The 71,932-nt window shown below is 48.3% G+C and overlaps 1 protein-coding gene across 1 annotated transcript; it reads right to left on the bottom strand.

The window, feature by feature from the left end:
* Positions 1-38,185: 38,185 nt before the first annotated feature.
* LOC311531733 (leukemia inhibitory factor-like) lies at positions 38,186-43,895 on the bottom strand (the record flags this gene model as incomplete). Its single annotated transcript, XM_084649400.1, has 3 exons — positions 38,186-38,623; positions 39,759-39,937; positions 43,877-43,895. The coding sequence occupies 3 exons, from the start codon at positions 43,893-43,895 to the stop codon at positions 38,186-38,188; spliced, it is 636 nt and encodes a 211-aa protein (XP_084505526.1).
* Positions 43,896-71,932: the final 28,037 nt, after the last annotated feature.

Genomic DNA, 71,932 nt, shown 5'->3' with positions numbered 1-71,932 from the left:
TTTTTGTGTGACTTAGCCAGGAAGTCAAGCTGAATATGTGTAAGGATGTGGTTTGAGACCCTGCTAATCATAACGCACAGTTAGCACTCAGTAACAAAATACACCTACTTGCAGCGTCACAGAGTAGAAATACAGCAGGTATAAATGTGTGGTTTTCAGTGGAAGAAAACTGAATAAATTTTAGGGATTTCCACAGCTCCATGGGAGTTAGTCTGGAGAGGAAGGAAAAAAAAGCTTCTCTAATCTGATCACTTCAGTCTTTCAAAATAGACTAGCAAGAAGAAATGAAATTTAACCTCCTGTAAGTAAGAGAAGCTGATGCTTTAGACTTAGATCCTGCTCTCATTGAAGTGAACAGGAGAATGAGAGCTTTGCCATTGATTTCAATGGGAACTTGACAGAGCTCTTTATTACCAAGCACAGTACTATCATAGGTGGCAGTACAAACCAGATCACCATAGTGCCTGAGTAATTAATCAAGGACTAAACTCTGCTCTCCTTTCCTCTGGTGAACATCTAGAGGATATCTAGCGATTCCTCTAGATTTGCACGAATGTAAATGAGATCAGAATTCCCCCTATGTCTTTCATCAGTACAGTTCAACTGATAAAATTGTGTCTCAAGAACTATGTTCCTTGTCCATCTCTGTATTTTGAATGGTACTTTAATTTCCAGTGCCCTTCATCTTTCCTTTCCAATCAGAAGTTAATATAGACAATTGTGGCCTGCTGCTGTATACTGCATCCCTGAGTTGTGCCCGACTGGGTTGGCATTCTTGAAGTTTTAGGGTCAAGGTCTCCTACAGTGAAGCATAGTTACCCTATCAAAAGACCACACACATCCTTGACTAAAGTGAATTCATGTTTTTTGGAGGCTAAGCAAAGTAACGTTAGATTTCTCACTGTCATGGTACAGGTCAGGAGTGGGTTTTGTATCTTAGATGGTACTTTTTCCATGACCTGTTTACAAGGCTGATTCATGTCAAGTGGCCAAGTATACCCTTCCTTTAAATGGGCTAAAATTTTTAAAGCCATGTAATGGATTTGGATGCCTGTTTAAAATCTCACCTTGAATGTATACGACAGTGTGTATGTATGTGTATATATAAATAAATTATAATGTCCCTGGGCATCAGTAACTTCCTATTGGGCTCATTTAGAGTCCAGCAAACATAACATGATGTCTTCTAAATATCCTTTAATGAAGCACATTGCTTTCATGCTAAATAAAGACTTTTAGGGCAATCTTTTCGTATACAAAATTTTCCATTGACTTAGTACAATTGCAGTAGTGTACTCTAAGTGATACTGTAATACAAATCATAATATATAATAAGGATGCACTCATGGTACAGTTAACCCTGGCTTCTCTTGGAAAGGGAGAATGCTTTCTCTGGTCTCCAAGGCCTGTGTTCTAAACACACTTCCGTCTGCCCAGCTAATGCAGTTAAAACACCTCTTGTATTTAATGGATTCTTTCCTGGATGAGGTGCCTCTGAGAGCATGCACCCGTAAATATATAGTCACTAGAGTTAACATTTATTACCACTCTTTCCAACACAGGATCTGCCCTAAGGGCCAGACTCACATAAGGTCAGACTACTGTGGTTTATAAGCGCAACGTGGTTGTTTCCTTCACAAACATTTCATGACCTGTTCTCTTCTTGATACTCAGGTGTTTTATGGGAGGCGCCGGGGGGGTTATTTGTGCTGATGAAAGTTTAGGCTTGTCAACAGGAAATCAAAGTCCTTGATATAATGAAGCGGCCTCAGATCTCTCACACTCTTTCACTGATATACCCAGGCTAAGACAGCTGAAAATGCTCAGAGGAAAATAGTATCAATAGGAAATTTGGTATTTTAAATTCAGCTATTATCTGCTTAGACCTGTGACTGGTATCCAATCCATGAATGTCCAGTTTGCTCAAGCATCCAGAGCCAGTGGTACTAAATTTAAGCTCTAATACCTTAGCCATGAGAACCCTCAGGGGAGCCAGGGAGCTGCTGCTGAAAAGACGTTTTCCTTGTGTATTTTTGTTTAACAGGGCAGGTCTTCCCTCAAGAATTGACTTTGTAAATTGAGCACAGTGAGATCCAGTGACTATGGAGGGTTATATGCACCATTTGGGCTACCTACAAAAATGGGGACCCCAGGCTGTGATCACTTCATATTGACCTGGTGGACTTCCTAATGTCAGACAAACACGACCACCTCCCTTGGCTGAGGTACATGGCCAAACGGTAACTTTGATTGAGCTCAATTTGAGATAGGTTGGCCCTGAATAGAAGGAGCTCTCAGGGAGCCTGAACAATGAAAACCTCTTCAGACAAATAGGTCTGAGAGGAACCCTGACTAACTGCAGCAAGGGGACTGTTAAAAGCTCTCCAGGTAGAGAGACCTGGGAGAGAAGTACCCTGAGGAAGCAAGGCAAGAAGACCTGTCCCAGAGCTACTTAAGGAAGGAGCCTGAACTTGAAAATCTCTTCAGGTAAGAGAGGCCTGGGTGGGAACCCTGATCAGAAAGGGGCAATGATTATAAAAGATCTCCAGGTAGAAAGGCCTGAGGGAGAAGACCGATCCACTGGGGTGAGAGTGCCAAGTCTCTCCAGGCAGAGAGGCCTAGCAGGGAAACGAGGGCAAGGACTACTAAAGCTCCCTGAGTAAGAGAGGCCAGGGAGGGAGAGCCCTGACAAATGGGGCCATGTGCAAAGGAACTCTCCCGACAGGAAAGTTTGGAGAGAGTAAATACCCTGCTAAACTAGGGCAAAAGACTGGGTAAGCAGAGACCGTATCTGCAAGAGCATCCCCTCAATCTTGTCTGAAAGAGGAGGGGTGTGATAGTGGACTAGGCCCTGAGGCCCCCTGTTGGAGGCCTTGTGGCCCTGCCACACCCTCCCCAGGAACCGGCAGTAGAGGAGTCCCCAGGCTGCCTAAAGCAGCTGTGTGGGAAGCAGCCAATCAGGGCCCAGCAGGTCAGTATAAGAAGAGCTGCAGGGCCAGAGTGAGCTCAGTTCCTCGCTAGAGCTGGAGAAGAGTGGATGGTGCTCCAGGCTGGTTGCTGGAACGCCACCAGGACATGGCCCTCAGGTAAAGGTGAAGAATGTGTTGGAGCTACAGGGAAGTGGCCCAGGGAATTGTAGCAGTAGTGGAGTGTATTTAAAGCAGAGGTGGACAAACTATGGCCCGCTGGCCACATCCAGCCTGTGGGACCACCCTGCCTGGCCCTTGGCCTCCTGGCCGGGGAGGCTAGCCCCCGGCTCCTACCCTGCTGTCCCTCCTCCCACAAGCTTGCTGTGCTGCAGTGCCCTGGGCAGCGGGGTTGCAAGCTCCTGCCGGGCAGCACAGCGGCATGGTTGGCTCCAGCCAGGCGGCACGGCTGCCAGACATGCTGCTCTGAGCAGCATGGTAAGGGGGCAGGGAGTGCAGGGGTTGGATAAGGGGCAGGGGAGAAGTCAGGGGACGGGGCGGTTGGATGGGGTGGAGGTTGTGGGGGGGGGCGGTCAGGGGATGGGAAATCAGGGGTTAGATAGGTGTGGTAGTCCCAGAGGACCTGGCAGGGGTGTGGATGGGGGTGGGAAGACTGAGCAGGGGATGGTGGATGGGGGGGTGGGGTCCTGGGAGGGTGGTTTGGGCAGGGGGTCCTTGGAGGGGGCAGTCAGGACAAGGAGCAGAGGGGTTTGGATGGGTGATGAGTTCTGAGGGGGGGCAGATGGGGGGTAGGCTCTTTGAGGAGGCACAGCCTTCCCTACCCAGCCCTCCATACAGTTTTGGAACCCCAATGTGGCCCTCAGGTCAAAGTTTGCCCACCCCTGATTTAAAGGGACACAGTGGACAGCTGCTAACTATAGGGTCCCTGGGTTGGGACCCCCCCACCGGCCACTGGGAAAGTGGCCTGAATATGGAGACACCCCAAAAGGGAAACTTAACTGTAGCGGTCCAGTTGGAGAGCTGCAGCCAGAAAGGCCACGAGAGGGCAAAGACATTGCCTCCAGGGAGGGAAACCTGGGGCACCACTCTATACCTGAGCAGGGACAGCTTGAGGGAGACACATGGCAGTGAGAGAGGTCCCAGTTGGACTTGTACCCTGGAAGGGGTTTGCTTTGCTTTTATCTCAGACAGACTGTGTGAGAGTCAGCTGGAGGGCTGAGTTGCCAAAGACCCACCACAAACCGAGCAAGAGAGTGCAGGCACTGAAATGGGGGTGCTCACGAGGTGAGTGCACCCCATTGCAGTGACCTCGAGTGAATCACTTCCACTCTCATGCTTTGGCTGTTGCGCCTATTTACACTGCAGGCTCTTTGGGGCAGGGACCATCTGCCACCATGTGTTTGTGTGGTGCTGTTTCTGGACAACAGCTCACCGGTGCAGCGCCTCCTGTCTGTCATCCTGGGAATTGGCTCTTCTGGCCAGGAGCACCCTCTGCAGGCTGGTGTCTCCCTGCTGCTAGCCCCCATGTCCCTCCTGGACCCCGGTGCCCTCCTCATCAGGGTTCCACCCCAGCAGTAACCCACAATCGGAGTCTCCCCACCAGGGCAACCCCCAACCCTCACCTGCCACTGCCAGTCACAATCTAGCCCCCACTCCCCGGGGCAGACTGCAGTCTATGAACCACTCCTCATCGGCAAGGGGGATTGGACCAGCTGCCTCTGCCTAGCTCTGGGCTGCCCCTCTGCAGCCCCAGTACCTTTTATAGGCCTTTCACTAGGCCTGCAGCCTGGGCCTTTGCTAGGCTAGAGCTCCCTCTGCCCTTCCCCAGCACTGCTCCACCCTAGGAACCCTTCTTAGAAGGGCCTGGCTGCCTGGGAAGCTTTCTCTCTCTCTCAGAAGCTAGAGAGAGTGTCTGTCTTCACTTCTGGCCCACAGCCCTCTTAAAGGGCCAGGTGGACCCTGATTAAGCTGGCCACAGCTGTGGCTGCTTTCCCAATCAGCCTGCTTTTCCCACTCTCAGCCCTCTCCTGGGCTGCTTTAATCCCTTCAGGGCAGGGGCAGGGTACTCACCCTGCTACAGGTACCTAGCACAGTGAGACTCTGACCTTCATTGAGGCCTCTAGGAGCTACCTCAATATTGATGATGATAAAATGGCATCATAGGTTTCCATGTTTAGCAATGATTCCAGAGCAAATGAGCTCCATTTATATCTATCTGTCTCACACACAATGGAGGGAGCAACTGACTCTTCCCCCTTACCTAGTCTCTGTGGGCTTTGAGAATTGAGCTGGGCTCTTAACTTCTCAAATCATCAACTCTAGTACATAAGAACTTAAGAACGGCCATGCTGGCTCAGACCAAAGGTCCATCTAGCCCAGTATCCTGTCTTCCAGCAGTGGCCAATGCCAGGTGCCCCAGAGGGAATGAACAGAACAGGTAATCATCAAGTGATACACCACCTGTCGCCCATTCCCAGCTTCTGGCAAACAGAGGCTAGTGACACCATCCCTGCCCATCCTGGCTATTAGCCATTGATGGACCGATCCTCCATGAATTTATCTAGTTCTTATTTGAACCCTGTTATGGTCTTGGCCTTCACAACATCCTCTAGCAAGGAGTTCCACAGGTTGACTGTGCGTTGTGTGAAGAAATACTTCCTTTTTTTTTAAACCTGCTGCCTATTAATTTCATTGGGTGACATCTAGTTCTTGTTATGAGTAAATAACACTTCCTTATTTACTTTCTCCACACCAGTCATGATTTTATATTCACCCTTAGTCATCTCTTTTCCAAGCTAAAAAGTCCCAGTCTTATTAAGCTCTCCTCCTATGGAAGCCATTCCATACCCCTAATTATTTTTGTTCCCTTTTCCGAATCTTTTTCCAATTCCAATATATCTCTTTTGAGATGGGAACAACCACATCTGCATGTACCATTCAAACTGTGGACATACCATGGATTTATATAGAGGCAATATGATATTTTCTATCTTATTATCTATTCCTTTCTTAATGATTCCCAACATTCTGTTGGCTTTTTTTACTGCTGCTGCACATTGAGTGGATGTTTTCAGAGAACTATCCACAATGACTCCAAGATCTTTCTTGAGTGGTAACAGCTAATTTAGACCCCATCATTTTATATGTACAGTTGGGATTGTTTTCCAATGTGCATTACTTTGCATTTATCAACACTGAATGTCCTCTGCCATTTTGTTGCCCAGTCACCAAGTTTTGAGAGATTCTTTTATAGTTAAATCCCAGGCAGACTGCGAAGAACTATCTTGAGAAGTTTAGTATCATCTGCAAATTTTGTCACCTCACTGTTTACCCCTTTTTCCAGATCATTTATGAATATGTTGAATAGGACTGGGCCCAGTACAGATCCCTGGGGGACACCACTATTTACCTCTCCAGTCTGAAAACTGACCATTTATTCCTATCCTTTGTTTCCTATCTTTTAACCAGTTACTAATCCATGCAAGGACCTTCCCTCTTATCCCATGGCAGCTTACTTCGCTTAAGAGCCTTTGGTGAGGAAACTTGTCAAAGACTTTCTGAAATGCTAAGTCGCTATATCCCCTGGATCCCCCTTGCCCACATGCTTATGGACCCCCTCAAAGAATTCTAGCAGATTGGTGAGGCAGGATTTCCCTTAACAAAAAATATGTTGACTCTTCCCCAACAAATCATGTCCATCTCTGTGTCTGATCATTTTGTTCTTTACTATAGTTTCAAATAGTTTGCCCGGTACCGTATTCAGGCCTATAATTGCCGGGCTCACCTCTGGAGCCCCTTTTTAAAAAAAAAAATTGGCGTCACATTAGCTATCCTCCAGTCATTTGGTACAGAAGCTGATTTAAATGATAGGTTACAAACTGCACTTAATAGTCTTGTAATTTCACATTTGAGTTCCTTCAGAACTCTTGGGTGAACACCGTCTGGTCCTGGTGACTTATAACTGTTTAGTTAATCAGTTTGTTCCAAAACCTCCCCTAATGACACCTCAATCTGGGACGGTTCCTCAGATTTGTCACCGGAAAAGAATGGCTCAGGTTTAGGAATCTCCCTCACATCCTCAACCATGAAGACCGATGCAAAGAATTCATTTAGTTTCTACGCAATGGCCTTATGCTAAAGGAGCACTCAAAGGCTATCTCGATGGTAAAAGAGTAAAAGTTATGCAGATCACACCCTTCCCTTGGTGACTCCTTTTCAGTCCCATTATCTTCACTGGGTTTGTAAAAGTGTGACTTGCAAATTAATAAATGAAGGCTGCTCAAACATGTGCCAGTGGCTAATGGTCATCTCCATGGGGCTATTGCACTAAGGGATCCCCAGGGCATAGGAAAGCCCTGACCATGCTCCCTGCACAGAGCTGGGAGGTGGGTGGCATACAACATCTGTATGCTACCTGAAGATTCCCCTATGCAAGGGAGGCTAGATCAACTGAAACTGGAGACACTTTTTGCCCACAGAGCAGTACATGGAGATTGCAGTGTGGCCCAGGAGCAGGGTCAACAATCCAAATTCTGCTCCTATTTACCCTGGTGTAAATCTGGGGTGTCTCCATGGATGCCAATGGTGGTGTTCCAGTGTAAAACTGGAGAGAATCAGGCCCAAGATCTGCCCCAGAAAAGATCCTGAAAGAACTATGTATAGTCAAAGTGTAGTGGTCTGTGAGCACAACATCACTGTTGCCTTCACAAATATTCCATGTTGTGTTCTCTTCCCGTTACCCAGGTTTCTTTACTGGAGGTGCAATGGGATTGCACTGGGGTAACTGAGAACAAAATTTGGCCTGATATCCCGGACCACGCACTTCTCCATTTTCAAAGTACTCCATGAAGGTTTTGCCAGTGACTCTGGGGCAGAAGTGTCTGAAATGGGTTCTGAGTACCAAATATGGTCAGTTCTCCAGCCATTCTGCAACTGCTGGGTGAGCCTAAGAGAGATCATCCACCAGTGCTTGCTGCTGATGAACTCTGGGTGGGAGGCTCTGAAGTCCCTCAGGCATTCTTGAACATCTGACCCGCAATCAGCAGGCAATATCTCTGGGAAGGAAGGCAGAAACATTCTACTTCTGTGCATCTATTTTTGGTTTTAAAGAACAATGTCAACTCACAGGCAATTTTTGGCCCAGTGGCAAGTTGCAGTCTCAAAGTTTAGGTACCTGCTGCTTTAACAGGAATCACATGGCTCGCTGGCCTCATTCTCTTTCCTAGGCTGATCTTGGGAGCCAATATATTTGGCTCCCAGAAACGGGAAGTCCTCGTTTCTCTGTTCAATTGGCAGCTGCTCATCAGAGAGGAGGATGAGTGGATTAGCCACTGATTGCAACACAAAAGGGAAAACACACTTTCCAGTTCTCCTTTCACTTCATTTTGCTCTAAACAGGGAGACATTGTCTGTAATGGGGTGATATTTATTACTGAGGCATTGCAGAGGGTTTTGTTCTTCCCCTTTCACTTAAGAGCAGTAAAAAAAATACTCGGGTCTCACAAATGTCTCAAAACACAAATTTACTTTCCTCCAGCTTCCTGGGAGCAAGCCGGTGTCATGTTACTAATTCGATCATGCTTACACAGCAAGCTCTTCCACGTCATGGCTTCATGAGTCAGGATTTTCAGTCTGAAAAAGATCACGTCAAGGGTCCCAAACACACACTCCCCAGAGCCTAGCAACGGGAGCATACTGTAAGCCCTGATTATGGACTCGAGTGAGAATGTTTCAGTGGTGCCAATGTGTGCCGCAGTCGGCACTTGCAAAGATATTTCTGCCCCTGGCAATCTTCCCTATTGGACAAAGGGAGTAACGGTCAGTGAGACGTCTCATGACTCAAATGCTTTGCCTCTCAAGTAGAGTGTGAAACTCCATAAACCTGCAATACATCTAGACGGAAATGTAAAGGGTGGGTTTGCTGATGCAAGGATGCCTTTGAAGTCTCCGTCTGTGAACTGTTTGCTGTTCAGTTTCCTTCAGCACTAAGGAAACTCCAGTGGTCTGTTGCGTGTGGTTGTGGCTGTTGTTGTTGGCAGAAAACTTCAGGCCTTGCTAGGGCATGTAGTGATCTTAGAGCAACATGCAGACAGCCCATTGCTGAGTGATTCAGATTCATTACATCCAGGGTCTTTTCTCAGTCATACTTTGATGCTTCATGCTTTTTGATGGCAGGAAGTTTTGTTTCTGTGTAAATTTGGAATTTTCACAGGCTTTTAATTCTTTGATATTTCCTCTCCTGTCTGATCATTATAATCCTTAACACTTCCCTGTTCATCTATAGGTCTCAAAGTACTTTGTACAGGAGGGTAAGTGTCATCCCCATTTTACAAATGGAGAAACTGAGACACTGAACCAGGCAGTGACTTGCCTGAGATCATACATCCCATCAGTGATGGGCCCAAGAATAGAACCCCATCTTTAGTGTTCTGTTGGAAACTTGTCTGGAGTTTGTACTAACATAACCCTGTTTAGAATTTAATCTACCATTAAAATGCCAGGAGAGCCTTGTGAAATGGGCTCTGGGAAGATGTGATTCCTTTCTTTGAAGGCAGCATTTCTATTTATAGGGCACAATTCTGGTCTGCACTGTCTCTTATCTTTAGTCTGAATCTCTGTTGTATATTCTGGCTGCATTTCAAATCTGGACCGGTCACAAAGAGTGACAAAACAGTTGCAGAATAAGCAAAAGGAATTCCTGCTGTAGAGCTTTTGTAATAATAATACCTAGCCCCTATATCACCTGTAGTTTTCAAAGCACTTTGTCTCATTTTGCAGAACGGGAAACTACGGTGTGGGGAAGGGACTTGCCCAAAGTCACTCAACAAACTGGAGTTAGAACCAGGAATTGAACCATTGTTTCCTGAGTCCTAATCTTCCTCCCTAACCACTAGGCCATGCTATTTTAATATCCGCACCTTTCTCCATCAGTGGACTCTCTTATATATTTGCAAGAGCTGCAGGGACCTAAATGTGGTGCAGATTAGCCCACATTTTCCTGTGAGCTGCTCGTATCTTTTCTCTGAAGCTTCTGGTGCTGGCCACTGTTGGAGATAGGATACTGGAGTAGATAGACCAGATGGGTCAGACCGGAAGTCAAACAAATGTTTATGCATCACTAGCTAATCTCACTGGAGATGAAAATTTCGCTGACGCTCAGTACTTCTGCAGTCCTTTGAGAAACAGAGGGTATTTTCCTTGGGTTTCATAAGAGTGGAGCGTAAAGAGTTGATCCATATACATCCCTCAATACATACAGCATTCCACATGGAGTACGGATAGGCCACCATCTCTCTGCCTAGCCCCAGAAATAAAGCAACTTACCTGTTTCACAGTTGCCTTGAGAGCTCTGAGTGTGGGAAAGAACTGCTGGGGAGTTGAGAAAAGATCCCACTTGGCACATAATATAATGAGGAACAAGTGAACATGCGTGTTGAAAAAACTTTGTATGGTATGAAGAGCTTTGCAAGCAAAGTGTGGTGGAAAAGGATTAATCAGGCACATGGACAGTGCAGGGAGGCATCAGTGGCTAGAAACTAGGAGGGAGACAGGGCTTGTAACTGGCCTGGCATTCACTTACTGTGTGACCTTCATGGCTGCCTAAGCCTGAAGGCTCTGCAAAACACTGATTGATTGAAAAACACTGCGTTAGCGGCTGAATGCTCCACCCCTGCAGCAGTCCCCACCCAGCTGCAAGTCCCATAACTTCCAGCTTTGTGCCCCAGACTTTGGGGGGGGAAGGGGGGAATGATGCTTCCCATGACCCCCAGGCTGCCTTAGATACTGGGAAGAGGCAGGCTGTGAATTTTTTTTTTTTTTTTTTTTTTTTTTTTTGAAGAACTGAAGCCCAAAATATTTAGAATGTGATATGTCGTCATAGATCCTCATGGGCATTATAGTTGTCGCATGATCCCCATTCTCTGTTATGAGCAGGGCTTCCTGTTCACACAACATCTCCCATCATACAGCACTGCCATGATGCAATACCTCCTCCCACCAACCGAGGAGACCGTGATGCATCATGGGCAATGCAGTCCAACCAAGGAGTTGAGACCATAGAGGAGAATGGGACATGAGACATCTGAACTACAACTCCCATGAGGCACCATAGTGACGTATCAGAATCTTACATCTATTGGTTTGGGATTTTTCAACAAAAACTTGAAATTTTCTGGGGTAATTTTTTTTCCCCCCAACCTGGCTTAGCTCCTCTTTCTTTCATTAGCACTGGCCAACAGGAGTGGGGGCATCAAACTTATCTGACATCAGAGGCTGATGCAAAAGACAGTGCCTTTGCAGGAATCCCAGCACCTTCCCCCTTCTCAGCAACTGAGCGTGGGCATTTCATTAGCATTGCCCTGGACCTTGTTGGGTTCCCAGCTTCTTCTTTCCTATCAACTGCTGGCTAGCAGGGCTACTCCTTTAGCTAGGTCTGTGGGTATCTGGTAACTTTTTTTTTTTTCCCAAGACCTGCTCGCAGCAGCGTTGTAATACACTTCTGGTTTGATTGAAGCCAGATGAGAATGTTGTGATTGACTTCAGTGGGACCAGAATTTAGACTGCTAGGTATAAAATATGAAGGAGCTGGACTGGCCTACTTGGACAGGAGAAGGAGGGGCGGAGGCGAAAGGCTCCTTGACCTCCAAGGACCCGCCGGCTATTTCGCCTGTTCCCCCACCCAAGGAACGCACCTCTGCTGCAATCAAAGAAAGCACATGACTAGGCAACTCTTTGCAAAGAGCACTCCCCTCCTTGTGGGAGGGGAGTGAGGCCCAGCCAGCTCTGGGCTCTGCTGTGAGACAAAGCGCTATTTAGAAGACAAGGAAGTCCTTGATAACTGCTGAGTAAGAGTAAATTCTAAAGCAGGGGAAGGATGCTGGATTCGGCAAGGCAAGTCTGTTCTTGGAGGAAAATTTCCTCCGAGGCCAATTAGGAAATTAAAAAGGGAATATAGGAACTGCTGGGGTAGATCCAACTCAAGGTCCATTAGTCTGACCCTGACAGTGGCCAGTACCAAATCTGCCAGAGGAACCCCACAGTAGCAGATGTGGGGTAATCTGCCTCCACGCTTGGTTTCATCCTGAGCTCTAATAGTTAGAGATCAGCTTAAGCCCTCGAGCAGGCAGTTTAATATCCCGTCCCAAAAAATTGTTCTCAGGAGCCCAGGAAACATCCGGCACTGCCAAAACCAAACCGTTTGCTCGGGGGGGAAGAATCCAGCCAGTAGAGCTGTTCTATGGTATTGTTGTACGAATCACATTGCTGGAAGCAAAAAGACTTCCAGCTGAACTGCTCCAATAGAGGCATCACTCTATATCATAGAAACATCAGCCTGGAAGGAACTCTGCAAGGTCATAGAGTCCCACCCCCCTACATTGAGGCAGGACCTTGTAACCTGAGATGGGTTTGTCCAACCTGTATTTAAAAACCTCCAGTGTCAGGAAGGTGCTGGTAACTTGACCTGGATGCACTATGCTTCAGTGTAAGACTCACTGTCGGACCCCACTGGCTACTTCAGAGTCTGAAATAAACTTAAACTGGAATAAATGGACACAAATCAGACGTCAAGAATTCTAACATTCAAAAACCAGTTGGAGAACACTTCAATCTCTTTGGTCACTCGATTGCAGACCTAAAAGTAGCAATTTTTCAGCAAAAAAACTTCAAAAACAGACTCCAACGAGAGACTGCTGAATTGGAATTAATTTGCAAACTGGATACAATTAACTTAGGCTTGAATAGAGACTGGGAGTGGATGTGTCATTACACAAAGTAAAACTATTTCTCCATGTTTATTCTATACACACACACACACACACACCCTCACTGTTCCTCAGACGTTCTTGTCAACTTCTGGAAATGGCCCACCTTGATTATCACTACAAAAGGTTTTTTTCCTCTCCTGCTGGTAATAGCTCACCTTACCTGATCACTCTCCTTACAGTCTGTATGGTAACACCCATTGTTTCATGTTCTCTGTATATAAAATCTCCCCACTGTGTATTTTCCACTGTATGCAGCTGATGAAGTGAGCTGTAGCTCACAAAAGCTTATGCTCAAATAAATTTGTTAGTCTCTGAGGTGCCACAAGTCCTCCTTTTCTTTTTGCAGATACAGACTAACTCCGCTGCGACTCTGAAACAAACTTGACGCCACTGTGCATGTTTGAGCGAAGAAGATGCAAGGCCTTCCCGTGAATATCCAGAAGGAGCATTCAACCATTGGGGGTTTCTGAGGCTGTGGTCAAAAAACAACTCTCTGCTACACATAGGGGGCCAGACCATCCTGTCCCTTACACCCCTTCTGCTCTATGAAAGTCCCTCTAGACTAGGCTATTGGCACTTCCTCTCCGCGGGGGCAGAGCTACTCTCAGCCACGCACCCTGCTGAGAGCCCAGCAACTATATTTCTGTCCCCTTTTGCTCCGAGGCAAGGAAGCTGCAGCTCCACATCCACACCCAGGGGTGACCTTGTCGCACAGAGGGTGGGTGAGGGGAGGAAGCTTTAGGCAAATTGCTGATCGAATGGGAGTGAGTCAGGGGTAGGAACTAAAATGTGCCCTGCTCTCTTGTTTTCCCTGCTTTGCCTTCAGGAAAGGAGCTGTGCCAAGCACCATGCTGGTCCGCATGCGGGCTGCCACTGATAGAGCCAGACCCCTCTGGATGCTGCTAAGACATCCCTGACTAGTAGTGTGAGCCCTGCAAGCTCCAGTTAGTCAACCTGGCATCTGAGACTCTGCTGTGATTTTGTGGGGGGATTGTGTTTTGGGTGGTGGTTTGTTTTTTTGCAGTGCAGACATACACAATGAGGTCTACAGCCTTCCCCAATTTCATATTGCAAGGGTTGAAACCTACTTATTTGCCAAGCTTTTGCTTAATAATGTCCCCGTTCTCACTGATTTAAAGCCATAGGCCTGTACCTTGCTGGTAGGAAAGAGAGAGGGGACTGTTCAATTTTAACCGGAGGTGCTCACGTACTACAGTGATGAAGGATAGAGCCTCAACATACAAAGTATCTCCTATGATGCGAGCTCCTTGAGCACAAATGTTCTTCCAGTGGCCCAGAGGAGTACAAAGATCAGGGAATCTCATCTGCACGGATGTGGGAGGAAGCAGCATGAGGAATGACAAGATCATTGGGATGGGATGGGATCTGGTGGGGTGGGATCTGAATTACTACAGAAAATTCTTTCCTGGGTATCTGGCTGGTGAATCTTGCCCATATGCTCAGGGTTTAGCTGATTGCCATATTTGGGGTCGGGAAGGAATTTTCCTCCAGGGCAGATTGGAAGAGGCCCTGGAGGTTTTTCCCCTTCCTCTGTAGCATGGGGCATGGGTCACTTGCTGGAGGATTCTTGGCACTTTTAAACCACGATTTGAGGACTTCAGTAGCGCAGACATAGGTGAGAGGTTTTTCGCAGGGGTGGGTGGGTGAGATTCTGTGGCCTGCATTGTGAGGTCAGACTAGATGATCATAATGGTCCCTTCTGACCTTAGTATCTATGAATCTAGATGAGTGTGGGGGGAAATAGAGGGGTATGGATGATAGATTCATATTGTGGTTTGAAACAAAATTTTGTCATTTCCAATGACACACCCTCGGTATGTTTTGTCTCCCTGGCTGCCTTCCTCGTTTGTTGTCATGAGCAGACATTTTGAAGTCAATGGCCAAAAGAATGATTAGCGTCTCTATCCCTTGCTCATAGCACCTGCAACACTGGCTTTCTCACAGATTGAGGCAGGCCCTGCTGGTTATGGCCCTGTGTTGGAATACTGGAAGTTGATGGATTCCTTTCCTTTCGTCTCTGCTCACGTGGATCCTCTGCTGTAAGAAAGGTGTGATCTACTTGGCTATTGCTGGCCTGAGTCTCTGCCAGCGTCCGCCCAACCCTCTGCCAGATTTGTGCCAGCGACTGCCCCCTTCTGCCACTGCCCACCTAAATTGCTGTGAGTGCCTGGCCAAACCCTACCAGGGGATTTGGCCCATTTCTATTGTGCATTGTTCCTTTGTCTGCACCACCTTTCCCTTGTGTCGGCTTCCCCTGCATGTTTGCACATTGCTTATAACCACCCTCTCCTGAAAATGCCTCTGGAGGGGGAGTTTTCCCAGACACATGTAAAGCCAGTTGTTGCTCTTGTGACATTTATTACTGTTAATATATCATTTGTTTCTAAGAAACTAGCAACACCATTGGAAAGCCCTGAGGGAAGCGTCTGCTAGATCATCAGGGTTGTGGTTACTGTCTGGCTGGAGGCTGCACTGAGGGCAGGTGTCAAGAAACAGCTGCCAAACATCTCCTCTGCCTCTTAGAAATCAAAAGCAAGAGTCAAAGCTCTGAAGTGCGGGGACATCTGCACACACAAATACACACAGAAACATGCAACCACAGACATGTCCACGTAGACACATGCAGGCACTGACATGCACACACATGCACTGACATCCACACAGATCCACACACATGCACTGACATGTACTGACATGCACACACATGCACTGACATGCACACACCTATGCACGCACACAATCATAAGCAGATGCCCATGCCCACATGCGTGTAGGCACAAAGAAACATGCACAGACAGCATAAATGATTATTCCTTCATGGGTCTGAGAAATGCTGTCAGCATATTCAAACTCACATTTTTCCCTTTTGTGATTGAAATTAAACATGGCTCGTTGGTCCAAGGTTTTCTTTGCTTCAGTGTTTCTAGTACAATCTGGAGTACTGTGTCCAGTTTTGGGCCCCCCACTACAGAAGGGATGTGGACAAATTGGAGAGAGTCCAGCAGAGGGCAACAAAAATGACTAGGGGGCTGGGGCACATGACTTACGAGGAGAGGCTGAGGGAACTGGGCTTATTTAGTCTGCAGAAAAGAAGAGTGAGGGGGGATTTGATAGCAGCCTTCAATTTCCTGAAGGGTGTGGGGTGCAGCGGGGAGTCCAGAGGGGATGGAGCCCGGCTGTTCTCAGTGGTGGCCGATGACAGAACAAGGGGCAATTGTCTCAAGTTGCAGTGGGAGAGGTTTAGGTTGGATATTAGGAAACACTATTTCACTAGGAGGGTGGTGAAGCACTGGAATGCGTTACCTAGGGAGGTGGTGGAATCTCCTTCCTTAGAGTTTTTTAAGGTCCGGCTTGACAAAGCCCTGGCTGGGATGATTTAGTTGGGGATTGGTCCTGCTTTGAGCAGGGGGTTGGACTAGATGACCTCCTGAGGTCTCTTCCAACCCTGATATTCTATACTATAATTTGGATGTGGGTAGCCCTTTTGGGATCACTCAGTCTTTTCTCCCCTCTAGCACCTTCTAGGTGTGGAGGGACACCCCCACTTCTCTTCGGAGCCTCCCAGTCTTGATGGATGGTTCACTAGGAATGCAACTGATCAATTTTGTGTTTGAAACTTTTGTCAACAAAAAAACCAACCTTTTTACAAAAATGAAAAATTGTCCTGTTAAAATTTTCTGTTATTTTGACCCCCAAAAAATCAAACCTGAAAATTTTTTCTGGGGTTCTTTCCCCACCCATTTCTCTCTTTTTCCACTTTTCCACTGGAAAGAGGCAAAAAAGGAGGGGAAAAGTCAGAGAAGGGTGGGGGGAATGAGAAAAAAGGGGGATTCATTTTTTTGCATTGAAAAATGGGACTATTTTGGAATTTGTTGTGGAAAAATGGTCAAAAAATGCACATTTTTGAAAATTATTCATGAAAGAGCCTCATTGTATGGTGAGCAATTCTAGCTAGGAGTGAGAGGTGCCATAATATTGCCAGCTGTGAAATGAGGCATCTGCTTTGCCACTTGCAAGGGGAGCCTGTGTGGATCCTTGTTTGCCAGCCGCTCCAAGAGTCCCAGATGGAACCGCACAGTCCTGTAGTGTTGCACTTGCTGTAATGTTTCAGGGTTGGGTGCAACCCTGGCCACGCTGAAGTCCAGTAGAACCACTCCCATCGACTTCAATGAGGTCATGATTTCACTGCACAGCAGAGAGGTCATCGTTGTAAGGATGCTGTTACTAGCTGCTCTGGGCTGTGAATCAAGCTCTTCCCCCCCCCCCTGCTTATTATATAGACTCATATTTACCTTGTGAGCCCCAGATCTCTTTCCGCAGTACTCCTTCCTAGGCAGTCATTTCCCATTTTGTATGCATGCAACTGATTGTTCCTTCCTAGAATCATAGAATATCAGGGTTGGAAGGGACCCCAGAAGGTCATCTAGTCCAACCCCCTGCTCAAAGCAGGACCAATTCCCAATTCCTAAGTGGAGTACTTTGCATTTGTCCTTATTGAATTTCAGCCTATTTATTTCAGACCATTTCTTCAGTTTGTCCAGATCATTTTGAATTTTAATCCTATCATCCAAAGCTTTTTCAACCCCTCCCATCTTGGTATCATCCACAAACTTTATAAGTGTACTCTCTATGCCATCATCTAAATCATTGATGAAGATATTGAACAGAACCAGACCCAAAACCGATCTCTGTGGGACCTCACTCGTTATGCCCTTCCAGCATGACTGTGAACCACTGATAACTCTCTGGGAACAAGAAAAGGAGGATTTATGGCACCTTAGAGACTAACAAATTTATTTGAGCATAAGCTTTCGTGAGCTGCAGTTGCATCCGATGAAGTGAGCTGTAGCTCACGAAAGCTCATGCTCAAAATAAATTTGTTAGTCTCCAAGGTGCCACAAGTCCTCCTTTTCTTTTTACGGATGCAGACTAACACAGCTGCTACTCTGAAATCTCTGGGAACAGTTTTCCAACCAGTTATGCAGCCACCTTATAGTAGCTCTGTCTAGGTTGTATTTCCCTAGTTTCTTTATGAGAAGGTCATGCGAGACAGTATCACAAGGCTTACTGAAGTCAAGATATATCACATCCCCCCTATTCACAAGCTATCACTTCTCCCATTTCTGCATTTTCTGTTATTGTTTTTCACCCCTCTTGTCTCCGGTGCAGGGGTAAGGCCAGGATGTCCCTATTCCCTGTGATCCCTAGAGTGACCCCTTCAGGGCTATTGGTAGCTGGGGTAAATTAGAACAGCTCTGAGGCTGCTCTAATTTACATTGGGGACTGGCCCAGTTTCCAGCTGGCTCCAGGATCTGTGTCGTCATGTTCTGAGTGCAGGGTTGGCAGAATGTCCAGGCAAGGAAATGAACAGTCAAAACCTCCTCACATTGTAAATGGCCTGGTTACAAAGCTGGGCTGACCTAACGCAGCCTGAAGCCCAGAATGTTCTGCGACTTCATCTCTAACAAGGCAGGGTGGCCCACAGTGTCTGTAATAATAGCTCCTTCTGGAGGAAAACACTGGTCCAAATTCACCTTGGGTGTAACACTGATGAAGTCAAGAGAGGGATGGATTTGGCCCAATCCCTGCTTCATCTCTGCTCCCACCATGGCTTTGCCTTGCTCCCAGATGGTCACACATTGTATTCATTAGACACCTGCTGTCCTGTGGAAACACCAGCCTAAGAACTGAGCAGAAGAAACCATCTGGGCTAAATTTAACTGTTGAAAAATATGTGGGAAAAGAACTTTGTCTATTATGAAAATAACTGAATAGGATTTTACTAGTGGAAATTAAGGGTCCAACCCTTGGGCCTGGTCTACCCTAAAAAAATGAATCCAGTGAAGCCCCTAGAACCCACAAATATATGCCCAAAGATCTTTCAATAGCCAGTTAAAGCTGAGCTGCTTCAGTCTGAACTAATGTAGGGCCAGTGCAGACACAGACAAGCTGATATAGTTCAATTCATCCTCTCCGAGCACACCAGTGGCCTTTTGAAATCTCCCATAATGCATTGCTTCTGGGAGACTGGCTGGGAAACTGGTGGGACAGGTACCCAGATTGCAGCTGAAGCGATTCTGGATACCACCAGCATGGCAAGGCTCAAAACTGACACTGATTCAGCATGGCTAGTGTGAATGCACTTAACTATTGGTGCTTAAACCAGTTTGGTTTGACTACAAACATTTCTGTTTGTTAGTGCAGACAAGGCCTTGCGCTTGGTTTGCAATGAAGCTTGGAGCCAGTAGCATGGAATGGGAAATCTACAGGGTAAGGAGTTGACAGGTTGTGGGAAGGGTACTTGAACTCTGACTTGTAGATGAAAGCCAATCTTTGTACCAGGCGAACTCTTCCTCCAGCTTCAAAGTCCCAGTCTGCTTCAAAGGAAGATGGAACTCCAGCAGCTGGTTCCTCCATCGCTACCCTTGATATGCCACTCTGCTGCAAACTTTGTGTATCAGCATCAGTGATCACAGCAAAGGCAGATGGAGACTTTACAGAAATGAAATTGTATGAAAAATACCAAAAGGGAGATTAGATCTTGGCCATGACTATTTCATTGCCTTTGTCTCTAGGAAGAGACTTCTTACCTCCACTTTCTTTTCTTTCTTGCTCTTGAAGCCTTCACCTTCCCAGCTAATTTTCTGACTGTGTTCCTTGGTAGGGCTAGAAAATGATGCAAAGGGCTTGCCTACATGACAGGGTGCCAGCTTAACCACAGGTGTGTGTTTAAAACTAACATAATGAAACCAATACAAAGGGCTGTGTGGAGACAGGGGAGGGATAGCTTGGTGGTTTGAGCATTGGCTTGTGAAATCCAGGCTTGTGAGTTCAATCCTTGAGGGGGATATTTAGGGATCTGGGGCAAAAATTGGGGATTGGTCCTGCTTTGAGCAGGGGATGGGACTAGATGACCTCCTGAGGTCCCTTCCAACCCTGAGATTCTATGATGCTCTTATTTCCCTAAAACCAGACTTAGTTCAGTTTAACTTAAATCCACTGGGAACATGTTTAAGCTAAACTTAAATTGCATGTGACGGGGCAGTCAGGGCTCCACACTGGCACGGAGAGGGTTAATGAGAGCCTGAGGACCCACCCTGCTACACCTGCAGTGAAGGACGAGACCTAGCCCAGTTCAGGGTGAAGCAGGGATGAGAACAGAGCTCTGCAGAAGCCTGTTTGCACAGAGGCTGTGACCGTTTGCTGGGTGGACAAGCCTCCTGGGGAAGGGATTGACCCAGACCCTGGCAGCCAGTCAAAGTACTGGTTCTGTAAAGCCCTTCTAGAAGGGGGCATCCTGCCAAAAGTTCCTTAGAAGACCTTGTTTGAGTGGCGGTTTGTCCAGATTTCTGTGGACATTAATACTCCAGAAGGGACTGGGCTGGAGGGCTCAAACAATGCTGCGCTGGGCCTTGCAAGAGACCCTACCAGCAAAGACCTGTGGCTGGCTGAGTCATGCCAAAATAGGTCACAAGGGGGCGCTGCAGAGGCAAACCTGGTCACATTGCCCTTAAACCAGAATAGGCAAGTCCACACAAAGGGCTGCACCAGTGTGAATTTGACAATGGTGGGGTTACTCCTCATTTACACCTGAGTAAGTAAGAGTTGAATCAAGTCCATATTTTCACTTTACTCCCCTTTCCCTGGTCTAGCACTGACCTTCTGTTGACCTTTCATGCCGTCATCACAGCCGCTGCTCTTGGCATCTGCTCTCAAGCATCTTGACTTTGCTGCTGTTTTCAAACCTCTTCTGAAATGACTCATCATTTTTCTCTCTCCTCTTTCTTTGCTTCTTTATGATTGATACAGAAAGCCTGGAAAGTTGGCTTTGGTGGTTTGATCTTGTTTTGTCAGAGTATCAGTTCAGAGTGGCAGCCGTGTTAGTCTGTATCAGCAAAAACAAGGAGGAGTCCTTGTGGCGCCTTAGAGACTAACCAATTTATTGGAGCATGAGCTTTCCTGAGCTACAGCTCACTTCATCGGATGCTCAAATAAATACGTTAGTCTCTAAGGTGCCACAAGGACTCCTTTCCTTTTTGTGAATACAGACTAACACGGCTGCTACTCTGAAAGCTGTCGGTAAGCAGTATGTATATGGAAAAAATGGGAGTTGCCTTACCGAGTGGGGGGTCAGTGCTAATGAGGCCAATTCAATTAAGGTGGAAATGGCCTGTTCTCAACAGTTGATTACTTTTGTCGGCCATTTCCAACAGTTGACAAGAAGGTGTGAGTATCAGCAGAGGGAAGGATGAAAAATCAGTAGGGATTATGACACTACAATCCCAGCGAAGTTAAACTTGGTTCATTAGGAGGGGGAAGAGATTTGGGCTCTGATCCTTGGTCGCATGGGATTTGGGCACCTAGATACCTTTGAAAATATGGGCCTTGGTATCAGACAGTTTACAATTTTTCTGTTTGTTTTGTTTTTTGTTAACACCTTTTTAACTCGTACACCTGGCAAACAGCTGGGAGAAAAGAACTCAGTGAAAGATTCAGTATCTTTGCCCTGAGAAAGCACCCACTCAAATTCTCTAGTTATCCACGGAGACCTCCAACGCAAACAGAGAAAATTAGAATAGAAATTCCAGAGATTTTTAAGGTAAAAAAAATTAAAAACTAATTCAGGCCTTCTTTCACCATGATGTGGAAGAAAAATAGGATAAAACACCATTATTTTCTCCCTTGCAAGTCACATTTAAGGCCCTGCAAAGGGCTTGCACAGCCTTAAGTATGATTAACTTTACAAAGTGAGCAGTTCCAACTTTGTAGCTGTTTCATTTAACTGTGTGGTACATTTTGGGCTACAGTTTTTAAGCAAAAAGAAAAGGAGGACTTGTGGCACCTTAGAAACTAACCAATTTATTTGAGCATAAGCTTTCGTGAGCTACAGCTCACTTCATCGGATACATTTAAGCAAGATTTTATGCCAGAGAAAGTTGCGTGAGGTTTCACTGTGGCATAGTAGCTAGAGTGGACTGGGACTCGGCAGACCTTAATTCTCTTCTCAGCTCAGCGAATGACCTGCTGGGTGACCTTAGGCCAATCACGTTAAGACCTTGTTAATGAGTAAAACTGGGGCTATTGCTGTGCGTTTGATCATTCTGGATCTCTTCTGCTCTTTCTAGGGCCTGCTCTTCAAATGCAGCATAGCTGAGAGCCTCTGTGCAGAGTCGGTTCTTATTAATGCTGCCCCATCAGAGGCAAAAAGCTACTGAGACAGTAGCAGAAGTTTCTGCATTTTCTCTTTTCAGCCAAGGCCAAGATAACTGCATGCTGTGATCAGATACTTTATCTGATTGTGGTGCTGCTGTTGATGATGATAACGTAGGATATTGTTGCTGACTCAGGGCATAAGATGAAGCAGAATGTTCTGTTCCCAGAGTTGGCCCCATTTGTCCCCAACCTCACACACACATCTGATTTCCTTTTTAAGGAGGAGTGAACTTTAGTGATGGTGAAAGGTAGCAGACAGGCCACTTGCGGGACCAAAGCAGGGGTGGTAATCATGGGGGATGGGGAGGGTGAATGCCCGCCCCCCCTCCCCCCCGGGTTTTGCAATTGCTCAAAGTTTCACAGGCCACAGAACCAGGGGGCCAGCCCACGGCCTGAACACTTTTAAATGCAGCTGCTGCTGGCTCTGGCTGCATGGTCGCAATGCCACTGGAATGTGACCTAGCTGCCCCTCCGTACAGACAGTGGGCGGCAAGGCCAAATTTTAGCAAGTGGCATTGTGACCTGGTGCACAGGGTTGCAGCAACACTCAGATTTGGCGGGCTGCCCCTCTGCCCAGGGGGAGGCTGGCTGGGCCAAATGGAGCTGTAATTAGCACACAGGGAATCTGTTCCTGTGCAGCAGAGTGCAGGGGAGTCTGCCGAGAACCCAGCTCCTCCTGGCAGCACCCCATGCTAGCACTATGTCGGGAAGAGAGGGGAGACTCGTGTCCCTGCAGCAGGAGAGGGGCACAAGTGAGGACAGGACAGGGTTCCCAGTGGGGCAGGGCATGGAAACAGGGAGTGGAATCTCTCCCTCACCCCAAGAAATAGCTGAATTGACACCACTGGAAATCCTTTTCTCCTTCACTGAGCAGGTACGGTGACAATGCAACAATCGGGCTCAACCCTAATCTGGGGAATGAACTGTAGGGGCTGGGGGTGAGTTCTGTCTGTCTGGGTTTGTATTCAGCACCAAAGCGTCTGATCGCTGAGTCTCTGGGACACATTCATTCCTAATCTCACCTGCGAAACTAGCAACAAGGATCAATTTAATGTCAGGTGGGATGTGGGCATCTGCCTTCCAGAAGCTGGACTTAAGCCTGTAAGGGTACAATTACACGTCAAACCCCCCTGGCAGCAAGTCTCAGAACTGGCCCTCATGGGTGGCCGCTGGGAACCCGGACATTGAGGGAGGCTAGGCCCCGGCACCTCCCCTTCTGCCCAAAGCCCTTCCCCTCCCCCAAAAGAGTCCAGAGCACCCCCACTGCGGCCCCCAGCCCTCGGCCCCCTGAGCGTCCCAGCCCTGGAGCGCCAGGCAGCACAGTCCCAGCACCTCCAGCCCCGGACCGCAGACAGCATGGCAGCCGCGCCCCCAGCCCTGGAGTGCTGAGTGGTCCCAGCACGGCCCAGGCCCCAGTGCCAGTCACCCCGAGTCCCGGCGGCAGGCTGCCCGCCCCAGCCAGCCTGGGCCAGGGAAGAGTGCTGGGAATTGCAGTAGGAGGCCTGGGAGCAGAGCATCGGCAGGGCCATGCCAGGCTGTTTGGGGAGGCACAGCCTCCCCCAGCCTATAACGGCTGCCGCCCATGATGGGCCTACAGCTCAGGCTTGTGGGGCGGATGCTGCAGCACTAAGAGTAGCGAAGGAGACGTTCCGGATCGGGCAGAGCTCCGGCTCTGGAGCCCGGTACGGTGGGTTCGTTTCTGAGCCCGAACTCCAGCCCAAGCCGGGGCATCTCCACCACTATTTGTAACACTGCAGCGTGAGCCCGGTCTGTAGCCCCAGGCTCAGAGGCTTGCTGCCAGTGTTTGCAGGGTGGTTTCTGACATGTGGATGTTCCCTTTCAAAGGGGTCACAAAGTGCTGTGAGAGCCGCACTCTTTGCCAGTTCTAAGATGACGAAGCAATGACAGGCTCCATAACTCACTTCCAGCCCTCTGTGCCTTCCAGGCCCTTAGGTAATCTCTGTGGAAAGGGACTGGAAGCTGTGGTCCCTCTCTGTTTTCAGCACTCTCGCTGAGCGTTACCCACTGCTGCTTGCTGTCATTGCTTTGAGGCCCGTCTCCGTTACAAAGAGTCTAAACACTCGCTTGTGAAAGCTTTGTACACCGATCTCGGATGAGTCCAAAGGGCTTGTTTCTGATCTCACAATGAGTGTTACATCCATCTTTACCTTTGATGGAATTACTACTGATTAACCCCTGTACAAGGGCAGAATCCAGCCCATGTTTTCTACATTTCCCTTCAACTCCTGATGTCCTGTCCCCTTCTTTGTGATAGAATAAATGCTTAAGATGTAGCTAGTCTAAGTAAAACATGCTGAATTACTGAGGCTCTGCCCTCACTTCCTCCTCAGGCCCATTTATTTGTTTCGCTTGCCAGTTACATCGTGTCTTTACTTAAGATTGTAAGTTCTGTGGGGCGAGGCCCATCTCTCACTAAATGTGTGTTCCACACCCAGAACAATGGGGCGCCGACGTGGTTGGGGTCTCAAGGAATTTCTGTACTAATAAGACCTATATAGTGTTGTGGTAGCCATGCTGTCCCGGGATATTGGAGACACAAGGTGGGGGAGGTAATGTTTTTTATTGGACCAATTTCTGTTGGTGAGAGAGACGAGCTTTCAAGCTACACAGAGCTCTGCTTCTGGTCTGACCTGAAACTGGTCCAGTAAAAGATCTTGCCTCACCCATCTTGTCTCTATAATAATCTTCTTCTTCTTTTCCCTTTACGACACTTTTCCTGCTGAGGGTCACGGCAGCAGCATGGAGAGTAGGGAGGTCCAGACCTTCTTTTCCTCCGCAAACAGATTCCAGCTCCTTCAGGGGGATTCCCCAGCGTTCCCAGGCCAGCCCAGAGATGGTACAATTCCAATGGAAGCCTCCCTGGGAGCATCCTTATCAGGTGCCTGAACCACCTTCTCTTGATCTGGAGGAGTAGCAGCTCTACTCCGAGGCCCTCCCCAATAGCCGAGCTCCTCACCCTGTCTCGGAGAGCAAGCCCAGCCACTCTGCGGAGAAACCTCATTTCTACCACTCGTACCCATCATCTCGTCCTTTCGGTCATTACCCAAAGTTCATGACCATAGGTGAGGATGGGGATGTAGAGCGACCTGTAAACTGAGAGCTTCGTCCAAGAACTCAGCTCCCACTTCACCACCACAGATCGGTACAGCACCCGCATTACTGCTGCCATCACCCCAATCCACCAGTTATTTTGCGCTCCCGCTTGCCATCACTTGTGAGCAAGATCTCTAGATACTTGAACTCATCTACGAAAGGCAGATACTCCCCCATCACCTGAAGAGAGCAGTCCACTTTCTTCCAGGAGAGGACTATTATTGAGACCTCTGATTTGGAGGTCTCAATAATAATTAATAATAATTAATTAATTAATGTCTCTGGAACAGGTGAATATTTAAAATACTAAGATCTTGTTTTCATGTCCTTGGCTATGTGAATTTCAGATCCATGATCTCTTTCAAATCAGAACCTTCCAGCAGTGGTTGGTGCTTAGATTCAGGGGTCTGGTTTAAATTCCCTTAAAGACCATCCCAAGTTATGGAGATCAGTTCCAGATCTAATTCTCAACACAGCCCAGGCATGTTTTAAGCCAGATTCTGGCTTGAGCCAGGCTCTCTGGAAGAAAAACCCTAAAACTCCACCCAAGCCCGAAGAATCCCATATATAGATTCATAGATGGTGAGGCCAGAAGGGATTATCTAGCCTGACTTCCTGTATAGCACAGGCCAGAGAATTGTACTCAGTGACTCCTGTAGCTTGGGGAATTGCTCTCACCTACTCAATAAGTGACATTATCAAGCCCAATACCTTGTGGGTGAACTAGACACAGCATGTTGTTTCAGAAGGCATCCAGTAACATTGCAGAGACTGCAGGCGACCAGCCACATCCCTTGGTGAGTTGTTCCAATGGCTAGTTGCTCCCACTGTAGGGGAGGGGGCTCCAGTCGATAATTGCCCTCTCTGCAGGCAGACATCACATATCTGACATCACATCTTTCAAAAGATCCTGCTCCTCTCTTCTGGGTAACTTCCGCCTAGCAGCACCTGTGGACTATAGGGATTTCTTTAACCACAGTAAAGGGCAAGTCGATTATTTAAACTGGAACTCCTTCTCTCTGGGGCTAAGTCATTCCACTTGTGTCTGATGCTTTGACCCACTCAGTGGCCTATTCCATGGTGAGTGTTTCCCAGGTTTGGTGAACCCCTGAAGAAAATCTCATGTTTCAACAGTAAGTGACTTTCTGAGCCAGATCTAAAACTATTTGATGTCAGTGGAAGGACTCCCATTGACTATAAGGCCTTTGGGTCAGGTCCAGGATCCATCGGTATTAGGGGCGGAGCTGGCCGAACATGCTTGTGGCATGGCAGGAGACATATTTCCTTCTGCCATCAATTTGCCTCTGCAGAGTGATGAGGAGAGAGCAGGTCACCGGGGTGACCATGGAAGGCCAGGACTCCTGCTTCTGCTTTGCACCAGGAAGTTTTGCCACACTGATTAGTGCTGCTTTATCTTTCAGTAGGATCATAAAATGTTGTTATCTGCTTTTGGCTGACTCAGTGTTTCTAAAATGATGAACTGAAACCAGGGTGAGGAGCTGGGCCCGGATATGCCTGGGCTTGAGTCCTGCAAGTCATTCTGAGTTCAGGCTGCAGGCCTGAGTCCTTTAGGAAGCACGAGTTTCTATAGGGATCCAGATTTCAGAGTAGCAGCCGTTAGTCTGTATTCGCAAAAAGAAAAGGAGTACTTGTGGCACCTTAGAGACTAACCAATTTATTTGAGCACAAGCTTTCGTGAGCTACAGCTCACTTCATCGGATGCATAAAGTGGAAACTGCAGTGAGGATGTTTTATACACACAGACCATGAAAAAATGCGTGTTTATCACTTCAAAAGGTTTTCTCTCCCCCCTCCCCACTCTCCTGCTGGTAATAGCTTATCTAAAGTGATCACTCTCCTTACAATGTGTATGATAATCAAGGTGGGCCATTTCCAGCACAAATCCAGGGTTTAACAAGAACGTCTGAGGAACAGTGGGGTGGAGGGGGGGGAGAGGTAGGAAAAAACAAGGGGAAATAGATTACCTTGCATAATGCATAGGCATAATGCACTCCCAGTCTCTATTCAAGCCTAAGTTAATTGTATCCAATTTGCAAATGAATTCCAATTCAACAGTCTCTCGCTGGACTCTGGTTTTGCAGTTTTTCTGTTGTAATATCGCAACTTTCATGTCTGTAATCACGTGACCAGAGAGATTGAAGTGTTCTCCGACTGATTTATGAATGTTATAATTCTTGACATCTGATTTGTGTCCATTTATTCTTTTACGTAGAGACTGTCCAGTTTGACCAATGTACATGGCAGAGGGGCATTGCTGGCACATGATGGCATAGATCACACTGGTAGATGTGCAGGTGAACGAGCCTCTGATCGTGTGGCTGATGTGATTAGGCCCTATGATGGTGTCCCCTGAATAGATATGTGGGCACAGTTGGCAACGGGCTTTGTTGCAAGGATAGGTTCCTGGGTTAGTGGTTCTGTTGTGTGGTATCATATCATAGAATCATAGAATATCAGAATATCAGAATTCCACCACCTCCCTAGGTAACGCATCCCAGTGTTTCACCACCCTCCTAGTGAAAAAGATTTTCCTAATATCCAACCTAAATCTCCCCCACTGCAACTTGAGACCATTACTCCTTGTTCTGTCATCTGCTACCACTGAGAACAGTCTGAAGCCATCCTCTTTGGAACCCCCTTCAGGTAGTTGAAAGCAGCTATCAAATCCCCCCTCTTTCTTTTCTTCTGAAGACTAAACATCCCCAGTTCCCTCAGCCTCTCCTCATAAATCATGTGTTCCAGTCCCCTAATCATTTTTGTTGCCCTCCGCTGGACGCTTTCCAATTTTTCCGCATCCTTCTTGTAGTGTGGGGCCCAAAACTGGACACAGTACTCCAGATGAGGCCTCACCAGTGTCGAATAGAATGGAACGATCACATCCCTCGATCTGCTGGCAATGACCCTACTTATACAGCCCAAAATGCCATTGGCCTTCTTGGCAACAAGGGCACACTGTTGACTCGTATCCAACTTCTTGTCCACTGTAACCCCTAGGTCCTTTTCTGCAGAACTGCTGCCGAGCCATTCGGTCCCTAGTCTGTAGCGGTGCATGGGATTCTTCTGTCCTAAGTGCAGGACTCTGCACTTGTCCTTGTTGAACCTCATCAGATTTCTTTTGGCCCAATCCTCCAATTTGTCTAGGTCCCTCTGTATCCTATCCCTACCCTCCAGCGTATCTACCTCTCCTCCCAGTTTAGTGTCATCTGCAAACTTGCTGAGGGTGCAATCCACACCATCCTCCAGATCATTTATGAAGATATTGAACAAAACCAGCCCGAGGACTGACCCTTGGGGCACTCCACTTGATACTGGCTGCCAACTAGACATGGAGCCATTGATCACTACCCGTTGAGCCCGACAATCTAGCCAACTTTCTATCCACGTTATAGTCCATTCATCCAGCCCATACTTCTTTAACTTGCTGGCAAGAATACTGTGGGAGACCGTGTCAAAAGCTTTGCTAAAGTCAAGGAACAACACGTCCACTGCTTTCCCTTCATCCACAGAGCCAGTTATCTCGTCATAGAAGGCAATTAGATTAGTCAGGCATGACTTGTCCTTGGTGAATCCATGCTGACTGTTCCTGATCACTTTCCTCTCCTCTAAGTGCTTCAGAATTGATTCCTTGAGGACCTGCTCCATGATTTTTCCAGGGACTGAGGTGAGGCTGACTGGCCTGTAGTTCCCAGGATCCTCCTTCTTCCCTTTTTTAAAGATGGGCACTACATTAGCCTTTTTCCAGTCATCTGGGACCTCCCCTGATCACCATGAATTTTCAAAGATAATGGCCAATGGCTCTGCAATCACATCTGCCAACTCCTTTAGCACTCTCGGATGCAGCGCATCCGGCCCCATGGACTTGTGCATGTCCAGCTTTTCTAAATATTCCCGAACCACTTCTTTCTCCACAGAGGGCTAGTCACCTTCTCCCCATGCCCAGTACAGCAGTCTGGGAGCTGGCCTTGTTTGTGAAGACAGAGGCAAAAAAAGCATTGAGTACATTAGCTTTTTCCACATCCTCTGTCACTAGATTGCCTCTCTCATTCAGTAAGGGGCCCACACTTTCCTTGACTTTCTTCTTGTTGTTAACATACCTGAAGAAACCCTTCTTGTTACTCTTAACGTCTCTTGCTAGTTGCAACTCCAGTTGTGATTTGGCCTTCCTGATTTCACTCCTGCGAGCCTGAGCAATATTTTTATACTTCTCCCTGGTCATTTGGCCAATCTTCCACTTCTTGTAAGTTTCTTTTTTGTATTTAAGATCAGCAAGGATTTCACTGTTAAGCCAAGCTGGTCACCTGCCATATTTACTATTCTTTCTACACATCGGGATGGTTTGTCCCTGTAACCTCAATAAGGATTCTTTAAAATACAGCCATCTCTCCTGGACTCCTTTCCCCCTCATGTTATTCTCCCAGGGGATCTGGCCCATCAGTTCCCTGAGGGAGTCAAAGCCTGCTTTTCTGAAGTCCAGGGTCCGTATTCTGCTGCTCTCCTTTCTTCCCTGTGTCAGGATCCTGAACTCGACCATCTCATGGTCACTGCCTCCCAGGTTCCCATCCACTTTTGCTTCCCCTACTAATTCTTCACAGTTTGTGAGCAGCAGGTCAAGAAGAGCTCTGCCCCTAGTTGGTTCCTCCAGCACTTGCACCAGGAAATTGTCCCCTACACGTTCCAAAAACTTCCTGGATTGTCTGTGCACCGCTGTATTGCTCTCCCAGCAGATATCAGGGTGATTGAAGTCTCCCATGAGAACCAGGGCCTGCAATCTAGTAACTTCTGCGACTTGCCGGAAGAAAGCCTTGTCCACCTCATCCCCCTGGTCCGGTGCACTATAGCAAACTCCCACCATGACATCACCCTTGTTGCTCACACTTCTAAACTTTAATCCAGAGACTCTCAGGTTTTTCTGCAGTTTCATACTTGAGCTCTGAGCAGTCATACTGCTCCCTTACATACAATGCAACTCCCCCACCTTTACTGCTCTTCCTGTCCTTCCTGAACAGCTTATATCCATCCATGACAATACTCCAGTCATGTGAGTTATCCCAGCAAGTCTCTTTTATTCCAATCACATCATAATTCGTTGACTGTGCCAGGACTTCCAGTTCTCCCTGCTTGTTTCCCAGGCTTTGTGCATTTGTATATAGGCACTTGAGGTAACTTGCTGATCACCCCTCTTTCTCAGTATGAGGCAGGAGCCCTCCCCTCTCACGCGCTCCTGCTCATGCCTCCCCCCGGTATCCCACTTCCCCACTTATCTCAGGGCTTTGGTCTCCTTCCCCCGGTGAACCTAGTTTAAAGCCCTCCTCACTAGGTTAGCCAGCATGCTTGCGAAGATGCTCTTCCCTCTCTTCGTTAGGTGGAGTCCATCTCTGCCCAGCACTACTGGTATGTGGTTGCTGGTGAGTATTTGCTTCAGGCTGGGGGGCTGTCTGTAGGCAAGGACTGGCCTGTCTCCCAAGATCTGTGAGAGTGATGGGTCGTCCTTCAGGATAGGTTGTAGATCCTTGATGATGCGCTGGAGGGGTTTTAGTTGGCGGCTGAAGGTGATGGCTAGCAGTGTTCTGTTATTTTCTTTGTTAGGCCTGTCCTGTAGTAGGTGACTTCTGGGTACTCTTCTGGCTCTGTCAATCTGTTCCTTCACTTCAGCAGGTGGGTACTGTAGTTGTAAGAATTGTTAAACCCTGGATTTGGGCTGGAAATGGCCCACCTTGATTATCATACACATTGTAAGGAGAGTGATCACTTTAGATAAGCTATTACCAGCAGGAGAGTGGGGTGGGGGGAGAGAAAACCTTTTGAAGTGATAAACACACATTTTTTCATGGTCTGTGTGTATAAAACATCCTCACTGCAGTTTCCACAGTATGCATCCGATGAAGTGAGCTGTAGCTCACGAAAGCTTATGCTCAAATAAATTGGTTATTCTCTAAGGTGCCACAAGTCCTCCTTTTCTTTTTACTGTAAGAAGAGTGATCACTAAAGATGAGCTACTACCAGCAGGATAGCAGGAGAGGAGGGGAGGGAGGAGGGAAACCTTTTTAGTGATTATCAGTACAAACCTCCCCCCCCCACTCTCCTGCTGGTAGTAGCTCATCTTTAAAGTGATCACTGTCCTTACAGTGTGTATGGTAACACCCATTGTTTCATGTTCTCTGTGTATATAAATCTCCCCCTGTATTTTCCACTGAATGCATCCGATGAAGTGAGCTGTAGCTCACGAAAGCTCATGCTCAAATAAATTGGTTAGTCTCTAAGGTGCCACAAGTCCTCCTGTTCTTTATAGGGATCCAGTGGCTGCCTAGGCCACTGCTGTGCATTAAGATTGAATCAGAAATTTGTGCTGGAAGACAGGAAAACTGAACCACTTCTCCTTTGGAAGCTAAGTGTGGTGAGCAGTCTGCTGACTGCTGCTTAGGTCTGGAGCCTGGGCTGGGGCATCTCTTTGTAAACGTAAAACCAAATACAAAGTAAGTTTCTGTTTGGTAGCCCCCTCTTTCTTTTTATCTTTTTGTCCCCTCTGAGCACCCATAATCTTTTGTGTGTCTATCTTTACAACCCATTTCCCCCACGATGGCATGGTTATTATGTGCATTTTACAGCTGGGAAACTGAGGCACGGATAGGGTAGATGATTTCCCTGAGACTGCACAGAAGTCTGCAGCAGAGCAGGGACTTGAGAGACCTGGGCTCAAGACAGAGCACTCACCATGAGTCCATCCTTCCTCTCCTCCTTCATATAATAACTAATCCATGGCTATCTAGGAATTTACAAGCATCACTAGGCTTCATAGGGACTGAAGAAGTAGACTCGGATCTCCCCAGCTCCCAAAGCATAGGTCCCAACCACCAGAAAAGAGAATCTCCAGTGGTTATTTGTGGTAAAAGGTCTATAACTAGAACAGGTTGGAAATTTTCTGATGAAATATGGTGTCATTGGGAAAATTCTGTTTTAGCAAAATATTTTGCTGGATCTATTACATATTTGATAAAAAGTTTGCCAAATACAGGCAGCTTTATGGAAACCCACCAGTGTTTTAGGATCCACACCTGCCAGCCCCTGGACCCTCAACTGGAGCCAGAACTCAGGGGGCTGGCAGGCTCCGCACTCCATGGTAGCCTCCCTGGGAGCCCCAGTGGGGAGCCTGCCAGCCCAGAAAGGCCCAGCTGCAGCAGAGCTGCTAAGTGAAATTGACATTCTTGTCAGTTTCATGGCTGCTAACTAGAATGTCCTATCATATTTTGTTTCAAGAACCCATATTTTGGTGTTTCTGAAACATTTTTGGGGATCTCCGGCTTACTGGAAAACGTTGGTAAATTTGCTTTGGTTTCAAATTGGTTTCAAAGCAAATTCATAAATGCCAAAATCCCCTGCATCCCCAAATCCTCGTGCTATGGCACAGTGGGGAGTTGCTCCTTGCCACCCACGGAGGCTGGTAGTAACACAGAGCAGCCAGCTCTCTGAGAACAGCAAGAGAGCCACGGGGCATTGATGAAGTTGCAGAGGCTGCCAAAGAATAAATGACTTTGCATGGCTCTGGGTTGGATGGCAGCCTTTACAGATGTGTGCCTGAGCAATTATGATTGTAAAGCCTGGGCTGAACAACCTGAAGGGGCATGTTATTAAGAGAGAGAGATTTTGTGCTCCTCCGAGACATGAGGGATGATCAAACAGGATGTTAGCTCATCCGCTTTGTCTCATGCCTGGGAGGCTTGGCTGGAGCCCCAGGGGCTCTGGAGGAGGGTTTCATCACCCTGCTCAACTGTGCTCATAATCACCCTCTTGTTAACTGATACAATCCCATTTTATTGGCCAGCACAAGATCGTTGTTCTGTCTGAAAGTTAGGCGGTCTGGGTGTAGTTAGACTTTTATGAACCTCTCCAAGGTGGGACTGGAGCCTTTGAGGTGGTTATTTTTTATTTTTGTTAAATCTGATTTGGTTTGTTTCTCCTCACTGGCCTGTGGGCTTTGTAACACCTGTGGCCTCCCCGGCTGTGCAGCCACCCCTTGGCATCAGCATTATTTGTGGAATGCCAGCAGTACGCCAGCTGCTTCCTGCACCGAAGCTCATCGGTGTCCCGGAGTGCTTACACCGCCTCTGACGGCGTAAAGAAGCCGCAAAGCTGCCACAATGCGTTCGGTGCCCTCTGGGGCCTTGCCCAGCCTGGGGGAGTCCTGGCAGGCATAGAGGGGCCAGCAACTCTGCAACCCACTGCTGCGGCTTCTGGCACAGGGGTGGTCCTAGAGGAAAGGGGGTGTGGCCAGAGCTACTCTCTGGCTATTTCCAGCTGCTGCAAAGGTCTGTTGGACTGTGAGCAACTGGACATAGGTTAGGGCAGCAGCTCTGGATGTTCTAATCTCACTGAGGGACGACATGGCCCCCAACATAGTGGTGCAGAGGTGGCATGTGGCCAGCTGTCTAACAGCCCGCTCCTGTGCCAAGCTCAGCTCTGCCCCCAGTGATTTCAGCCCCATGGTCCCATTCCTGAAGAGCTGATAAGGGCCTGATCCTGCCAACCCTTGGATACACAGGGAGGATAAAGGTGGCTTTATGCCACTTGAACCCTTGGGTTTCCAGCTGCTTTAGGGTCTGCAAGAGCTCCTGGTGTAATTTCATAGAATCACAGAATAACAGAGTTGGAAGGGACCTCAGGAGGTCATCTAGTCCAACCCCCTGCCCAAAGCAGGACCGATCCCCAACTAAATGTAGGCAACTGGAGCAGTTCTAAGCCTCCCCCAGGCTGCCTAAGGTCACTGGTGCTGCCAAGAATGACCTAGTGCATGCCCCCTCCAGCCTCTGCCCTGCCCCCAGCATGTGCCCATCTGGGGGAGGATGTGAAACTTTTACAGCCCCTATTCAGGGGCCAGGCCATGGGGAATATTCCCCCATGTTGAGCACTTTTTAAATTCTGCCCCAGTTGTGGGTGCTGAACACTTGAAAATCTGACTCCGAGGACCTGCTCCAAAGGCTAGAAAGATGCCCATGGACTTCGGTGGCCTTCGGCTCGAGATCATAATGAAATGGCTTCCAGAGAAACTGATCCAGCATTGCTGAGATGCAACATTGCACAAGATGCATTCGCAGCTCTACAATTACTGCAGTTTGGGGAAAGACCAGAGGTAACAAATGTAACACAACAGGGGAGTGCTAAGAAAACCACAGGGGAAAAAAGAGACTGTTTCAGAATATTTATTGTAAAAAAGACATTCTAAAAAGTATAAAAATAAATATTTAAATATCATACAATATATTATTATTATATTATTATTATTATTTATTAAAAGTCCTGTCAAATATGTGGCATGGAGCATACCTTCCCATAAGGCTTTACAGACACACAGACACCGTGACACACCCAGACTACCCTGTCACCATGGAGCACATCAATAGTTTTGCATGTCATCATCATTAGCACTCATGTCACCAAATATTAAATAGCCTCACAACGTCCCTGTGAGGTATGGCCTCTTGCACAGCAAAGCCATATGGAGTCTGAGCCCACTGCAGAGGTGCAAACTGTGATTTGCACGAATGTAAGGAACAGTGGAAACAGAGTCCACAGAGCTACAGCAACTAGGTCATGCAGATCAGTCCAGTTGGGATTAGAACTTGGGCTCTCTTTACTCCCAGCTCTGGGCTGAATCTACTAGACAGCTAATTCTGTGGTCTGGATACAGAATTCATCTGTCAGTATAAGAATATTTGTGATACAGCCTTTAAAGTGCACTTTGATGGAGGGGGTTAGAATGAAAGATATTTGTGCCTAGCCGGAGGCACCCAGCCCTGATTTTCAGAGGTGCTGGAAATCCCCTGACTTCACCTGCAGTTGTACTCGTGTTCCAGTACCTCTGAAAACCAGGTTCTCGGTGTCTCAAGTCGGACTCCCAAAAGCAGAGGCTGAAATTGTGCTGCCTCAGTTTCACCATCTGTAAAACGAGGTGAATGAGAATACAAACCTTGTCTGCTGCTGGGAGACCATGAGGGTCCGTTAGCTAATAGACCTGGTTCCCTCCTGCTTGCCCTGCTTGAACTGGTGTCACTGCTGATTTACAGTAGAGTAAAAGGGGAACCAAGGCTGCCAGATTTACCCGCGCTGGTCAGCTCCTAACTCTACGGGGGGGCCACTGACTTGTGATAAGGACACCAGAGCCCGGCTGCCTCGAGAGAACCAGTGCTATTGTCTTCCCCTTGAGACTTCCAATAGCTCATCTAGACATGACACAGAGCCCTTTATAAGGACTATTAATTACATTCACAGTGGCCTAAGCCCCTTCATGGTGAGAAAAGCCCTTTTCCTCACTACAGGGGTGAAGTCACTGAAAATGTAAGTGAAGATTTAACAAAAACCGTGATATTTGGCCTTTTAAACTATGGGTTCCCTCCCCCAGCTGCTTGGGTTTGGGGAGAATGATCCAAAATGGTAGCTGGCCAACCAGCACCTCAACACCCACCCTCCCCCACCTCCACCCCTTGCAACTGCCTTTCGATTGGAGTGCCTTTCTCATCATTCTGGTTTGACAGCCCAAGCCATGCACAGTAAATAATCAAGTTTGCAGAGCCAGCTGCGTGGAAGATGTCAGTGCAGAAGAGAGAGTCTGTCTGTTTCAAAGTAACCACACCTTTCACTCACCTGACAAGTGCCTTAATACTGTGTGCAAGTAACAACAAGGAAATACAAATAGATGGGAGTTTACAAGATTGCTCAGGTAGTGCAATGGTTCTGTCCAACTCCCCACTTCTAATTGTTATGGGCCATAAATAAGAAATTCACTATATTAAATTTTAAGGCTTAGAGAGACTGTTATGATCATCTAATCTGACCTCCTGCCTAACACAAGCCATCTGATTCATCCAGCATTGACTCCAATTCCTTGAGGTTGAACTAGAGGAGATCTTTTAAAAGGACACCCAATCTTGAGCTGAAGATCACACAGATCAGCTGTGTCCTTTAGCTCCTTCCAGATGCTCTGAGTATCTTACAGAGACAGGCAAAACTAGGGCTGCTGTAGGTTTTGTCAAGATCCTGGTAGTTCAAATCCAGGTCTCATTTTATCTGATCCCAGACACCATTTTTGGAGGAGTGTGATGGGGAGAATGAGCTAAATGGTTCTGGTTTTCCAGTAACCCATCTCTTGATATCTTCCTTTAGAAACAGACCCTCTTCCTCCACAAAGAGGAAAAGCATCTCAAAAACCAAGCATCTGCCATGGTGGAAGTTGGTACTGAGTTTGATAGGGAGTTTTGGTTTCTGTTTTAAGTGAAATGTTGTGAGAAAACTCACTCACTGGATTTAAAAGCACCCCAAGGCCTGCCCCCGAATGGTTCAGCCCTATGATAGAAAGGTTGCCGCTTTGAAAATAAGCCAGGAAGGAATCCAGGAGCCTGCAAGACTGTATTTGCCATGTGGTGTATAGTGCACAAGGGGGAGCCAGGGCAGAGAGATCTGAGGGGTGTTCCCTTTCCGTGTGGACACAAGGGGAAGCCTGTGTGACTGGAGAGGCCAGGAGGGGATTATCAAAACCATCCATTGGGTGTCCATAGTCCTTAGGCAACCTGGAAAATCTCAGCCTCCTGGCATGAGCTGAAGCCATTAAAGATTCCTATGGATTTCAATGGGCTTTGGACCTGCTCTCTGAGACATTCTCCTTTGTTAACTCTGAGCAAGGCTGAGTCTCATGCTGGTGTTCACAAAGACAATGTGTGCAGGGATGGGGTTAGACTCACTGGGGCCCAGGGCAGAAACTCAGGAGTGGGTTCCCACCCCACTTCCTTACCTGCTCAGACATTGGATTTCTGCAACATTTCAGAAGCTGAAGCCTGAGCTGCCCCATGTGGGGCCCCCTGTGGTGTAGGGCCCTGGGCCATTGCCCTGCTTGCTACCCCCTAACATCAGCCTTGAATGTGTGGACTTTGCAGCAGCTATGTGACCTCCGCTCAGGTTCACAGAAGGGCATGCCACAGTTTGCCCAACCCATGGGACACTCTCCAAAGAGTCAGGTTCTAGGCTGAAATGGAGAACTTGTAGGGTGCCCATTACTGCAGAACCTGGACTCAGCTGAGCAGACCCTGTTCTTAAATCCTTGCCACTGGTGATTTTATACCCGTACGGGAGGTGTGTCTCACAGAGCACCTGGGCTCCTGCGACAGGCCTGGGGCTCCAGCAGTTCCAAAGCTTTGTTTCTAATCAAGATTTAAAAAGGCCCCGAGTGGGGGAGGGGGCTAGAGAGGGACAAAGAGGAAGCAGTGAAACCCAACTCCCAGCTGCAGTGCAGAACCTCCTAGAATCAAAGGACCAAACTCTCTGCTCACTTCCCTTTGAAGTCAGAGGAAAGGGTGGCCCAAAGATGGACAAGAGCTACCCAGTCCATCTCACTGGGGCCAGGGCAATGTCCTTCCCTCTTGCTTTCCCCATCCTGCTTTTCGGCAACCCAAGAAATGGTGCGTCCATGAGGGCCATTGCCAGACTGCTCTGCAGCCCGGCGCCTCTCGCTGCCGGGCCATCATTCTCTGGTCTTTTGCCCAACCGTCCTTTGTCTCAATTCCAGCCCATTCGGCCTCCCACAGACTAATAATTCAGGTAATTCATAACGCACCCTATCCCTAAGGCACTTGGGCACTGAACAGCATCATAAAGACACAATTAAAATACCAGACAAACATGATAGAACTCAACCCTCATTAACATTCAAATAAATAAAGGCGCGGGGGGAGCAATAGCACAAAAGGGATTGGGGGGAGATAATAAATAGGAAGCAAACAAGGCTCATTAATAATAAACCACCCGTGAAGGAAGCGTCCGGAGGTGCAGAGGGCTGGATGGAGGCGGATGTCAAGGGGGATCCAGTCCCATGCCAGGGAGCCACCGCAGCCCCATTGGATGGATGAATTCCCTGAAAGCTGAAAGTGTCTTAAAGGTCAGGGGCTTTCCAAACCAAGAGGGCTGCCCAAAGGACAATCATGCCTCCTCGCCCTTTGGAGTCTGTAGCTGGTTGTCGTGTGCCCTCTCCGCCCCGATTCACTCCCTGCCGGTCCCTGCTTACCTTGGCCACGCTGCACTGACCCCGCTGCAGCTAGGCCCAGCAGGCGAGGGGGCAGCAGCAGGGTCCATCTGGCAGGCAGCTCATGCCTGCGAGAGGTGAGGTAGGAGGACGTGTACCGCCTGGGAGACAACCTGCACGTACCTCCTCAGCACCTGGCAGCCCTGCTGCTTCTTCTTGAAGACGTTCATGCCCTTACTGCTCTTGCCGTAGGTGACGTCCACCTGGGAGACGTTGTACTTGTTGCACAGCAGGCAGGTCAGATTGGAGATCAGGCCCCGCGTGGTCTTGGTGGTGTTGTGGAGCCGCTCCAGCAGCTCCTTGGCTGTGGGGTTAAGCTCCTCCTGGTCCCTGGTGATGTTGCCCAGCGAGGCGTTCAGGAAGGCAAAGACCTTGTACAAGGCCACCATGATCTCCTTCTTGTGGCTGGTTCGGTTCACTTGGAAAGCAGGGAAGTCGGTGGTGGTGGCGTTGCAGAGTTCATCCAGGTGGCTGCTGAACGGGTCGCCCTGGCAGTCCAGCTGGGGGAGACAGGAGGGGAAATAATGACGAGGGAATCTCAGCCACACCCCCCCCACACTCGCTGCCCCACCTTCAGCCCTCCCCCACTCACTGTTTTATCACACGTCTCACGCTGCTAGGTGGGTTTTAAAGCCCTGTCCCTGGAGCCCTGCGAGAATCTCAGCTGTCGTTAAACAAGAAGGTTTCTAGCCCTCCTAGCTGTGCAGAAAAGCTTGAAAACTTGGCCCAATTGTGCCCGAAAGGCTCCTAAACCTCAGTAAACAAGAGCCTGATGCAGGACTGTTGAACCCTTGTCGTTGGCAATGCTGTAAGAGCTGAGGCACCTCTCGTGAGGTACTTCTCTAGCCCCCCCGGTCATAGCACCCGAGCATCTGGCAGTCTGCAAAGGATTTACAGGGCTAACACCCTGTCTGTCATGCGTGTGGAAAACCAAGGCCTGGAGCCCTTTGCCCAACCAAGATCACACAGGCCAGCTGCGGGGAACAGGCATTAGAGTGCAGGTCTCCTAAGTCTGGGCTCATGCCTAATCCACTGGGCCGTCCTTCTTCTCTGCCATCCCCCGACTGCACCAATAACTCACCTACCAGTGCAATTTGGTCCTGCTTTGCAGTCCCTCCTGCTCCATCCACCGCTGGGACAGGGACAGCAGGAGCCATTAGCTGTGCTGAACCGTGCAGTGGGGAGGAGTGATAGAAACATAACCCCCCAAGGGCTGGAAGGTGACCCACCAATGGCTTTCCCCAGCTGAGGCTGGCATCTAAACTCAGCACTCCACTCCTGAAAATCTAGCCCACTAATCCGCACCCCTCCCTGCAGGCCAGCGCTCCATCACCCGCCCTAGATTTGTGATGGGAAAATCCGGGGCAGGGTCTGATTTTCAGAGGTGCTGAGCACCCGCATTCCCAGCTGATATCCATGGCTCGTCCCCGAGGTCCTGCACAGGGCAAGCAAACACCTGCCAGTTTTATGTAAACTCTTCCTTCGAGTTTCTAGCAAAAAGCACATTCCACTTGCCCCAAGCAATGTCCTTGGGGATGAGCAGCTCGGCGGGGCGAATAGGACGGGCCTGTCTCCTGCCTGAGTAGCTCACACAATTTTAATCTAGGCGGAGCTGAGGCTCCAATGAGAACTTACGTAGATGCTGAAGAGATCCGGAGCTGTCGCATTGAGCAGCACCACTAGTTTCCGGGTCTGCTCGACCACATTGGGTTTGCACAAGTTCATGTTCTCGCACATGGGGCTGGGGGTGTTCACCGGCAGTGCCTTGCCAACCACCAATTTGCAGTGGATCATCAACAGCAAGGGGACAACACCTGTGCAGAGAAGAAAGTGGGAGTGGTGAGATGATGCCACGGGGAACCAGCCATCAGAGCCATTCACTTCAGAGTCCAGTGCCCACCCAGCCAGATGAGAGCTCTGAGATCTCCTCCGGGAAAGTGTCCAGTGTCACGGGGATTGGACCACCTCAGTCACGAGGCGTTCCTGATCTTGCCGATGCTGGAGGGAAAGGAGGATCAAAAGAAGCTCTCCCCCATTGCCTCCAGCCAGGATCTCTCTAGGGTATCAGATCACTAGGAAGGGAACCAGCTATTGCCTGGGCTGGAGCAGCTGATCTCTGGGACCAAGAACATTTCCACCTCCCAGGCCAGCTAGCACCAGGACTGCAGCCAGAACTACGTGCCACTGAGGCACATGGTCTGCTCTTTGATAAAGCAGAGGAAACGTCCCACCTGCCGTGAACCATCCGGCTGGCACCCAGCTTCCCTTTGCTCCCCCATGCCCACGTATCTGGTGTAGCTCCTGTAGATAGGGGCTGGAGGTTGTCCTAGGGGCCATATTCTCTTCTCACTTCTACCAGTGTAGCTAAGAAGAAAATTCCTATTTCCCATCTCCCCAACCCCCGATGCTCTGCTGTCTGCATCCTCCAGCACTGCCTGAGTACTGCCCCCGGCTCAGCCCTGCCCTGCAATGGAGCAGGAATTCCACTGCATTTTTCTTTCCTCTGGGAGCTTTTTGTGTTCCCCCAGGTTTCGCAACTGCCCATGACTACCTGTCAGATTTAGTCAAGCATGCAAAGCAAGGGGCAGGGTTGGGTGTGGGTTTTGTGCCCATTTTCCAGGCTTGTGTTGTCGAAATTGATCAGAGTTTTGATAGTGGCCAACTGAGGTATTTCCAAGGGGTCATCTAAAAGGAAGGGTGGTCTAGTGGCTAGCACTGTAGCTTAGGACTTAAGATATTTGAGTTCTATTCCCAGCTTTACCCCTTACCTGCTGGGTGGCCATGAACAAGTTTCTCAGTTTCCCCTTCTGTGAAGTGGGGATAATAATACAAGCTGCTTTGCCGTCTACTGATGATAAGCGCTAGGACCTGCCCCCCAGACCCGTGAGCATTCTTGAAAAAATGCTGGTTTGAATCCCTAGTAGGAGAAGCTGCTGACACGCAGCAGAACGGATAGACCTGGGTTATGGATGGGGCTGGCCAACCAGGCTGAGTCCAAGTGGAGCATTGATTCCCCCAGCCCCTGTCATACGACAACAGTAAAGAATCCCAGAACCAGCTGTTCTCTTCTCACACTCCACAAGCAGCTTTATTAGACGTAGGAGGTTGGCATTATCCCTTAAGCTTCTCTCTCTCTGATTCACTGTAGGGTTTCTGCCTAGGACCTTTCCTGGGCCTGCCCCAACCTGGCTGCCTGCTACACATTTAAAGACACAGTGCTATTATTCTTCAAGCAGAATCTTTTTTCTAGCCCCTCTCCACACCAAGGTGAGCTCTTGTCTTCCCTTGAGTTCCTGATCCTCCCCACCCGGGAGGTGGCCTGCTGGTGATCGGCAATCAGCTGTGTGCTGCATCACTGCCTGCTGGCCTGTCTCTCACTGGGCACTGATTCGGGTTCCCCTCCCTGGTATGGCCCCATAGGCAAAGATTCCACCTCTCCCTCGCAGCTTAGCCATCTTGCATGAGAGGCAGCCCCATCATGGGTTAATGGGAGCGGATGCAGGAAGCATCAGTGCCTGCAGTCATGTGTCAAAATCACAGGTTCCCAGTTGCACTCACAGGAGTCAGTGTGGCCTAGCCGGATTGGAAACCTGGGGTGACAGCCTGGCCCTAGGGACATCAACAGTGGTTTTGTCATTGATGTTCCCAGGATCTCACCCCTGGTTTCTAAACCTACCTTTGCCTCTGGGTGATCTAGGGCAAGTCAGTGTCACTCTCTGTGCCTCAGTTTCGTCTGCCCTCTTGTCTGTTTAGACTGTGAGCTCTTTGGGGCAGAGATTAGTACAAAGGGGCCCTGGTCTTGGGTGTAAGATGTCATTATTGTAAGCCCTACTGTAAAATGAATAGCTAATAATAGCAGGAGCCTAATCTTGCATCTGATGATATTACCAGGCTGAGGCATTGTCTTTGGGCTGAGACTCCAACTACCTCCCCCCACACACCGCACACACCCGGCCCCTCACTGCCTGGGGTACCCACCAGCTCCGCACACAGCCACAAGCCGGCCACAGCGCCACCTAGTGTGTCACAGCGGAACACAGCAGAGTTAGGTCAGGATGTTATGAAAGATGAGCTGTGTATCCTTTCCCTCTCTGTTTCAACCCCTGGACATTCCTGCTTGTTCTCTATCGGCCCATGCAGCCCAGAGATTAATATGCTGCCGTTTGGGAATAGTATCACGTGGTAATGGTGCTGTTATGAATTATTATTATGAATAATAATCCTTGGCACTTACATGGTGCTTTTCATCCAAGGATCCCAAAGCCCTTTACAAAGACAGGTAAACCTTATCATCCCCACTTTACAGATGGGGAAACTGAGTCACAGAGTGACACAACCAAGGTCACCCAGCAAGGCAGTGGCAGAGCTGGATAGCTAGAACCTGGGGTCCTGACCCCCGCCGTCCCATGCTATAAACTGCACAGCGAGGGAGAAAAATTACACTATTCAGGTTCTATGGAGCATAGTGTCTTAAGGGCCTGATCCTGTGCAAAGTAGAAGATACTCAACCTCTTTGCCGATTGGGCCTAGAGACAGCCAGTTCAACAAGCAATGTCGCAATGCAGCTGCTGAAAAACCACATAGTTCTTGGGATCTGACAAACTCTGAAGTTGTCCACACTTGTCAGAACCTCAGAATCGCTGCAGGTCACAAGTCATACAATAATTACTTTATTTACACTTGCTGTAGCAGCATCTGTGCCCTAATTTGTACATTGCAACTGACAGGACTTCCCTTCTGTGTTGCAATCACTCACATAGCAGTGATCATGTTTGGGACAAGGGCATTTTCAGGGAAAGCAAAGGAGGATGGAGAGCAAAGGACACAGCCAATGTCCTCCCTGATGTAATTAAACTCTCAGTGGGGAGGAACATGGTCTGGTGTGGACAAGTACTATGCAATTTCCTCCCATGCATATTTCAGCTCTGGGACTGTCAGAGAGCCCAGCAGTGCTGAGGTGGCTTGTGACATTCACCACTGAATTAATATTAACTTGCAATCTCATTCAGTTTCTCTAGCCCAGGACCTCAGTAATACCTTGCTCTCCTGTAGCTTCATTCTTATTAGATCTTGACGTGCTTTAAGGTGGCACTCACTGCCATTATCCCCATTTCACAGAGAGGAAAACTTAGGCACAGTGATTTGTCCAAGGGCACTCATGAGGCCAGGTGGCAGTGCTGGGACTAGAAGCCAGCTCTCCTGAGTCACAGCCAACTGCACCAGCCAGTGGGCCATGCTGCCTGCTCTGTTTAAAACCCTTAAAACTCTTTTCTCCCTATTGCACTGGTTTGCATAGCGCAATCTATCCTACAACACTTCACATAGACATGACTTGTACTCAGGCCACGAGAACAACATTCTGGCTTCAGTGCCTATCCTTTAGATAAGCTCTACTCTAATCTGTTCAATGCAAAAACATTTTGCACTTGGCAACTTCCTTATTTCTCTGATTTTTCAAAAATCTAATTAAACAAGAGTTACCAGTGTTTCTCAGCAGCGAGAGACCCAAAAGAATTCAACAACCCTTTGGAAGAATTTAGAGGTATAAATTGCCAGATGTTGGTGGAAATATGCCAGCGAGCCATGTTTGCTTTTTACTGCCAATTCCCAGAGATGCTAAGACTAGGGAAAAAGTTTCTTAAGGGTTTCTCTCTGCGCCAAACAGCAGAGTCTCAGACAAACGGTGTGACTGATTGCTTCAAAATCAGCAACGTTTAAAAAAAATCAAATAGGTTTGACAAAGATGGTTTTACCTGCTGGAATGAACTTCATTTTGAGCTGTATCCCAGGAGCAACTTAACAGAGATTGATGTTGACAGAAGGAGTTTTCAGAAATTCATGTTCATACTGGGGGATTTCACTGGTTTATATACAGTCTGTGTTGTAAGAAAGAGGTGGGGGGGGGGGGGGAAGAAGTTAGGCAGATTCATTCAAACTAACAATCAGGAAGTAGCGATCAGTTTGGAAACAGTGAATGGTTATTTCTAAGTAAGTTTTTGTGATAAAGTTGAGGTCATCATGCTGTGGTTTTACTGAATGCTTCATTCTGGAATTGTTTGAAGCAGAGATGGGTTGATTAAAGGAAAACCCATGAATTTGCAAACTGACTCCAGAAAAAAAATTCTGCCTACGTTCATAGGACAATACTGCGACTCACCCAGGGAAAAGTGCTGCAGTTTCCTGAGGGTGAGTCTTCTTCCTTAGAAAGTACTTTCACCTCCCACCTCCCCTGCTGGTGGTTTCCCCCCAACAGTTGCTTTTCATAATTTCAGATGCTGTGTAATGCATAGGTAGAGCACCGGGACTGTCTCATTTAGAAAATAGCCAGGGTGAGAGCTAACACTGAATGAAACCAAAGGTCATGCTGGCCGGGAAAGTATTTAAGTGGGAGGGGATGTTACAAAATAGACATTTACATGAATCAGGGAGGGAGAAAGGGATGGAATTGCAACTGCTCGGCTGTGTGTCATGGTCTCGAACATGGCTGCAATCACTTGGGAATTCTCTGCCAGCTCAAGCAGTTGATGTGCTGCAGTGGGCTCGTGAATGAGGCGTTCCGTGCCGGGCTGTTGTAGGCAAGTCCTGGGTCACTTTACTGCACACTCCTGAGTGTGACAACAGCCTATGGCAGGCTTATGGATTTGAACTTGACATGGAAACTAGCCCACCTGCTGTTAGGGGTTCAGGGCTGGCTCTTTGCAACAGCCATCTTGCTCCACAGGAAAGTGTTTCTGGTCCCAGGCATTGGGGGTTTTAACATCTTTTACAGACAGCGAACGCTTTTCATTAAAAATCTTCATTAGGCTGAAAACCAAATTTCCTGGCAGAAAATAGTTTTGATGGAAAATTTTCCACTAGCCCTGCTGTGCTGTTGACAGTGAAGGGCGTTAACCCTTTAGTTCTGGTCGCAGCAGCTCATGCTTCTAACTCTGTAGGTTGTGGACTCAGACCCCGCATTTGGTTCAAGGCCGGGTTGATTTTATTATATTAGCACTGCAAGAAACACAAGAGCCATCTGCCCCGGGATGCTCCCTTGCAGTGTGTGCTCAGGCTGGCTGCTAAGCCTGCTCAGGAAGATGCAGTTTAATTTCCAGCTGCAACACTGGGGGGTATGCTGAAATCCCCTCCTCCTCAATTCCCACTTTGGCTCCTTTTCTGAGTCAGCTCCGCCTCGTGGATGCTGTCTGAACACACAGGGCTGGGCTCCTTGGCTGGTGGCCAGCAATACAGCCCCAATGACATCAAAGAAGCACAATTGCCCTTGAACACAGCTGTGCTGTAAGGTGTGGATAGGGCATAACGGGGTTAAAGTGATTTTTTAAAGCCATGCTCAAGCCTGGAAGCAGTTCTAACAAGTTTATATCCTGTTCACACCAGCAGCCTGAGCGTGTTCCAGTCCCTGGGTGGGAGAGCTCCAAGGAACAGCCAGCCAATGCTTGTGTCTCAATGCAGCAAGCTCTTCCTTCTGGGTCAGTACTGAACCAATGCCCAGTAGGGTGCTTGAGGGCACAGAGCTGCAGGGAGCAGAGTGGGTGACTCAGTAGGGGGCGCTCTCCCTTCTGCATCCATGTTGACCCCAGTGCCTGAGCATGATGCTCGGGTGCCTTACTGCAGACAGTGGCCTGGTTCATTCAGGAGGGGGCTGTCTGCTCTGCGTAGTGCTAACTCCAGTGCCCAGCGTGAGGCTAGGGAGAGTTGTGCAGCAGTCACTGGTGTGAGCAATCAATAGGGGGCGCCATCTACTCTGAGCCCTCACTAATTCCAATGCCCCGTGCCGTGATAGGGGCTGCTCTGCAGCAGGGGGCAATCTCCTCTCTGAGTGTGCCACCCAATTGCGCCAATCCTCAGCAAGGCACTCGCAGGGGCTACAATGGGAGGTGTGACATCACACGCCACAAGCTTTATGAAAAGATGCTGATAAATGTGAAGATGATGTAACTGGAAGATGCTTTATGCAAAAGGTCTCTTGTAAGGTATCATTGCAACGATTATGATCTAATGAGTGTGGTCATCCTACTTGTTTGCATGTATTATTTCTATATCTGGAGTTAGGAGAATAAGATATAAACTTGTATCACTGATGTCAACATTTAAGTGGAAGCCATTAAGGGTTCCAAACATTAAGGGAAGCCAGTTCATTCAGAATCAATGAACTGTAAGTGGCTCTGTTTACTTGCAGACCTTCCTGTGTACCTGTGGGCCTGCCCAGGAAGAATGGAGACTGGGGTCTCGCAGGACCATGTGACCATGTCAACTGATAATGAAATCAATCTTAAATCTGGTACTTTTCCATTTAGAAGGAGGGGTGGGGACCCAAAGAGACAAAAGATTCCTGCCTTGTGCCAAAGCTATAAAAGGGGATGAAACAGGACAAAGTGTGGTGGCCAGTCATGAGAAAGCCCCTGCTTACCACCTGAGATGTCTGTTGGAACTAACAAGGACTGTACCGGGGAAAGGACTGGGCCCAGACTAGGAAGGAGTCTAGTCTGAAAAAAGAACGAGGAGTACTTGTGGCACCTTAGAGACGAACAACTTTATTTGGGCATAAGCTTTCGTGGGCTAAAACCCACTTAATCAGGTGCATGCAGTGGAAAATACAGTAGGAAAAAAATATATATATACAGAGAACATGAAAAAATGAGGGTGCTATACCAACTCTAACGAGACTAATCAATTAAGGTGGGCTATTATCAGCAGGAGAAAAAAACTTCTGTAGTGATAATCAGGATGGCCCATTTCAAACAGTTGACATGAAGGTGTGAGTAACAGTAGGGGGAAAATTAGCATGGGGAAATGGTTTTTACTTTGTGTAATGACCCATCCACTCCCAGTCTTTATTCAAGCCTAATATAATGGTGTCGAGTATGCAAATTAATTCCAGTTCTGCAGTTTCTCGTTGGAGTCTGTTTTTGAAGTTTTTTTGTTGAAGAATTGTGACTTTTAGGTCTGTAATTGAGTGTCCAGGGAGGTAGAAGTGTTCTCCAACTGGTTTTTGAATGTTATAATTCTTGATGTCTGATTTGTGTCCATTTATTCTTTTGTGTAGAGACTGTCTGGTTTGGCCAATGTACATGGCAGAGGGGCATTGCTGGCACATGATGGCATATGTCACATTGGTAGATGTGCAGGTGAATGAGCCTCTGATGGTGTGGCTGATGTGATTAGGCCCTATGATGGTGTCCCTTGAATAGATATGTGGACACAGTTGGCAATGGGCTTTGTTGCAAGGATAGGTTCCTGGGTTAGTGGTTCTGTTGTGTGGTTGCTGGCGAGTATTTGCTTCAGGTTGGGGGGCTGTCTGTAAGCAAGGACTGGCCTGTCTCCCAAGATCTGTGAGAGCGAGGGATCGTCCTTCAGGATAGGTTGTAGATCCTTGATGATGTGCTGGAGAGGTTTTAGTTGGGGGCTGAAGGTTTCCCCTACTGTTACTCTCACCTTCTTGTCAACTGTTTGAAATGGGCCATCCTGATTATCACTACAAAAGTTTTTTTCTCCTGTTGATAATAGCCCACCTTAATTGATTAGTCTCATTAGCGTTGGTATGGCAACCCCCATTTTTTCATGTTCTCTGTGTATATATATATATATATCTTCCCACTGTATTTTCCACTGCATGCATCTGATGAAGTAGGTTTTAGCCCACGAAAGCTTGTGCCCAAATAAATGTGTTAGTCTCTAAGGTGCCACAAGTCCTCCTCGTTCTTTTTGCTGATACAGACTAACATGGCTACCACTCTGTAGTCTGTAAAAGAAGCTTATTGGAACATCTCTGAGGGTGAGATATTACCTATAATCAATTTTTTAATGTATTAAGCTTAGACTTGCGTGTTTTTGCTTTATTTTGCTTGGTGACTTACTTTGTTCTGTCTGTTATTACTTGAAACCACTTAAATCCTACTTTTTATACTTAATAAAATCACTTTTGTTTATTAATAGATCCAGATTAAGTGATTAATACCTGGGGGAGCAAACAGTTGTGCATATCTCTCTATCAGTGTTATAGAGGGCGGACAATTTATGAGTTTACACTGTATAAGCTTTACACAGAGTAAAACAGATTTATCTGGGGGCTGGATGTCTGGGGACTGGAGACAGGTAACCTGCTGAGCTGTTTTTGGTTAAAGTCTGCAGCTTTGGGGGCATGGCCCAGACACTGAATCTGTGTTGCAGCAGGCTAGCATGTCCGGCTCAACAAGGCAGGGTTCTGGAGTCTCAAGCTGGCAGGGAAAATGGGCTCAGAAGTAATTTCAGCACATCAGGTGACAGTCCCAAGGGGATCTCTGTGACTGAACCTGTCACAGGAGGAGATGCCAATTCCTTAGTGAAATGTAAAACTGAAGCCCTGGCCACTCAGAGTCATTGAAGAGCTCTGGGACTGATCAGGAAAGGTGACAGTGTTCTTGCTCCATTTCAGTTTGGGTGTCTATGTCCCACCTCCCTACATTCTTCTTGTTCAATTCTGCAGGAATTCTTCTTCGCTTCCTGTCTTAAACTATTGTCTAGTAGGGCTGGGCACATGGTTGAGTCTTTGTAGCCAAAATATTTGTGTTTACATTTTTCACTGGCTTTGTAATGCTCCAGGGAGCCATACACATGGGTCTGAAATAACCCAACGTCTGATCCTCAACCTGTATTGCTATTCCTGGACAGTGGCAATCCCATGGGAAGAGCTGACCCTGAGTTATGTGGCCCCTGAGGCATTCAAATCGCAGTGAAACATACACCACAAATGCTGAGACATTTGGTTTTCTCCAAATAGCACTAGTTTGGGCTTTATTTGGGTCCCTGTCTTGTCCTGATGAGCTGCCCTCCTGTGCAATATTGCTGTATGCTGTTGCACAGCGGCCACATCCCATCCCAGAGGAGGCTGCATTTCACTGAAGGGTGAAGTAAGTCCCGATTACCAGTGCTGCATAACTTTGCAAGATTGACTGCAAGGACCACACTTAATTTGCATATATTGTTACACAGAGTTTTAATTTTAACACAGAAATTACTAGGGGCTTTTGTGTTAGAGAGGAAGGATGTGGAGCTGAAATTTGGCCTCAACTTCCTACTGTCAGGATGGCTGCAATGAGTGGTTACAGCTGAATAAATGATCACCTGAAATGTCCTGGCCTGTGCTAAGGAGGAGCTAACTTCTAGATGGATACATGGAAATAGATTTTGACATAAATTTAGCTTAGCCTGCGGAACTCACTGCCTCTAGATAGTGTGGTGGCAGCCAGATTGGCAAGACTCATAAAAGGACTGGACATGTATATGAATAAAAAAGAGCAACTGCAGTTGCAATAAGTAGGCTAAGATTATGAGACAGCATTATTATCCTCGTTTCACAGAGACTGAGTGACTTGCCCAGCATCACATAGGATGTCTATTGTGGAACTGGGAATTTAATCCAGATCTTGAGAGGGCTATTGCAATGCCCTAACCATGAGACCCTAATGCTTCCCAGCCTCAGTCTTTACGATAAGAAAGTGAATCACTAACTGGGATTAGGAAGATCTTTCCCTCCTACACCCTATTTAGTACGACACAACAAGGTGAATAATGAGATTTGTATGGCTTTGTCTGAAGCATTTTGGATTGGCTGCTCTCAGACAAAATAGGAATTGCCACCTAATAACACCTAGCTCTTATGCAGCACTTTTCATCAGATCTCAAAGTGCTTTACAAAGGACGTCAGTGGCATTATTCCCGTTTTACAGATGAGGAAACTGAGGCACAGAGAGGGAGGTCATCCAGCAAGCCAGTGGCAGTCAGTAATATAACTCAGTCCAGAGTCCCAGTCCACATGTATGAGGGCCAGTACCAGATCCCTCACTGGAAGGTGCAAGAAACCCTGTAGTAGACACATGTGGGATAATCTTCTCCCCAGGGAAAGTTTCCTACTGACCCCTTTAGTTAGGGATTGGCTTATGCCCTGAAGCATGAGGATTATTATTATAGTGCTAGCGCCTAGGGGCCCCACTCAAGGACTACAACCCTATTGTGCTAGGCACTGTAGAAAACAAAAAAGACAGTCCGGGCTCCAAAGAATTTGCAATCTCTAAAACTCATAGGATTTAAAAAAAAATCTTACTATTGTAACTCTGGATGGTGTTATTATTCACATAGATGTCCAGTCCCTATTTGACTCCTGCTAAGTTCTTAACCTCAATAACTTCCTGTGGCAATGAGTCTCACAGGTACATTGTGTTCAAGAGGATTTCCAAACCAGATGTGGCAAGGGAACGTGGTACTGGACTCAGCGGTTCTGTTCCAAAGTGCCCAGTCCTATGAGGAAGTATAGAATTTACACACACATGAGCAAATTACCTTGTCCCCAGGCAGGTCTGATCCATGTCAGCAGAGGAATATTAGAACATCAAAAAAAAAAAAAAAAAAGAGGGGGGGTCAGGCAGGGGTTAATGCCATTGTTCAAATGCTTAAACTTCATGTCTACAGGATGATGTATAAAAATGACATAGCAAAGATTTAAGCAAACATTCTGTGGCCTGTGAACCTCGTAATGTTTTATGGAGTCATTCACCACCCAAGCAAGGGATATTACAGAGAATACAAGAATGTCCTGGATATGCAGGTAACTCCCTCAAGTCTTTCCAACAGCACATCAAACACAGCACATTATTCTGAAGTTGATTAAGAGCTGAATGTCTCTGAAGCCAAACATTAGGGCACTCTGAGCTGCAGTGAGGAGACCAGGCAGCTGTCTTTGAGATATTTACTCATGTCATGGCTAGTGCTCATCAGTGAGGGGAGCACCTTTAAAAAAGCATAAAGGGACAGTGCCTGCCCTCTGACATCCTGCTGGATCATTCATTGGCCATAAAGGTGAATTTGCTTTTTTATTACAGCAAAAGAAGGCCTGTAAAGTTTGATTATTGCAGTAGCACTGAGAGATCCAAATGAGGGATCAAGGCCCCCTCATCAAGTCACTTTTCTCGCTGTATCTGTTTCCCTGTTTGTACAGTGGGAGCATGGCCTCTTTTGTAAAGCACTTTGAGCGCTGCTGATGCAAAGTGCTAGATGAGCTTCGGTATCACTATTAATTATTTCTGTGCTAGGTGCTTATGCATATTCAATGTGAAAGATGGGGATTTTTAATGTTTATTTTCTCATCTTGGGTCTTTCCCCCTTTGTATTAGAAATTCAGCTCTTTCCTACCCCAGAAGGCTCTATGGATGACTGGAGAGCTGGTGGGATTCTGACAGCAGCCAGCTTCCCTCCTGAGCGTTTGAGTGAAACAAGTCGTTAAACAGTCTGAGTGAAAATGACTCTCCCCTCGATGAATCAGCTTTCACTTTCTTGGTACTTGTGCTAAGATCTCAGTGTGTTTCCTTCAGCTAACGGCGGGAAAAGCTACCAACTGGCATTTCTGAGTCACCCAACAAGTCGTTCAGCAAAAGAAGGAAGGCTTCAGTGAACACTGCTGATATTTCTAAGGGAAAAACATACCTGCCCCTGGTTAGGGCTCCATCCGCCCTCACAAAGCAGAAAAACAGCACAAGCCCAATTTGGCTGGTTGTTGCAGCTTCACCTTTGATGGCAGCCACAGCACACAGCTGAGCGGGTGAATCTGGGCACGATGTCTCCCAGGGAAGGTGATCCCAGTGCTGGTTGTGGCGCAGACGGGTAACCCCAGGTGGGGGTGCGCTGCAGCCTCCCATGTGCCTGTGCAGGACAGGCCACGAGCCAGTTCCACGAGCCACGAGCCAGGGTGTTTCAGCTCTGGAGGTTCTTGGTTCATTCCCCACTGTACCCGCCAAGATGGCAGGTGTTACAAATGCCCAATCAACTCAGGCCTCGCCCCTTTGCCACAACGTGCCCCACAAAAAGCAAATATTATAGAACAGAGAATGGCAGCTAGGAATCGTTTTACCTAAACTATTACCACCCATGCGATAACACAGTCCAGTGCATGTTCCAGATCCATGGGGATTTCACAGTAAGTAACATCTGTGAGAGGCATTTGGTATCTATTATTAATCATTTGTATTACTGTCATATTTGGGCCCCACTGTGCTAGTTACTGTTCAAACACAGAGAGAGTCCATACCCCAGAGAGTTTACCACCTAAATAGACAAACTCAGTTAACAGAACCCATGTTCCACTGGGCTGCGCTTCCATCTCACCCATTAGCTCTGTCTTCTCCTCTTTCACTGGATTTTGTAATGTCTCAGCTAGCCCAAATGAGGCAAGGGCTGAACTTGTGATGTTTCAGCTCCTGGATGGTGGCCATGAGAAGCGTGGATCTCACTTTGCTTTGGCCCTAGAAAAGGCGGTGTGGGTAAAACAAACAATGGAGACCATGTGTACAAATATGAAGATACGCCGGCTTGTTCGAGTTTCTTTGAGCCTGAGCGTGCAGCCCCAGCATGTTGCTGGGTTGTACCATTGCTGGGGGTGTCCAGCTCGGTCCAGCACGTATGTTTCGTGTATCTGAATTAAATGTCAATGAGCAGGACATGGCAAGCAGCAGCTTCCAGGGTGGAGTAAGTTCCCACAGCTAACTGTGCCCGCACTAGCTGCGACTGCATCAGGGTGTGTGCAAAACCCCACCCCTTGCAAGTGGGAAACTTGTGCACACAGCTCAAACAGCTGTATTGTGGGATGCTCCACTCTACATGGACAAAAGGATTGTTAGCAGCAAGAAAAACCAACAGCAGTTGTTGGTGGAGGGGCATCGTCAGGGGAGCTCAAGCGGCAGGCCCCACACTAAAGTGGGGATCACATTTTGTCCCCAGGCTCCGCTTGAGGCACTATCTTCAATCTGAAGAGTTAGCAGGCAGCGTGTCCTAATGGTTACTGCCCTGGGGGGAGTTAGCAGACCTAGATACTAATCAGAGCTTTAACACTGATCTATTGAGTGACCTTGGGAAAGTCTTTTTGTCAACTCTTTGTGGCAAGGATTGTCTCTTTCTGCATTTGTACAATACCTAGTGCAATGGGACCCTGAGCTCAGTTGGGGCTACTAGGTATTATTTTAATTACTAATAATTACTAATAGATACCCAAAATTCCCCTGCTACAGGCAGATGCTACTTGCTGTAAAAACTCCATTGAGCGGGTACATGTGCTGGATTGTGTTATTCCCAAAGCCATTTAGAGGATTTAGCCGCACTAATCTCACCAAATTCAATGGGAGTTTTGTAGTTTAATCCATTAATTAAGCTTTGATGCATAACTTTAAAATCTGCTACATTGCCTAGAAAAGTCTTTGCCCAGAAGATCTTTCCTGTTTTCTTTCTGAATATCAAAGACATATGAACAGGGGTCAGAGATTCTAGGATCAGCTCCAAAAGCCATCACTCTATGTGAGGAGTGAGAGTGGACACTGGTTTGGCAGAAAAATGATTTTTAAAATCCCAGAAATTATCACCAATTCTTGCAAAACTCCTGTGTGAGTTAGCTCAAGCGCCTATAATGGTCATCCCTACCCCAGGGGAGGATGCCAAAGAAGAAAGAGTGAACCACCTGCGTCAATTTGGAGTTGAAGATTTTTGCTTAACGTCCCCAGAAGCACCTATTATTCATTTGTGTTACTGTATCAGCTGGAGGTCCTACCTGAAAGGAAGACCCCATTGTATGGGGTGCTGCACAGACACAAGAGACAGTCCCTGCCCAAAACAGCTTAAAATCTGAATAGACAAGAGAAGAAAGAGAGATGACATGACCAAAGTCACAATGCAAGTCAGTTTGTAGAGCTGGAATGGAGCCTAGATTTCCTGAGCGGCAGGCCTATGCCCTACCCACTAGATCACACTGCCCCTCATAGCAAAGCCTGTCATCTCTGGATTGGTAGGTCTAAACCAGGCAGGAGCCCATCGGAAGATAGCATCAATCATATAGTCAACATGATGCATCATGTGCATTACATAGAGCTTTTCATCAGAACAGCTCAAAGAGCTTTACAAAGAAAGGCAAGTAGTATTGTCCTCATTTTACAGAGGAGGAAACTGAGGCACAAATACATGAAGCAATTTGCCCAAGGTCACTCAGTAGGCCAATGGCAGAACCAGGAATAGAAGCCACCTCTCCAGAGTTCCAGAGCAGTGTGCTAACTTGTCAGTAATTCACCTTCCCCAATGAGGGAGGTGCAATTTTCTCACTTAACAAGGAAAAACCATTTGAGTGGGCTGATTGACTTTTTAAAATTAATATGGATTTGGGAAGGTGACAGAGGGTGGCTCAAGACAGGGAGTCTAAAGAATTTGGGGTGAGATTTTTTCAAAAGAGGAGCCTGAGTCCCCTAAATTCAATGATTCCAAGGCCAGAAGGCACCATTGTGATCATCTAGTCAGGCAGTTCTCAAACTGTGGGTCAGGACACCAAAGTGGGTCCCAACCCTATTTTAATGGGATTACCAGGACTGGCTTAGACTTGCTGGGGCCTGGGGCCAAATACAAAGCCCGAGCCCAACTGCCCCGGATTGAAGCTGAAGCCCAAGGGCTTCAGCCCTGGGTGGTGGGGCTCAAGTTGCAGGCCCCCATTGGGGCTGAAATCCTTGGGCTTCGACTCCCCCCCACACCCCACCTGGAGCAGTGGGGCGGCAGGGTTCAAGTGGGTGCAGGCCTTGGTCCTCCCTCCTGGGGTCATGTAGTAATAGGGGGTCACAGTGCAATGAAATTTGAGAACCTCTGGTCTTGTCTGACCTCCTGTATCACACAGGCCAGTGACAGGTCCCACAATAACTCCTAGAGCAAAGCTTTTAGAAAAACACCCAGTCTTCATTTACAAATTGGCAGTGATGAAGAATCCACCACGACCCTTCGTAAATTGGTCTATTGATTAATCACTCTCACCATTCAAAATGTGCACCTTTGTTCAGTCTGAATTTGTCTAGTTTCAACTTCCAGCTGTTGGATTGTGTCAGACCTTTCTCTGCTAGCTTGAAGAGACAATTATTACATATTTGTTCCCCAAATAGGTACGTATGGGCTATAATCAAGTCACCCTTGGCTCAAGAGGTCTCAGCCAGAGTAGTGCCCGACATGAAAATTAAGACGATAGGAACATTCTTCTCCAGACTGCAAATCGCTGAAATCTGGATCTCTGCCCTGCTGAATAGGTGCCTCTCTGCAGTTCACGTTGGCTGTAGAACCTGCAGGACCACCGGGAAGGACATACACAAAAGTCCCCTATATGCAGCTGATCCTGTTTCTGTCTCGTTCAACTGAGTCCAGTGAACTCCCGGTCCGAACCCTGAAGGAATCCTGCCTGGCTTTCAGGGTATAAAATCAACCTGGGGCCCGGAGTGGCTTCCCATTAACTCAGCCCCAGTTCTGCAGCTGATTTCTCCATCCTCTTGGCCTCTGCATATGGATTTTGACACTTTGGAATACAGATCCCCAAAATGGTAAATCTGTGCGGTCCAATCATAACAAAGATAAAAGGAGATCAGAATAACTGGCATGGCCTCCTGGTTTCTGGGCTAACAACTCATTAAAATGGAAGTATTGATTATTCTCTGCCTTTCAACATAGTCCTATACCCCATACTATCCTATACTAAGGATTTGCCCTGGTTACAGCCATCAATGTGGCTGCACCCCTGGGTTAACAGGCACAGCAATTACTTGATGAAATTAAACTAGCCCATTGCAAATCGCAGCTTGACCTTCTACACTAGAGGTTGTATCTGTGCAGCTACGCTGATGGCTGTACTGGGGCAAATCCCCAGGCAGATTCAGAGTATTTAAGGCCAGGAGGGCCCCTTTTGATCATCTGGTCTTGATCCCATGTATAACGCAGGCCAGAGAACCTCCCCCAGTAATTCCAGCATTTAGCCCAGATATGGCAGTGGAGCTGAAGCAGGCTAGCCAAAGCCATGCACAGAATATTCTCAGGGTTCTTCTCGAGAGGCAAAAAACCTCACGGCTGACTAAACAAAGCATGGATGAGCTAAAGAGGAAGAAGGAGTGGGCAGATGCAGTTTCTGCTCTTCCTTTTGGACTAGGTTGCTGAGTCTGCTGGATTAGAGAAGCAAAAGCTCTCACCTCATTCAGAATCCATTGTGGGTCTGGTTGTATATGCCCACAGCTCAGCCCCACTCTGCTTCAATTTCAAAATGAACTTGCTGGCTGACTCACATACCCTCCAATTCTAGTCATGTTAAAAAAGACCATGGGGTGGGGCTCTCATCTCACTCAACCTTTGAAACACCCAGCTTCCCCCCAGCCAGTGCTTCAAGCCCAAGCAAGGATTGCACACACCGTCTTATTGCCATTATCCCCTTGCGCCATCTCAACACGGGGGCTGGAACAATGTGTATAGTGGGGGGGAAGGGCTGAGAGCCATTGAACCAAACTGCAAACCCTGTAGATGATGAAACCCCCTTCAAGACGGGGGGGGGGGCTGCTACACACCTGCACCCTGAGTTGCAGCACCTGTGCATCTCAACCCACCTGGTATGCCTCACCATCCAGCCTTTGGGGCAAGGCCTAGCATTTACTCTGGGGCTCTCAGCACTGGCCTGCAGTGACGGAGAGATTTGCCATGACTAACCATGAGAACTGAGTTAGGCCAAAGCTGAGCACTATCTAAAGATCTCACCTCATATGTTAGCATGCCACCAGCAATATGGGGCCCCAATCTTGTCATCCTTTAGGTGCTCTCGCAAACAGCTCGTCAGTACCATTCTCAAGAACAAATTCATTCTGGCTGTGCCAGGATTTTAAGGTCAGCGGATTCCTGAGGAGCTCAGCTCAGGTTCCGTATTCCACAGCCCCTGCACGTTACCTTGTGTAAAGCACCTCTCAGCTTCGGTCCCAGAGGCGAGCTGCCCAAGTCCTGGCTCCAGCTGAAACCCTGCTGCTAATGGCTTGAGCTGACCAAATGCTAAGCTCTGCTGGCATCTGTGCCAGGCCAGAACCAGAAGAGTTCTGAAAGGTCCAGGAGCCTGCGCCCTAGGGACTGAACTGGCAGAGGGGCTCGGGAGAGCACGTGCCCCAAGGCCCAAGTGAGCCGTGGATGCTGTAAGAGAAGGGAATTATTGGTCAGACTATTGCATCACACCCTTGGTTCCCAATGTTCTACGAGGGAGTCGCCCTAGCATGCCCCGCAGCCCACTAGCACAGCTGAGGAGGGCCTAGCTGGCTATTCAGCCCCTCAGGTCCACTAGTTCTGCTTTTTGTATTAAGCAGCAACCAGGGGCTCAGTCAGGAGTGTGTTCCCAGTGTGCCCTGTACAGCTTAGTGAGAGATCCTGGGCCTATTTAAGTCAATGGCAAAACTTCCATGGATTACAATAGGGCCAGGATGTCATGCACATACTAGAGTCCCAGGCCTCAAGAGCTTATCCTTCCTTATCCTTCGGCCGTCTAAGAAAAGCCTTGCCATTCCTATGGGAGCACCCCGATACATTCGCTAGGCTAAGCAACACCAGGCGTGGCGTTTAAACCCTCGTGGTCCAGGGCACGAGCCAACGGCCCGTGGAGCAGGCTGTTCCTTAATTGTCCACAAGGGGGTTTCTTGCACTGTTGTCTCAAGCATCTGGTGCTGGCTGCTGTCAGAGCCAGGCTGCCAGCCTACGTGGACTCGGGTCTGATTTAAAGTGGCCACTGCTACATTCCTATCCCCAGCCATCTCTCTGATACACTGGTCCCTGTGACTGGGGCGGGCACGCTCAGAGGTGGTGGGATGCCAATGGGCTGTGATGTTTAGACTCAGCTTATTGCATCTGTGAGGGAGGGTCAGTCGCTGCTGTGCTGTTCCAGCCCCTGCAGCTGGAGGAGCTCGCTCTCCCGCAGCCGCCGGCCGGAGGAGCTGGATCTCCGCCCGTGTCCACAGGGCTGGAGGAGCTCGCTCTCCCGCAGCCGCCGGCCGGAGGAGCTGGATCTCCGCCCGTGTCCACAGGGCTGGAGGAGCTCGCTCTCCCGCAGCCGCCGGCCGGAGGAGCTGGATCTCCGCCCGTGTCCACAGGGCTGGAGGAGCTCGCTCTCCCGCAGCCGCCGGCCGGAGGAGCTGGATCTCCGCCCGTGTCCACAGGGCTGGAGGAGCTCGCTCTCCCGCAGCCGCCGGCCGGAGGAGCTGGATCTCCGCCCGTGTCCACAGGGCTGGAGGAGCTCGCTCTCCCGCAGCCGCCGGCCGGAGGAGCTGGATCTCCGCCCGTGTCCACAGGGCTGGAGGAGCTCGCTCTCCCGCAGCCGCCGGCCGGAGGAGCTGGATCTCCGCCCGTGTCCACAGGGCTGGAGGAGCTCGCTCTCCCTGCCCCAGCCCTGGAGGAGTTCTGGGCCTGCTTGCCCCCACCCCCGCTCACACCCCTGAGCCCCTCCAATCCTGTTGCTGAGATGGGGCAGCCAGAAGAGCGGAGCAGCCATGGCACCTGCTGGCTTCGGTTCTGGAAATCAGCCCCCAGACACCAAAATCAGTGGCCACCTTTGAATACCACATCACTAGGTCTCAAAGACTTTATAAAGGTGGTTGGTGTCATCAGTTGGGGAAACTGAGGCATAGAGTGAAGAACTGCCTTGCCCAAGGTCACCAGCAGACCAGTGACAAAGCCGGGCCTAGGATTCAGGTTGTCTAAGTCCCAGCCCAATGCTTGAGCCCTAAGCCACATTGCCTGGGTGGATAGACTGAGGAAAGGCTGACCGAGCGATGGAGAGGGGAAGGTGGCTCGCTCCTGACATCCAGGGTGGGGCTCTGGTGTGTGGTTAACTAAAACACCTCATCTCCAGCAAGCAGCAACGTCCAGGTCTGAGGTCAGAGTTCCCCACATCTGGCGAATGTGACATCAAGGAGAGTTTCGCTAAGTAGGGACTGAGTAAGGAGCTCAGGACTTCACCCACAGTCTGGGGAAGCCCAGGATTGAATAATTACAGCCATAAATTCCCCTTTGACTCATGGAGATGAATGATCCTTCCATACCAAGGACTGAGATGCTGTGGGCTGATTCTCCACTGCCTTGTTCATGGCAATTAGCCAAGATGGTCATGGATGCAGCCCCATGCTCTGGGTATCCCTAAATCTCTGACTGCCAGAAGCTGGGACTGGATGGTAGGGGATGGCTCACAGGATAACTCCCCTGTTCTGTTCGTTCTCTCTGAAGCACCTGGTACCGTCCACTGTCAGAGACAGCATCCTGGCTAGATGGGCCATTGGTCTGACCCAGTTTGGTTCTTATGTTCTTGCCAGCACTTGAAGCACCTGCTTAACTTTAAACAAAGACTTGAAAGTCCCATTGACTTTAAATAAAGCCTGTGCATAAGTGCTTTGATCTCTGCAAAGTGGGCGTAAAAGGCCACTGGAGCAGAATGGTTTGAAGACTGCCTGAAAGGGTTAGTTTGTTTGCAAGTCCTCCTGTTGTTTTGTACATAAGAAGTTCAGGTCTTGTCTATCCTGGAAGACTCTATGGCCAGCTGGAAAACTAGGAGGAATCTGCCATCACAGGTACTAGTGAAATGAACCAAATTAACTGAAGTGGGGAACAGCTCATCTCCTTAGGAGTGAGAGACAAGGAATAACTAGAGGAGCACATCACAGGAGCTGGGAATGTTCAGCAGCCGGACTAGAAGGAGCTGCAGCCTACTTCTGACTTAAGCACGTACCTTGCTCAGGGCTTTACCAAGGAAACAGCTCCTAGGGAAGGGCTGAAATACCCCCTTTCTGGGAGGGCAGGGGTCTGGGTGTGGGAGCAGGCCCAGGGTTTCAAGGAGCCTGGCGTGTTTCAAGTAGTTGTGTCTTTTTGTTTCCTTCTTTGCTACAGTGCTGGAGATTCTGAGACAGGCCAGAACTGGACTCGGGGCACCAAGGGGGAGGAGGCCCAAAGACCTCACTGTTCTGCCTCCTCCCCTAATCCTGGAATGGGCAGCTGGGCATCAGGCTGCTCTCCATTAAACTGGCCTGTAATGACCCTTAGGGCTCATTATGCCAGCAGGGCTTGCCCAAGTGAAGCATGCACCAGCCATGTGCATGTCTCACTCCTGGCATGGCCCTGACCTGTCCCTCACACTGGGGGAATCCTTAGCAGCAGACAGGCTAAAGTCCTCTCTGTGTTGTTGGAGACTGGGAAATGTCTCCATGGTCCTGTAAGAAAAGCTTAGATGCACTTTAGACATCAGCTCTTTCCTTGGTTAAAATCTGTCCCAAGGCAGTGACATGCCGTCTGACCACTTCCAACTCTTCTTTTATCAATAGCGATTTAACTGAAACCCGGCTGTTCTAACCACAGGGAAATGGTCTCCTTGCAAAGGATCCCACACTTCTGGCCCTGTAAATCGAGAGCTGAGAAAGCTCCCAGTGGTTTCCGGGGCACTCAGAGACACAGTCACAGAGCACGGACCATGCCAGGCCTTCACTTAAAAACAAGGGCATTTGTGTGTTTGTTTTTTGTGGGCCTCCGTTCTGGACCCTGCCCAAGGCTGGGTTTTATTTTGTTTTTTGTCATGGCAAATGTTGGGGGAAAGGCAGAGCTTTGTCATGGCGAATGGGCAGAAGTCACAAATTAAAAGGAAAACTGATTGGAGAGAGAGTCACACGTTGTCACTAAGTGGAGCCAAATCTTTTTTATTTTGCAATGGGGGTGATTTGAAAACATTGCATCCTAACGTGTTCTTCTGAAGAAAATGATTTAAAAACCCAGGTCTGGCTCAGATTTCTTTACACTGAACAGACAGGGCTGGAAATTTCAAAAGGATAATAAGGGCCAGATTTTCAGTTCTGCTCTCATTTAGATAAATAAATGGCCAGGTTTTCAGAATTGCTCAGCCCGTTGGATGCAAATGGGATGCCGGGCTCCCTTAAATATCCAGCACATAGAGAGTACTTCTGTATAAATACATGGGAATCTCGCTCAGCAGCTCGGATTACAAAAGCATGGGCCTGATTCCCCTCCCTTACATTTATACAGAGTGCTCATAAAACCCCAGCACCGCTATCTTTGGAGAATTCTCATCTCAGGGTATTTTATGCCCTCATGGTACAGATGAAAGAGGTGCAAGGCCTTGGGGGAAGCAGGCCCCATGACTTGGCAGACAACCCCCTTATAAGTCACTGGTTTCAGAGTAGCCGCCATGTTAGCCTGTATCCGCAAAAAGAAAAGGTGGACTTCTGGCACCTTAGAGACTAACAAATTTATTTGAGCCACACGTCCTCCTTTTCTTTTTATAAGTCACTGTTGTCACAAAAGTCCTGGCCATGGCAAACGTACAGCCTTAGCCAGAATGGAGCAAGGGCACCCAGTTTTGTCACCAATGTGCTAGTGACCCAATGGCCCAGAGTCTCTGCTGCAATCAGTCCCCATGGGGCAGGAGCCACTTACAGCTCCTTGATCCTCCAGCCAGTTTTACACCATCCCCGTCCTCATCATCTGCCCAGGCGCTTAACTCTGCCAAGTAAATACAGGTGTCTAAGGAGCCATCTACCAATCGGGTAGCCAGAGCATGCTCCCACCCTGCCCAGCCCTCACTACTCACTCTCCTGGTTGCTCCAAGGGCTGGGGACATAGGAGCTGGCTTTGCCAGCTACATACCTTTTGGAAACTCTCTCCTGCCAGCAGAGGAGATGTGACCAGGTTCTGTGCCCATTGCACTGCCAGAATGCATAAGAACGGCCCTACTGGGTCAGACCAAAGGTCCATCTAGCCCAGTATCCTGTCTTCCAACAATGGCCAACGCCAGGTGCCCCAGAGGGAATGAACAGAACAGGCAATCATCGAGTGATCCATCCCCTGTTGCTCATTCCCAGCTTCTGGCAGAGGCTAGGGACATCATCCCTGCCCATCCTGGCTAATAGCCATTGATAGACCTATCCTCCGTGAATTTATCTAGTTCTTTTTTGAACACTGTTATGGTCTTGGCCTTCACAACATCCTCTGGCAAGGAGTTTCACAGGTTGACTTTGCGTTGTGTGAAGAAATACTTCCTTTTATTTGTTTTAAACCTGCTGCCTATTAATTTCATTTGGTGACCCCTAGTTCTTGTGTTATGAGAAGTAGTAAACAACACTTCCTTATCTACTTTCTCTACACCAGTCATGATTTTATAGACTTCAATCATATCTCCCCTTAGCCGTCTCTTTTCCAAGTTGAAAAGTCCCAGTCTTATTAATCTCTCCTCATACGGAAGCCGTTCCGTACACCTAATCATTTTTGTTGCCCTTTTCTGAACTTTTTCCAATTCCAATATATCTTTTTTGAGATGGGGCGATCACATCTGCACACAGTATTCAAGATGTGGGCATACCCTGGATTTATATAGAGACAACATGATATTTTCTGTCCTATTATCGATCCCTTTCTTAATTATTCCCAGCATTCTGTTAGCTTTTTTGACTGCCGCTGGACATTGAGTGGATGTTTTCAGAGAACTATCCACAATGACTCCCAGATCTCTTTCTTGAGTGGGAACAGCTAATTTAGACCCCATCATGTTATATGTATAGTTGGGATTATGCTTTCCAATGTGCATTACTTTGCATTTATCAACATTAAATTTCATCTGCCATTTTGTTGCCCAGTCACCCAGTTTTGAGAGATCCTTTTGTAGCTCTTCGCAGTCTGCCTGGGTCTTAACTACCTTTAGTAATTTTGAAAATTTTGCCACCTCGCTGTTTACCCCTTTTTCCAGATCATTTATGAATATGTTGAATAGGACTGGTCCCAGAACAGACCCCTGGGGGACACGACTAGTTACCTCTCTCCATTCTAAAAACTCATCATTTATACCTACCCTTTGTTTCTTATCTCTTAACCAGTTACCAATCCATGAGAGCACCTTCCCTCTTATACTGCGACAGCTTACTTTGCGTAAGAGCCTTTGGTGAGGGACCTTGTCAAAGGCTTTCTGAAAATCTACATACACTATATCCACTGGATCTTTTGGTCCACATGCTTCATGACCCCCTCAGAGAATTCTAATAGATTGGTGAGGCATGATTTCCCTTTACTAAAACCATGTTGACTCTTCCTCAACAAATTATGTTCATCTATATGTCTGACAATATTGTTCTTTATTATAGTTTCAACCAGTTTGCCCGCTACTGAACTCAGGCTTACAGGGCTGTAATTGCTGGGATCACCTCTGGAGCCCTTTTAAAAATTGGCATCACGTTAGCTATCCTCCAATCATTTGGTACAGAAGCCGGTTTAAATGATAGGTTACAGTCTACAGTTAGTAGTTCTGCAATTTCACATTTGAGTTCCTTCAGAACTCTTGGGTGAATACCCTCTGGTCCTGGTGACTTATTGCTGTTTAATTTATCAATTTGTTCCAAAAACCTCTTCTAATGATACCTCAATCTGGGACAGTTCCTCAGATCTATCTAGAATGATAAAAAGAAAGCCCTAAAAAGAATGGCTCAGGTTTGGGAATCATCCTCAGCCTCAGCCACATCCTGAGCCGTGAAGATCGATGCAAATAATTCATTTTGTTTCTCCACAATGGCCTTATGTCCTTGAGTGCTCCTTTAGCACTTCGATCGTCCAGTGGCCCCTCTCGTTGTTTAGCAGGCTTCCTGCTTTGATGTACTTAAAGATAAATTTCCTATTACTTTTTGAGTCTTTGTCTAGCTGTTCCGCAAATTCCTTTTTGGCCTTCCTAATTGTATTTTTACACTTCATTTGCCAGTGTTTATGCTCCTTTCTATTTTCCTCACTAGGATTTAACTTCCACTTTTTAAAGGACGCCTTTTTGCCTCTCACTGCTTCTTTTACTTTGTTGTTTAGCCACTGTGGCTCTTTTCTGGTTCTCTTACTATGTGTTTTAATTTGGGGTTTACATTTAAGTTGAGCCTCTATTATGGGCAGGGGGCAGGGCCGAGGAGGCGCAAAGTGTTTATCCCTGAAGCAGCTCTGTAGGATTTCACATGGTCCACAACACATCACAAGCAAATTGTTCCAGCAAAGCTCCCCTCCAGCACGAGATGCGGAGACGCCACACATCGGCTCTGGTGAAACGGACCGCCCTCTGCCACTGAGCACCAGTGGAAAAGAGCCAGCGTTTAGAAAACAGATCCCATGCTCTTCGCACAATGTTCCACTGGCTGTTTGGGAACCATCCCGTGGGGATTCACGTGCCTGCCTGCCACCAGACAATAATTTCCAATCTACCAGTCCTGCCTGGTCCCCAGCTGATCTCCCCTGGCTTCCACTGAGTCTAAACCAGCGGCATCCCAGCACTGCTCCCCAGCTCCCGTCATGAGATGTCTTGTATTAGGGGATGGAGACTAGCCCGAACACATGTTACTGGCCAATCACCGCTCTCCTAGGCAGGATTGCACTGCAGGGCAGCGTACTCCCCTGTGTTAGTTTCCAGGTGTCAGCTCTCAAGGCCAGATAAAAAGGGCCAGAGTTAATGGGGTGCCCTGTGTTAAACACTGCCATAGGGAGACCTCCATTCCCTGTGATGCAGGGTGGTGCAGGTCCGTCCTGGGATGGCCACTGAGACCAGGTGGATTCCCCCTAGGAGAGATGAGGTGGCAAGCACAGTGCCCAGTACAATAGGGTCCTGAGCCATGGGTAGGGTGCCCAGGCACTACCGTAATGCACCTAATAATAATGTACAGCGCCCAGCACAATGGGGTCCTTAGCCATGACTAGGGCACCTAGGCGCTACCGTAATGCACCTAATAATAACGTACAGCGTCCAGCACAATTGCGTCCTGAGCCATGGCTAGGACTCCTAGGCACTACGATAATACAAATAAATAAATAATAATAATAATAATTAATAATAAACTCATCTCATCATCATCTCCACTGTGCCCTCCCCTGGGCTCTGGGCCATCAGGGCAGTTCGATCTCCACCGAGAGAGCGCCATAGGAGCTGAGCTAGCATCAAGTGCAGAAGGGGTGTTCTCAGCTGACACAGCCCCGACTACCCTGCTTCCTGCCTTGCCAAACCAGCACCAGCCGCTTTGGAAACTGCGGTGGCTGCCTGTGAAGAGGTGGGCCACCAGGCAGGGCATGGACTCTCACAGGAAACCCACAGTCCTGCTCCCACCCTTATTAAACATGACTATACAATCTGCCCCCTGCAAGCTGCATGAATCCTGCACCACACTGGACTGGCTTCCCCCTTGGGGCCGTGTTCGAAAGTGTCAGTCACTCGTAGCGGAGATGCCGCTCCCCAGTGAATGAAGGCAGCATATTACCTCAGTCCTTGCATTCGATGCCCGTGCAGACAACGTCCTCTTCGGAGCTCAGCTGGCGAGCACTGGACAGACATAGAACATGAACCTGGCCACTGCAGCCTAGGGCCTGGAGTTTGTCCACTGGCTGCAAAGGAAGCTGACACTGGCTGCTTCATTGTGACATTTCTCGAGGATCTCTGGCGCTTGCCTCTTGCAGGAGAAAGGGTGGCCTCCTCCGTGGAGCAGCTGCTGCGCTGGACCTTCCTCAGTGGCCCTTTCACGGGGTGGCCCAGTCGAGATGCTGCAAGTTAGGAAGTTGTTGAGCTAGAATGAGGAGACTTCATGCCATCAAGTTTGACCGTTCCCTAGCACAGTCAGGCAGTGGGCACTGGCCCTTTGGGTGAGCCCAGAGAGTGTACAGCCCTCATGTGTAGCCGAACAGTGATCCTTCCAGGGACTGACTCACAGCGATGGCTGATTCTCCAGGGCTCTGCTCCGGGCAGTGCTGACCGGGGCCAGACACAAGGGAATGACTGACTCCTCGTGTGCTCATGACCAGACGATGCGTGCCTTAGGACTTTTGACTCAGACAGCCTGATTCTCCTCTCCCTTGTACCAGTGTAAGGACATTGACTTCAACGGTGGCACTCCTGAGTTACATCAGCAGGTAGAGTGGCCCACCCTGTACATTTAGGCAACCCCTTCCCAGGGCAGAGAATAAACAGCCCTGCTCAAGGCAGGAGTCTGAGGCTGCTCACCGCAAGGCGTGAGGGGCTGGGGCCCAATGTCTTGTGCCTCGTGTGATCGCTGCACCTGTGCTACGGGGTGTAAAACGCTCTGAGTTTGATGTGTGTTTCACGCTCCCTTTGCACAGGTATAAATGACGAGGGGCAAAGCCAGGGGAGAATCAGGCTTCAGATCCGCTGCTCACGTGCCAGAGTGCCAGAGTGCAATGGCTTTTTGCAGGGCGTCACACTGGGTGATGTCTCTGTTCGGAGGAGCCCCTGGGTTGGGTCGCCCCAGCTGGTGTGATTCAGCCCAACCCCGCTGATGTTGGCGCACTCCCGCGGGGTCCGGCCCCGTTTGGAAGGTTGGGGAAAACCAAAGGAGACGTGTGGGCTTTTGGGTTCGGGGGCTCTTCGCAGGGGCTGTTCTTGAGGATGGAGACTCCACTAGACTCTGTGTCTAAAGGGCTCCTGGCGACTGATGCGCTGTGCTGTCACTTGGCCAAGCCCGGATCAATGCACTACAAACCCTGGGCGACGACGCACCACAGGAAGGGCTGCCCATGGAAGGATCTTGGCAGCACACCGGTGCCCTCTGATTGGTTCAGGTGCACTATTTAAGCCTGCAGGACAGTCCAAGAAGCTGTCTGTGTAACTTACCAGTACCTGGCCTGCTGCTACTACAGGCCCTGCCCTTATTCCCTGCTTTGGACCCCAGCTCTGTGCTTCAGTGCAGATTTTGGCTCCGGTTCCGACCTTCTGCTTGACTCCTGCTCCCTGACTGTGGCTGGATGGCTGCTCTGACCACTAGGGCTGACTTGGCCCACCCGCTAGGCCAGGCCGCCCAAGTCCCAGTCACGACACTTTGGCTGCACACCTGTGTCACTCCATTGGCTTCTATGGAGTTACTTCTGACTGTCAGCCAGGACAAGGAAGCAGGATGAGGCCCTGGGAGTCAGGCATTGACACAGACTCCTGATGGATGTGAGTGCAGGGCTCAGGAGAGTCAGTCCACAGACAAGATACAGCACGAGGAGGATCTGTGTCACCGGAGCAGTCAGTGTGCCTCAGAGGGCGAGGGGGACTAGAGTCTCCACATTCTCTTTCTGGGGTTTGAAATCATTTTAACCTGACTCCAATATCACCCACGTGTCCTTCTGTGACCTCAAAACCATCCACGTCTCCCCACATCCCAGAATCCTTCGCAGCCATGTCTCTTAGCGCAGAATGCTTTGGTTTAGCCTCATGCATGTCACTGTGTTGTTTCTTTTGTTGCCGTGCTTTCTGCCATGGACAGCCGAAGCCAGCCCTGAGAGGCCTTGCAGTGAGAGACCCTTACGCACGGCATCACAAAGCACTATCCCTCTGTGGAAATGGCAGGATTCAGAACCCAAACCCTAAATTCACGAGAGTTTGCTGCAGCAATTGACAGGTGGGAGATTTCTTTTTGCAAGCAGAAGGGCTGAGTCTGCTCTCATTTGCACTCAGCGTAAAGCCGGCGTAACTCCCCTGCACACAAGGAGCCAGATCTTTTGCCCTGACACAGCCTCTTTGTACTTCTGGGCAGCACAAAGGGGCAATGAAGCCGGCTTAACCAACTTCCTGGGGACTTCTGCTGGTGTGGGGAATCTCAGGGCTGCACAGATCTATCAGAACCAGATCCACACCACTTCCCTTGCAGCCCCCAGGATAGGGGGTGTGGCTGGGAAAAGGGGAGGGGTGGGGGCACTGCTGTGGTCCAGCAACCTCCAGCAGTTGGAGATGATCATTACGAGCCAGCGCTACTTAGATCAGCCCACAATCAGAAGGTTATTAAGGTGTCTTAAAGCATTTCTTCCTATGCCAGCACAGCTGAAGACTGAGCCCAACAGAGTTATCCTGGGGTGAAACTGGAGGGGGTGGAAAGTCACACCTGTATCTGCAGTAAGTTGTGTGTTGTTTACAAGAACCCCTTTGTAAACAACAGCTGGGCCCCACCAGAGGCTGTGACATAGTTTTGCTCTCCCTTAGAGATGGCCTAAAGGATTTGGGGACGTCTGGATCCAGATGTGTAGCTAAACTTTGTTGCTCAGGCCCATCTCTGCTCAAAATTCTTTAACAATGGGGACCCAGTTAGAGGTTTCTTCTCTAGTCCCAATCGGGGGGGGGGGGGGGGCTGAGTGCAGAAATACATGAACTGTATTTATATGTATGTATACATGAAGTGCTGGATGGATGGGTCAGGCAGGAGGAATACAGGAAGTGGTGCGGCTGATTCAGTGGGTGGCCTGCTCCCTCTGAGTCAGGGCCTATTCTGTGCCATGGAGGTGGCCCCATTTCAGTGCTGGGTGCAGGGTGCAGGGGCCTGTTACAGAGAGCTAGAAAATGTCATCTCTGCACCATTGACTTTTTGGTGAGAAATTGAAAACAAATCTTTTGATTCAGAAAAGCTGCCGCAGGGCCCCATGGGAGTGCAGTTCAGGTTTCCCATGCTCCCTTTTGCTGCTGTAGACGGCCGGGATCCATAGGAGAACAACGCCTCCTATGGTTTCATGGGCTCCCTTCTTGGCAGGGTGACCATACGGCCCCTTTTGGCTAGGGCAGCCCTCTTTTTAATCTCTGCCCCAGATGTCACTGGGCATAGGTGCCGACTCTGCGGGTGCTTGAGCCATGGAGCACCCATGAAAAAAACAGGGGGTGCTTAGCACCCACGGACCGTGGCCCCACCCACACTCTGCCCCAAGGCCCATCCCCACTTGGCCTCCTCCCCCCGTAGCCCTGGCCATGCTGTACCTCTTCCTGCTCCCGCTCTGCCTCTTCCCCCAAGGCCCCCGCTGCTTGCGCCTCTCCCCATCACTCACCCTTAAGGCAGGAGAGGGCAAAGAGGAGTCAATGGGCGGCGCTCGAGGAGGGGGTGGAGAGGCGTTAGTGCCGGGGGAGGTCCTCAGGGGAGGGAACAAAGGTGGGAATGGGGTTGGGGGGAGGGTTCTCCGGGGAAGAGGCTGAGTGGGACAGGAGTGGCGCACCCACCAGCAGAAACAAAAGTCGGCGCCTGGAGGGTTGACAACCCTAGTGTCACAGGACATTTGGCCTGTTTGCTCTTGCCAGCTGATGACATGTATGCTATGCAGAATAAACTATTCTAAATCATAGAATCATAGAATATCAGGGTTGGAAGGGACCTCAGGAAGTCATCTAGTCCAACCCCCTGCTCAAAGCAGGACCAATCCCCAACTAAATCATCCCAGCCAGGGCTTTGTCATGCCTGACCTTAAAAACTTCTAAAGAAGGAGATTCCACCACCTCCCTAGGTAACGCATTCCAGTGCTTCACCACCCTCCTAGTGAAATAGTGTTTCTTAATATCCAACCTAAACCTCCCCCACTGCAACTTGAGACCATTACTCCTTGTTCTGTCATCTGCCACCACTGAGAATAGGCTAGATCCAACTGCTTTGGAACCCCCTTTCAGGCAGTTGAAAGCAGCTATCAAATCCCCCCTCATTCTTCTCTTCTGCAGTCTCAACAATCCCAGTTCCCTCAGCCTCTCCTCATAAGTCATGTGCCCCAGTCCCCTAATCATTTTTGTTGCCCTCCGCTGGACTCTTTCCAATTTTTCCACATCCTTCTTGTAGTGTGGGGCCCAAAACTGGACACAGTACTCCAGATGAGGCCTCACCAATGTCGAATAGAGGGGAACGATCACGTCCCTTGATCTGCTGGCAATGCCCCTACTTATACAGCCCAAAATGCCACTGGCCTTCTTGGCAACAAGGGCACACTGGTCTACTTATAATAAAACCGTTTTTACTATTCAGACCATCCAGCATAGTGTTAAAAAAAGTATTTGGCTCAGTTAAATGGTGACTTACTGCAACACCATAAGCCAGAGGTTTTCAAACTGTGGGCCGAGCAGCAGAGCTCGGCCATGGTGTCAGGCGGCTTCACACCCAGAAGAACAGTAGGAAGACAAGGAACAATGCTAGTAGCTACTGAATTGCAAGTAAAATAAATGAAACTATAAAATTGATGAACATATATATATATACAATATATGAAACTGCCATATCTTTTTTGCATGCTGTAAGTAAATTCCCCTGAGCACTGATGATCTCTCAGCCAGTGTCCTGTTTTCAGTTTAGGGGACTATGGTCCCCCTACTTTTTGGTGAGAGGAGATGGTTACAGCCTGGGAATCCCTAGACTTGGCACATCCTGGAAGGTGTGGGCTGGCTGGAGAACCTAGGACAAAGAGGAGAATGGGGCCATGCGGAAACTGACTTAGGACTCCCATGGGGCATTGCAATGCAAGAGCTGACTCAAAATACTTAGATTATTTTGGCAAAATATTTCAATTTTGGGCCATTTGTTTTTCAACAAAAAAAATTGAAATTTTACATAGAAAGCTATTTTTCTCAAAATAATTTTTCTCAAAAAAATCTCTAAGTTACAAACCCATTTTCCACTGACAACCAGTTTTGATGGAAAATTTTCACCCCGCCCAAGTTGCCTTGAAAGTGTGAGTGGCCTTGGTGAGAGGCTGGGTGACCAAAGCCTGGTTACAATGATAAGCTATGGGTCATGTTTGATTTTCTGCCGATAAAGTGACTGGCTGTAGCTAATGCTATCTTCTGCTCTTGCTGTAGGGCCTGCTGAAGATTATTCCAAAAGAGTTTGCCCTTTAGTTTTACTTTTTAAACAGACTTTCTCCAACAGGTAACCAACCCCCTGTGAGTTCTTTCACCAGTTCTTACTTTCCTTTCAGGTTATTGCTAATTAGTCACTATCTTGTCTAACTTTCACTATTAGCCTCTGAGCCTCCCTTCCCTCCCACACATCCGTTTCATTTACATATTCCTGGCATTTGCTAGACCTTGTGGCCAAAAATCCCCTGAAGGAACAGAAATTTGGTTTACAAAATTCATTACCTTGCTCTGGGGCCTAATGACTGTGACAGTTTCTTGGGATTTATGATCCATTCATAATGATATGTTGCAAAAGAAAGAATCAGCTCCTGGCCATGAAGAACAGCACCTGTAGCTGGGCTAGTTAATTTAACTGGTGTAGATTTCTAGTTTCCATCTCTGTCACCAGCATGAGTTCTCTTATTGGTGCTGTGACACTTGTTCGTGTGAGGGAATCATAGAAGATCAGGGTTGGAAGGGACCTCAGGAGGTCACCTAGTCTAACCCCCTGCTCAAAGCAGGACCAATCCCCAATATCTGGCCCAGATCCTTAAATGGCCCCCTCAAGGATTGACCTCACAACCCTGAGTTTAGCAGGCCAATGCTCAAACCACTGAGCTATCCCTTCCGCCTGGGATAGCCCCTTAGGACTGGCTACGGAGTTCCTTGCAGAGTTCCTTAGGACTGGCTACAAACAGCCATCAAAGGCGAACTCTTCCACCCACACCATGGAGCTACCAGTGATGCATGTAGAACCCCCACTTCAGTATCCAAGAGCTTTTCCAGCTTGGCTTATCTCTGTAGCTAATTAAGCAAACCTGCATTCTGCCTGCCCCATAAGGCCTTATGGAAATATGCTTATGAAGGTATATATGACATAACTGGAATAGTTTTATGCTACATATGCCATGTAACATATCTCTGTAAAGATTATGATCTACTGAATCTATTCATCTTATTTGTATGTAGGTATCATTTTTGTATTCGAAGTTACGAATATTTGCTGTGTACTTGCTTGATTTCTATGTAGCCTTCGTAAGCATTTGGTCAGCTTCTTGAGAAAGGAATCTGCAAGGTAAATGCCCAGTCGAGAAGCACTTAATGGACAAAGAAAAGGAGGACTTGTGGCACCTTAGAGACTAACCAATTTATTTGAGCATAAGCTTTCGTGAGCTACAGCTCACTTCATCGGATGCATACCGTGGAAAATACAGAAGATGTTTTTATACACACAGACCATGAAAAATGGCTGTTTATCACTTCAAAAGGTTTTCTCTTCCCCCACCCCACTCTCCTGCTGGTAATAGCTTATCTGAAGTGATCACTCTCCTTACAATGTGTATGATAATCA

Source organism: Lepidochelys olivacea (genome assembly GCF_965140295.1).
Source record: "Lepidochelys olivacea isolate rLepOli2 genome assembly, chromosome: 15".
In the NCBI taxonomy this organism is placed as follows: Eukaryota; Metazoa; Chordata; order Testudines; family Cheloniidae; genus Lepidochelys; species Lepidochelys olivacea.
The sequence above is the reverse complement of the archived record's forward strand: the minus strand, read 5'-3'. Positions and strand labels throughout refer to the sequence as shown.